The sequence below is a fragment of the Zalophus californianus genome, chromosome 15 (assembly GCF_009762305.2).
Source record: "Zalophus californianus isolate mZalCal1 chromosome 15, mZalCal1.pri.v2, whole genome shotgun sequence".
In the NCBI taxonomy this organism is placed as follows: Eukaryota; Metazoa; Chordata; class Mammalia; order Carnivora; family Otariidae; genus Zalophus; species Zalophus californianus.
Window position 1 is genome coordinate 48,908,305 of NC_045609.1, and position 67,943 is coordinate 48,976,247.

The 67,943-nt window shown below is 48.8% G+C and overlaps 3 protein-coding genes across 14 annotated transcripts; 1 reads left to right on the plus strand and 2 right to left on the minus strand.

Moving 5' to 3' along the window:
- Window positions 1-4,017: 4,017 nt before the first annotated feature.
- On the minus strand, window positions 4,018-9,978 carry ZNF22 (zinc finger protein 22). 6 transcript variants are annotated; one of them, XM_027589826.2, is made up of 2 exons: window positions 9,912-9,978; window positions 4,018-6,034 (listed from the first exon to the last, which is right to left on the minus strand). In XM_027589826.2, exon 2 carries the CDS (start codon window positions 5,952-5,954, stop codon window positions 5,277-5,279), a length of 678 nt encoding a protein of 225 aa, XP_027445627.1. In that variant the 5' UTR covers window positions 5,955-6,034; window positions 9,912-9,978; the 3' UTR covers window positions 4,018-5,276. The 6 variants fall into 6 exon arrangements, with proteins under 6 accessions (XP_027445627.1, XP_027445618.1, XP_027445607.1 ...); XM_027589817.2 differs by lacking the exon at window positions 9,912-9,978 and adding an exon at window positions 9,730-9,864; XM_027589806.2 differs by lacking the exon at window positions 9,912-9,978 and adding an exon at window positions 9,696-9,832.
- A 2,044-nt stretch (window positions 9,979-12,022) lies between these two features.
- Window positions 12,023-43,797, minus strand: RASSF4 (Ras association domain family member 4). Of its 7 annotated transcripts, XM_035724200.1 has the most exons (12): window positions 43,673-43,746; window positions 40,932-41,120; window positions 34,276-34,372; window positions 32,061-32,136; window positions 23,091-23,233; window positions 21,637-21,728; window positions 20,544-20,701; window positions 16,886-16,987; window positions 16,554-16,605; window positions 15,884-16,005; window positions 14,948-15,045; window positions 12,023-13,635 (listed from the first exon to the last, which is right to left on the minus strand). In XM_035724200.1, exons 3-12 carry the CDS (start codon window positions 34,335-34,337, stop codon window positions 13,575-13,577), a joined length of 966 nt encoding a protein of 321 aa, XP_035580093.1. In that variant the 5' UTR covers window positions 34,338-34,372; window positions 40,932-41,120; window positions 43,673-43,746; the 3' UTR covers window positions 12,023-13,574. The 7 variants fall into 7 exon arrangements, with proteins under 7 accessions (XP_035580093.1, XP_027445504.1, XP_035580092.1 ...); XM_027589703.2 differs by lacking the exon at window positions 40,932-41,120 and having other exon boundaries at window positions 43,673-43,797; XM_035724199.1 differs by lacking the exon at window positions 40,932-41,120 and having other exon boundaries at window positions 34,276-34,369; window positions 43,673-43,722.
- Window positions 25,267-26,723, plus strand: DEPP1 (DEPP1 autophagy regulator). The gene is made up of 2 exons (XM_027589848.2): window positions 25,267-25,482; window positions 26,041-26,723. Exon 2 carries the CDS (start codon window positions 26,067-26,069, stop codon window positions 26,691-26,693), a length of 627 nt encoding a protein of 208 aa, XP_027445649.1. The 5' UTR covers window positions 25,267-25,482; window positions 26,041-26,066; the 3' UTR covers window positions 26,694-26,723.
- Window positions 43,798-67,943: the final 24,146 nt, after the last annotated feature.

Sequence of the window (67,943 nt, forward strand, 5' to 3'; positions counted from 1 at the left end):
TCCTCGTTACCTAGGCTGGAAACCATTGTGTTTCCTCTCTTGCTTGCACCTCAAATCTGATGTGTCTCCAGGCCTGTCCATTCTGTCACCACAGTATCTCTTACGCATTCCCCACTCCAGAACCTCTTTAACCCCTCTTTAATTTCTTCCTTCGTGGATTCTTCTAAGAGTCCTCTTGACTCTCAGTGACAGCAAGTGGTCTCCTTGACCCACATCTCTACCTTTTAAATAATCTAGAAAACATTCTTTCCAAATTAGCAACTTAAAATCTCTTTCAAAAACTTTTCAGACTTTCTAATTTTGGAGGGTCTGGTATTGCTTGGCCACAAAACCAATACTAAGAAAATGTGTGTGTGTGTGTGTGTGTGTGTGTTTTAAAAGTCTGCAAGTTCCTTAAAATGCTCTACATCTGGCTTTAAGGTGAAAAACACAGAGTGTTAGGTCATTTAAAAGTTGGAAATGGCAGTCTTCTAAAATGATATAGATTCTATGTATGTGTATTTCACAATTCAAAGTGCGTAAAAGAAGAATTGGGTCATTAAAAAAATAATCATCCAATTTAGGGGCAGGTGAGGTAAGTGGCCTTCCAGGTCCCGTCAGACCATGAAAATCTCTGATTCTTTAAAGGTTGATGCCATTTTATACATTTGTTTTTTCATTCATTCCTCATTCCTCACAAACTCGACAAATGTTTAAGTGTGTACCTTGTGCAAGACCAAAGAATGAGCTACACAATGAGCAAGGCCCTCCAGAAGAATAGAAAGATTGAAGAAGAGGGATAAAGATGGCAGATGAGGAAGGAAAGTTCTAGGTGGCACTCTCCAGCTAGGGTAGGTATGGTAGCTGACCCCCAGGCTAGAGACTCCCCGGAACTAACTCCTTATCTCTTTCTTTAAACTTCTTTCTGTACTTCCCTCTTGGTCATTCTTCATTAAAACTTTGACTTGAATGACTACTACAAGCCAGGAGCTCACAGTCTAGTAGGAAAGAGGAAGAAGTAGAGAGATTGAAATGTGGATCATTACAATTGTTTAAAGGAAGACTGAAGGCTGACTTCTCGGAGGTCTCTCAGAGTAGGTATTGGTCAAAGCAGGATAAGCAAAGTTACAGAGCAGTTTGGAGTTGCTGTCACTTAGTGTGGAGCAGGGAATGAAAGGAGACTTGAGGCCCAAGGCAGGAAGTGAAGCCCTGTAGGTCCAATTAGCCAAGTGGGTCTCTTCTGGGGGAGTTTTTCTTCTAGCAACTTGGTTGTTCTCTTTCATGGGATCATTGCCTTCCAACCTATGCCCTAAAACCTTTATGCAACTCATCTTAACAAACTTAAATATCACCCCTAAGGTGATATTTAAGGCTCTCCTGGAGGCCCATTCCAGCCGTATCTTCCACATCTCTTGGATGAAACTGCACTGTCAGTAAAGCAGCTACTTGCTGTTCCCTGAGCATTCTGTGCTTTCAGCTTCCACTGTCATGTAGCTCTGCCTCTCCCCTCCTTGCTCCCCCTAATCCCCATCATACACAGAGGCTTTACCTCCTTTGGAAAATCAGGAGCTGGTATGCCTGGGCCTGAACCTCTGCATGGCAACAAGTGTCTGAAACGCAGTTTACAGCGCGGGTCACTCTGGCTTAGCTGCCTGGCCTCTACGGCCTTTTGGGTTTCCATTTCCTAACCTAATAAATGTCATCCCTTTCACGATCCCTTCCTTCCTGCCTTCCTGTACTAGATGTAAATTCTCCCAATTTGAATGGCAATCACACCATAGTCATCACGTTTTAAGATTACTTTAAAAAAATGTAACTTACCTTTTATTCTCCTAGTCTTTTATACATGGCCAGTGCTCAACGAATTTTTATTTCCACAACAAAATGAGAGCACTCTGCCTCCCTAATATGGAGTATAAATACTGTTTGTGGCTATGTACTTCTATTTTGAAGAAGGACTATTACCTGTCAAAAAATTCATAGATTCTTAAATTTCCCTTAGAAACTTACTACATGGTTCTTGCCCTTTATAGGCATCCCTTTCTCTGTGAGTCTTGGCTCAACTGAAGTAAGAGAACTCACCTTTAAATTTATGGGAGTAATACTTTTGTCACTGACAATTTTAGGCTCTATATATTAGCTTCTCTGCCTCTGGCAACCTAAGAAGCTAATCAGTAAATTCTTTTTTTTTTTTTTTTAAGATTTTTTTTATTTTATTTGACAGAGAGAGACACAGCGAGAGAGGGAACACAAGCAGGAGGAGTAGGAGAGGGAGAAACAAGATTCCCGCCGAGCAGGGAGCCCGATGTGGGGCTCGATGCGGGACTCGATCCCAGGACTCTGGGATCATGACCTGAGCCGAAGGCAGACACTTAACAACTGAGCCACCCAGGCGACCCCTAATCAGTAAATTCTAAACAATGTCCCAGGCTCCATGCTAAGCTTTCTACCTGCATTAGTTCATTTAATTCCCTCCACAACTCAACCATAGGTATCTTCTCGAATTTACTCAAGAGCAATTATTCAAATTGCCCAGTTGTGAGGTAATTAAGATGTAAACCTAAGTAGGCTGACCCCAGAGCTGTCTTCATCATTAAATCCTGCCCACCTTTAGCAGGAAATAGTATTCTGTATCTGATGTAGACACCATCTTATGCAAGCGCATCCCTACCCTCCAGTAATGGGTTATAGCAGCAGTTCTCAAGTGTGTCCTGGACCAGCACATCAGCATCACCTAGGAGCCTGTTGGAAATGTAAATTATCTGGCTACAGCCCAGACCTGATGAATCAGCAATTCTGGGAATGGGCCCAGAAAAGTGTTAACAAGCCCCCCGGGGGATTCTGAAGCACCCTGAAATTGGGAGCCACTGGGCAGAGGGTCCCGTCTCTGTGCTTGCTCACACAGCACCCTGTACTTGCTTTCCTGGTTTCTCAGTTCCTCTACTTGACTACTCATTTAACACAAGTTCCTTAAACTAGGGCTGCCTTGGTCAGTCTTATTTCTACCATACTTACGAAATGACTGAATAAATGAATGTGGCAGGCAAAGAAATTTAACAACACCCCTTACTCATTAGTGTAGGGTGAATGAAATTTCAGCAATACTTAAAAAACAAAAACAACCTTGGAGCTTTTTTCCTTCCCAAGTAAAACATCCAGATTGTGTAAGAAAGGAGCCTGCCAGAGGAATAAAAGGATTCAGTTTAGTAAACCTGAGTGATGATGGAAATTCAGAATATTGAGGGGCAGCATATTTTCATAGGAGACTGTATTCAGAGGCTGTGCCTATCAGATTCACATTCTCCTGTAGCTCTCCTGTAACTCTAGTAGGGGAACACATCCTTTAATTCATTAACTTAAAGCAGCTGTGGTATTTTCCTCTCATAAGACGGTTATAAAAGGAGATGAAGGTTGCTGCAGTGCACGTTAGTTACTACAGAAGGCTACCATGGACTGACCTAGTTTTAGGGCTCTGAGAAGAAATGCATACCACAGTCAAACTGGGAATACATAAAAATCTGGAGTATTTGCTTTACTTCTATACAGAATATGGAAGTCATTCAGGGTAAAAACATAATTTATGAAACCTAACAATATACAATTTCTGTTGCGGGTTGCTGTCAAAATTGGCAAATTCTTAAAGTGGTGTTGGTCCCAGTCAGAAGTTATTCCAGACACAAAACTGCTATAAAACTGATGACAGATCCTCAAAATGGCCCTACAGCCATGCCCTGCTACAAAGTGACTTGGCTGTGATTAATAGGACACTTGCTAAGTGGTCAAAGATCAAGTCTTTTGTAAAAGATAATTGCAATCACCTCATACTCACAAAACACTTTGTGGATATTCTGTTGGATGAAACTATTGTCAATGAGACCATCTTCTATGACTTGCACTCAAATGCAAGGCCAGGAGGGACGCAAAGTTCAAGCTTGAGGAAATAAAAAACAGGCAAATCAAGTGATTCTTCCAAAAGCCATGATTTTAGGTGTTATGTCAATAAAACCACTTTCCAGGAGCAAAATAAACAGAGGGTAGTAGTATGCAAAATATTCCATTTTGTTTTATTTTTATGGATAACTGTCATTAATACAGCAGGAACTGGTATGATTATAAAAGATACAAAAAAACCAGAAGAATGTTAGCATTCCATAGAAATTAAAACCTGAGCTGAAGGCTGATCAGAAAGTCTGACACTTGGCACTGTTCTGATAAAAGTTAAGAAACATGTATGCTAGACTTCATAAATAATTCATATTAACTCAGAGAAAGTTAGCTTACATTTCGAAATCTACACATGGAGCTACAAATGCACCAACACTTGAATTAAATGACTTTCGCTGTTGACAAACATTTAAGATAAGCAATGTTACCGAAAACTCTCCAAGGGGGAAAGCAGGGAAGTGAGTAAATTGTAGATTTCTAATTAACAAGTTGAGGTGTGTTGGTATATGGTTTAATTATTTATTCATGTAGATCTAAAAGGCTAGCTCAGTTTGTCAGAGCGTAAGAGAATGCCAAAAGACAAATGGGGATGGATCAACGTAAGTCCACCCCAACTTCTGGAAAAGAAGTGACACAGTGTAACACCACCTCAAAGAACTGTGCTTCTAAGAATAGGAGACTTGTGATCTAATTCAGTTCTCACTTTGGCTTCTAGAATCTAAGAATTTGGTATAAAAGAGGGAAATTCAATTCCTTTAATTAGTAACTATCCATAAGCAGAAGCGGAAGAAAAAAAAAAAAGCTAACAGAGTGATGGGGCTTTGTTGATTAAAAATCTTCGAACATGAATACATGTTAATATGTTGATCTTGAGTCATACTTACAAACCAATGGTTAATATACTACAAAACTTTACAAACATAAAATCTCCTCATCGGTTGCAGAACTTCCAAACTAATGGGATTAATTTCTTCTCCCTTTTAATTCCTCCTTCCACAGAAAGTCCTAAAGCTGAGGAGTCATCAGAATATCTGCACTTTCACATGTGTCATCAAAACATGGTTGTTTTTGTCAAAATGATGCAGGAAGCAGCATCACATGAGGTCAAGGGTCTTATATTCTCTCAAAACATAGTTTCAGTCTTTTGTACTCCAAGTTACATCAAAAAAAAAAAAAAAAAAAAAGATGAGAACAGTTGGACTCATAGTTTCTTTCAGCCCAATGTCATTACAATGTCTCCATGCTAGGAAAGGATATAGTATTTAAGTGCTCTATTACAAAATATCTCCAGTTCTAAAAGAGATAGCTTTTATTTATTTATTTATTTTAAAGGCCGAAGCAGTGCCCTTTCCTTAGCGGAGACCAGCCACTGACTTCCTACCTGTGCCAGCTTTCCAGGAGGACACTAAGTGAGTTTTTGACCTAATATTTTTGCCCCGGGTTTTACGAGGTTTCTCTTCTTTGTGCACCTTCATGTGCTGCCTAAGATGAGAACTCTGGCTGAAGCATTTGCCACATTCACTGCACTGGTAGGGCTTCTCCCCTGTGTGGGTTCTCTGATGTTGAATAAGGTGGGAACTCTGGCTGAAACAGCGGCCACACTCATCACACTGATAGGGTTTTTCTCCAGTATGAATTCTCTGGTGCTGAATGAGATTTGAGCTCTGTTTAAACCTTTCTCCACACTCATCACATTTATAGGGTTTTTCCCCAGTATGGATCCGCCGATGCTGAATGAGGTTAGAGCTCTGAAAGAAACTTTTCCCACAATCGGCACATTTATGGGATTTCTTTCCAGTGTGAATCTTCTGGTGTTGAAAAAGAGTTGAGCTCTGACTGAAACTCTTTTCACATTCAGTACATTTATAAGGTTTCTCATCCAGGCTTCTTCTCAGTCTACTCAAACTTGAGTCAAATCGAACAGTCATTCCCCATTTTTGCCGCTGCCGGCCTGTTTTGCGTGTGTTCTCATAGGCTTTTCCTTGGCTTGAGCTCCGAGAAATACTTCCCTTTGGTTTTCCTAACCGCATGGTGATGAGCCAAATGTATTCTTAAGAGTCTGCTCTCTTCTTCTGAAGTTTCACTTCCTAGAGCTACACAGCTCAATTTTCTGTGTAGAAGAGAAAAATAAAAGCCAAAGTCAATCACTCATTATAATTATTCAACTTTAACCCATATAATTCAATCTTCAACCCACTGAAACTGCATCCATACGTAAATTAAAAATGTACCCAATACATATGAAAACAAAGACAATTCTGGGGGGTGGAAATACTTGCAAAATAATTCTAATAATTCCCAGGGTTTCAACTTAATAAATATACCCAAATTTTGACCAAGTTTACCTATGGAGTTTTTGTCTGTTGGGACAGGATAAAAGTGATAATGTGAAATATAAGTTTTTATTAGGCATTATCAAATGAGTATATAACCGAAGGATTAAAAGGTGGAGACAACATAATATCCTAATGGAAACAGAAGAAATAACTGAAAGACAATCAAAATTTGGGTAATAGACTATCACTACATTTTAATATTTACTCCCATGTTAAAATTCTACTTACTTACTGGTGACTATTTAAAGCATCTGAATTAGAAAGATTGACAAATCATACTACTTTATTAAATTGTTTTTGTTTATCCTTACTTGTTTTGCCATTCTACTTTCACAGCATGGATACAACTTGGCTCTAACTTTATAGCATTAATTGTTTTGAAAGTAAGAACTACCCTATAAGGAGTGGCAAGTTTCTGTGAGTCAATTCAGTAATACTGGATAAGAAAAATGTAAATGAAAAGATGCTTTTTTCCCCTAGATTCTAATAACCCAAGAAAGAGGACAATTCTCTGAAAACTTGAAACAGTGAATTGTTTCTGGGGAAGAAAAAAAATTCAGAAGAACTTTTACTGTAAAGTGGAATGAAACTCAGTGGAAACAAAGAGTAGTGAGTAGAACACAAGAAGAGGAGGAGAAAGTAAGTTTACATGCAAAAAATAGAAGTTTTAAAATACCCAAATGCTGCAAAAATTAAAAAAAATTTTTCATTTACTTACAAGGTTATTTAAAATAATGGCCATAAACAAGCCACAAACTCTAAATAGGTGATAATGTGGGATAAGCTAGGTTGAAAAAGTAATAAAATTATTGAAACTATTTTCCAGGGACGCCTGGGTGGCTCAGTCCATTAAGCGTCGGCTCAGGTCATGATCCCAGGGTCCTGGGATCGAGTCCCGCATCGGGCTCCTTGCTCAGCGGGGAGCCTGCTTTTCTCCCTCTGCCTGCCGCTCCCCCTGCTTGTACTCTCACTCTAGCAAATAAAAAAATAAAATCTTAAAAAAAAAAGAAAGAAAGAAAAGAAACTATATTCCACATCCTGTGTCAGGGAGATTTTAAAATGGGAATAATTACCCTGAGTCTCTGCATAAAAGCTTCTAAAGCAAATAACTGAAAATACAAATTACATCATTGTTCTTGCCTTTCCTTCATCTTTTTGTATAATTCAGACTCCAGGCCTGGTAGTGCTGAGGACTTTATTTGGATATTTAATAATTATCTCTGTTGTAATTATGGTTAAGTATCAGAAAGAGCAAACTGCATACAATACCAATCACTGAGAGAGCACCGCTCATCAACTTTAGTCAATATTTGCAGAGTATAATAACAGAATATTTATCTATTTACAGAATATCTGTTTCAAGGAGACATTTGTTATATACGTGGTGTTGATGTTCAAAAAACAGCTATAACGGGAATTACACATTGAAAAAAACATTTATTTTTTAATACTGTATGTCAGATCTGGTAGGAAACTCAAACTATGTAATCCACCTAGAACACTACAGATGAGGAAATCATACTGAGAGGCAGCCTTAGTGGTATGCCAGACTGTGCTCGCTTCGGCAGCACATAGACTAAAAAAAGTGGTACGCCAGACACTGTTCTATGATACTTCATTCTCATAGCAGCTTTACGCGATGCTCTCCATTTTACAGCTAAGGAAAGGCAGGCGGACTTCGGCCAGGTCCCCAACCCCTAGCAGCCCGATCCCAGAGCCTGTCCTCTTGTTGGCAGAACTTATGTGCAGCCACAACTTTCAACACCAAGTCCAGCGCCGCGACCCGGGCTCAGCATAATTTCTCGGCAGGTGCGGGTATTACGGTAGACCTGAGCGATGGGAGCTGTAGTCGTGCGAACACGCGTACCCGGAATGAACCTGCTTTCTCCTCCATAAAATCGGGAGGACAATAAAGCTGCGACATCCTCGGGGTGTCAGAGGTGTACAGGAGTATCTGCAGCTAGCTCCTAACAGCCCTGTGCTACCCAAGCATCTATTCAAATTATTTAGTCCTGAAAAGAGGAGGCGACGGCCGGCGTGGGCACCGCGGCCCGACTCGCAGGAGCTCCCGTGCAGGCCTCCGCCCTCCCCAGGCCTCAGCCGGCCGCTCCTCGCAGGCCGGGCCCGCCCAGCTCCCTCCGCCCCCGCCCCCGCCCGGCGCCGAGCCTTCCTAGCGGCTCGGGGAGCGGGGGCCCAGATCTGCCCCGCCCCGCGACGGCCAACCGGCGCCCGAGCAGCCTCCGAGCACCTGGCCGCGCACCCCCAGCCCACTCACCGCGCAGCGGGCCGCCCGCCGCCTTGGCTCGCTCGCTCGCTGGGCGCCCCTCGCGCCGCCGGAAGTGCGGGCCTCGCCGTCAGTCGGCGCCGTGCGGCCGCTCTAGGAACGTGGCGGGGGCCGACCCTCTATGGTGCTGGGCCCACCGGAAAGAAGAAACCCTTCGTTTCTTCTTTTTGTTTCGCTCGCCCGCGGCGCCGGAGGCGTCCCGAAGTTCCGCGGGACCGCAAGACCTGTGGCCGGGCCCCTTTGTGGGCGCGCCATGGCTTCCGGGGCCAGCTGACTGCAGCCCGGTCAGTCGGGGCTTTTGAAAGGCAGCACCTCATTCTTCCTAAAGTATTGAGCACTTACTAATTATATAGACGTACTCTGGAGAGCCGAAACTGTTATGATACAGTCACCTGTGTTAAAAAAAGGTTTTTTTTTTTTAAGATCTCAATTGGCTTTGTTAAGCAATCATGAATGGGCAGCATCCCATCTAGGAAATGGAGATGTTCCAAGGAGTTGTACAAAATGGAAGGTTTTTATAGGAAGGAGGGTGGGACAAAGAGTTATTAGCAAAAGAAAAAAAAATGTTACATTTTGGTGGGGAAGGAGGGAAAGGCAGTTTTTGTCATAAGGATGAACTCATTTGTGCTCTAAGGAAATTTCAGATGTTACAAGGCCACGTGCCTGGGATAGGTTGAAACTAACTAAGTCTTGGTTTCCTATAGGGGGTGAGGGGCGGGGGCAAATGACTCCATTTTGGGCTTCTTTAACACCTTAATTATCACCAAAAAGCCTCTGGAAGATGGAAATGATCATACTCTACCGATAAGGAAGGGGGGTGTTTTCGGAACCAGAGTCTCCTGATTTTCAGCATACCCCCCTCACTTCTCTTTAATAATGATCTCTCCTGGTTCTCCTCTCTTACAAGCTCCTCCTCCACCAGCCTGGCAGGTGCTGGGTCATCTGACCTCTTTAAAGTTCTCTGTGTCTCCATTCCCCTGTAGAGCAGCTCCAGTCTGATGGCTTCAAATACCAACAGTATATACTGCAGACTCCTGACTTGGTAACTCTAGTCCAACCCTGGGATGCAAACATTATTGAACTCCAGACCTGTATATCCAATTTTTTACTCAGCTGCCATTTGCATGTGTGATGGACATCCTGAACCTCACCTGCGCCACAAAGGAGCTTCTGACATTCACCCACCCTGTTCCTTCAACAGTCTTCATCCCAGCAGTTGATAGCAACTCCTTCTTTCTAGTTGCTCAGGCCAAAAATCTGGATGTCATTGTTGTGTCTCTTTTCACCCAAAACCCAAACCCAATCCAATTCTGAATTCTGGTGTCTCTGTCTTCAAAATATATCGAGAATTGAGCTGCTATCAATACCTTCACTGCTATAACCTCCACCAAGCTGCTGTCATCTCCTTGTTTGCTGGGGCTTCTCTGGGAAACCACCCAGCAGGGACCAGTGTGCCCTTGAGCCCGGTTGTATTTGAAGAGCTCATTCTAGGAAGAAGGGCGTACACGTGACATGGAAAAGCCCCGTCTCAGCAGGGAGCCCTGCTGCATTTGGCAAGAATGCAAGGGAGGCTGGTCACATGTGTGGCCCAAGTGCAGTAACAGCAGTGGTCCATCTCCGACAAAGGGACCCCAAACAATGGTTCTGTCCACCAAGCCTGAGACTTTGCTTTCTGTTTCCTTTGGGTTCCCTGGGAAAGGAAACTCTGGGGATTCCCATTCCTGGGTTTGCAGAAAACATCTTTGTTAAAAGTGTGACCAGGAGGGAGCAGAGCCCCACCCTGCATGTTATGAGTCCAGGAGCAGGTCAACAGCTGCCTTTCTTCCTGGCAGTCTCAGCTTGTGGGGCCAAAACACGGCACGTGTACATTTACTGTTTTTATACTTAGAACGGCTTGGCTCTGACTGCATTTCCTGCTTTGATCACAGTGAGGGACTGAGGCAGGGGGGCTGTTGCCCACTCGGGCACCTGAGAAGGATATCCCGCTCCTTCTCCACAGCTGCGGGTGCCTGTGTCCTGCCCACCCTGGCACACATTGTGCCTTGCTGGATCCTCTGCAAATCACCTGGTCAGGCTGGATAAGCCTTGTGCTTTGTTTCCCTGGGACTAAAGGACCAGATGTATCCTGGGTGAGCACAGAGGGAAGGCCTTTAATCCATTTTCTGGTAAACATTCCTGCAGGTGGCATATGGCTATCACATGAGAAAAACAAGCTGTTTTTTTTTGGTTCTGATAATTTGTTCTGGGCAAAACACCCTGTTTTTCCCCGAGTCCAGTCCTTCTTTTGCAATCATGTAGATTTCATCCTGTGTTTATTATTTTCTCTGGTTCCTGAGACCTGGCCTGGGAAGACAGTCCTGTTTTAGGAGAGGACATTCACTCACAGGAATCTGCACTTTGTTTTTGGATGCTTTTATTGCCTGAGATACTAGTTAGTGAGGGAGCACATGAGAAATACTGTCAGCTCTGTGGAGAGAGGAAAATAGAGCTCCCACATAAACCAGCAGGAAACCACAGAGCCTAGCAGAGAAAGTCTGCAATTATGGTGGCATGGTGAGCTGAATTAGCAGCTTTTCAAATTGCCTCTGAAAAGCAAATATACTGTTGATAAAAAGATTGGCTAACTAACCCCTAGGATGACTGTAGAAGTGTACATTTCTCTCTTTCCTGTGTAACTTGTGATTTTTCTTAGCTATGATATTCAGAAGTTAGTTTTGATAATGTCTATTTCAAAAGTAATGCTTATCTAGGCAGGCCTTAAATAATATCGAAACAATTGCAAAAAAAAAAAATCCTAAACATGAAAAAACTGTAAAACAAAACCAGCGAGTGCTTTTAGAGGGGCTCCTGATCTGATGGCTTCCCATGTGCAAGGCCCCGTCCTGCTCCTAAGCTGGCAGGTGTTTCTCAGGCTAGAAAGCCACCTATCCCAATCTGGGCTCAGCCTCCAGGCCTCCTTCCAGGGACCTACACCAGCTCTATCCTCTGTTGGTCCCCTGACCCTCCCGGGTATCCAGCCTGCTTCTCCAATTGAGGATAACGCTGAACACCTCCTATTGAGGTGAACCGTGGCTCCGTCTTTGTCTGGCAAAGGACTGAGCACCAGCCTGGCACAATTACTGCCGAATAATGGATTGGCAGTTGAACTAGACCTGAGCTTATAAATATCGGTTGGGGAGTAGAACAACCTGGGGAAGCCTGTTTGATTTGTTTTCTACCCTCCCTGAGGTGCTATTGCCGTCCCATCTGAGCCCCTGCCTGGAAGATTCCTATGGTCCTCCTGATGCTGAGATTCTGTGAATCAGGGTGATCCTATTGCTCATCCTCCAGGCAGCCCACAGACCGCCACCAATGATTCTTCCTCTGTGCCCTTTGGCTGCCTTTGTCCTCAGACCCCACACTAGTCCTCAGGATAGGAGTCACGTTCGGGTCCAGAGCAGCAGGCTGTGGCTCAGCTTTGGCCCTTTTGCTAAATGTGGCCACACATGTTGTAGGGTAAGAGTTTTGGAGGTTAGAGCTGGGAGTCAGGGTGGACACATAGGCAAAAAGAAGGCTTGGTCCGAACTCCTTCAGTTCAATACAGTGCACCTTTATTGAGCTCCTAGGAAACTAGGAAAAGGAGGGAGAGCAGAGATGACAGATACTGCCGGGGATCTCTCTGGAGCACCGCTGCATGTCTCTGTGACGATGGAGGTAGGCCGGGGAAATCCTGGCATGAAGTTCACCCGGAACGGGGGCTCCACACAGCACAGCTGCTCCCAGGCTTTGCTCTCTATGGGTGCCAGGAAGGAGCCATTGCATGGAACGGAGCGGGACTGTCTCTTATATTTGGAAGACTTTACAGTTCTTCTCTTTAAATCCACTATCCACAGGCCCCAGTGGGAAAAGAATTTGGTCTTTAACTTGCTCTGTTTTGGACAAACACTTCACATGACCAATGTACACTGTTGCATAGTTTTGCAAAGGCCTTCCCGTTCATTCCAGAAATTCTCCATCAGCTGACAAATCAAATTGTTCTGGCCGCAGGGAATTCAAAGCCTTTTCTCCTCAAATAGACATTTCTCCTCATTGTGCCCCTTTGATGGGAAGTGTAGAGAGTGAAGGAATAAAGCCCAGAAAGAGCAAGAGGCACACGGGCATCCAAGGGACAGCGGTGATGGGGACTGAGCATTGCCTTCCTAAGCCACTGCCTGAGCCACAGACTCTGCTGCACACGGGCTGGCATCCTTCCAGTGCAATGTGGGCCGCCTCCTCTATGTGATTGAAGTGCCATGTTTCCTGCAGCAAGCTCCTTATAAGAATTCTTCAGGTCCCAAGAAAAAGTTAGAAGCCAGTGCTGCAGAGAGATGATAGGAGGCTCATGGTCTTATCCCAGGTCTGACCTCTGCTGCCAGGGTGCTAGGCTGTGTAATGCTCACAGGGTGGCATCAAAGGCTTGGAGGCCAGGGATACCATGGGGAAGTGAAGGCCAGAAGCAGGGCTTATCCCATACCTGCTGGCAGCCCCTGTTTTTCCCAGCAGAGTCTTGAGTAGCAGCATGAGGGGAGGCCAGACAGGGATCTCATGGTTCACATGGATGAGGAGGTCAGGGGCTCATGGCCAGGCAGAAACTCTGGGCCCAGGCACTGGGAAAGCAGATAGGGCGCACACCCCATGGGTGTGATCAGGTACTGCTCTCCTGAGCAAGAGAGGTGTGGCATGAACAGGACCGGCCACGCCATCCAGCCACATAATGTGGCCAGAGCCCCAGCTTCAGGGCTGCTTACTGCCCACGCAAGCCTCACACATAGACCCCACCGAGCAAATTCGTGGCTCTTCAGGCCTGGCTCTGGGCCCGGTGAGTACTCAGCTAGGAGCCAAGAGCCAGGGACATGGGGCACGTGGTACTCAGGCAGATAGACATGTAGAAGCGTGGGGGCTCGATTCCCCAGCCGGTGGCTTTCAGTCCGTGTGACCAGTCAGGGCCCGGCCCCCCGCACTCAGTGTGCACTGGCAGTGGGGGGGCTTCTGAAGAGGCCAGTGCTGGCTGGCTACTTGGCCTCCACCAGCTGCTCCAGACGCTGCAGCATCGTCAGACGCAGGGCTTGGAACCTGGAGGGAGACACAGCCAAGAGGACTCACTGACCCCGGAGGATACAAGGAGAGGGGGACAGAGCGAGGGAGCGCACAGATGGCTGGGCCAGTAGACCCAAGGCTGATTAGCGGCCACCATCTTTCCTCCGCCAAGGAGAGGGAAGAGCCAGGGCCACACCCTGCAAGACCAGCGGCTTCGAGAAGCAGTCAGACAGGGCTGTCAAGCTTCAAATGTGGAATGTGCTGTTTCTCTTCCCAAGGTTCTTCGGTACAGAGAGGAGCATGCTGGAGGGGACAGGGTGGCAGAGCAGGGATCGGGAAGCCTGCATTCAGGCTCAGGCTCTTCAGTGACCTGTGCCGCAACTTTCCTTGCCTCAGGCCTCGGTTTCCTCTCTGTATCCCAAATGGACTGGCCAGGTGACCCCCAGGTCCCCTTCCAGCTCCCAGACCCTACAGCCAACTGCATGATGGACTGTCCCCTCTGACTGGGGATAGTCTCTGCTGACTTCCCGAATGGGGCCTCACTGCACAGATTTGGAAGGCTGGGGTGGGGACTGGAGGGCGGGCTGTGGCTTTCCAAAACTCATTCAGCCAGAAACCAGAAACCAAACCAGTCCCCCGACGGCAGGCCCTCTCATGGTGAGCAGACTGCCTCCTTCCCTTCCTGAGGGGGAACTCCGACCCTGGCCCCAGCTGAGTGCCCCAGGTGTTTCCCCTACCCCATCCTTCACTCTGCAGAGGGACAGGCCAGTCATTGGCAGGTGCAACTTGGCTAGCCTCACCCAGCCAGGCCTTGATGTAGCTTCCCCAGGAGCCCACAGGTGACACCTGCTCACCTTTCCATTGAACACGTCCCCCTCACCTGAAACCACCAGCTGACATAGAAGGTTCCAACAGCCACTGCTTTTTGGCAGGCTGAGAATTCCCACTAGCAGGAAAGGCCCAGACCAGGCTGAATGTGCCCTGAGCAGGCCCTCTCCTCGGTTGCTCCTCCAGGGCTGTGTCACCAGTAGTGCTCATGACCCTGGTCCAGTGCCCACCCGCGCTCCTGCCTGACTCTCCCGAGCTCAGTTTCAACAGTGGCGCCCCTCCCGTGCTGCTGAGGTGCTGAAGCCAGAGGGGCAGTTTGCCCTGCCTCCTGCCCTTTCTGCAGGCTGTCACCCCAGCTTGCCCTCACTACCGGGAGCCGGGGGGGCAGGCCTCCCTGAGCCAGGCCAAGCGTCGTGCCCTGGAGGAGGGGAGAGCTTGCCCAGCCCCGGCCTGGGGGCTCTGCCCTATGCACTTGCCCTGATGTTCAGGACCCACGACTGGCTCTTTATGTGCTGCTTACTTCATGGTCAGTTTGATTATTTCTCTTTCCTCCTCTTCTTTTAATTTTTCAACAAAACTGTCCAGCACCGGCATTTCAAATTTAATGTACTGAGCGACCTAGAAAATCCAAGAACATTTTAATGTGCTTTAAATTAGAAGCCAAAAATGTGTTTTCTTTTCCTCAGGGCCTCCACAAGCAGTCGATCCAGCCATGTCTTATAGCCAAGGAAATGGCTGCCCTTCTCGCCACCACGCCCAACTCTCAGTCTGTACTAGGACAGAGGACAGAAAAGCCCATTCTCGCCTCACAGCTTATTATCCCTGGGAGGAGAGATGAAGCTGGAGATTAGGAAAAGTATTCAGTAGAGAGCAGAACCACGCTGGGTCTTCTCGGGGGTGAGGGAGGGGAGCGCTGGGAACACCATTGTTTCTAACCCTGGAATGAAGCCGCACTAGTCTGTGAATGGTTCGAAGGGTACAGGGTCACTGGCCTTCACCTTGCGTCCAAACCCTAGAGGCCTTTTCTGTGCAAGGGAGCTCGGCAACATGCTCCTTCCTAGCCCAGGACGCAGGCTGTGGTGGGACTTAACCACATTTCCCTTCCACAGGCCCGGGGTAGGCACTAGTTAAGGGGCCCTTGTGTGGGTGACAGCCAAACACACTCTAACAAAGGAAAAGTTTCTATCTGCCTGAGGGGGAAGGCACAGGCAATGGTTTTTTATGACTCAACTTCCTTTTTCCCCTAGGCCCGTGGCTGGGGCTGGTGGTCCTTGACAGGGGGAGGGAGGGCTGGAGCCATCCTTGTGCTGGGCTTGGGGCCCTTCAGGACAGCTGTGTGAGACGCCACTCCACATGGCTCTGGCCAAGCTCATCTTCAGAGCCCTTGGGAGTCCCCATGCTGTCGTCCAGCCCTTCCCTCAGGAGCAGGCCTCCCTGAGCCTCAGCCCAGACTCACATCGTGGGGAACTTCCTCGCCCAGGTCGGCTTCCATCAGGAATATCCTGGCGATCTTCTCACATGGCCCGTGCAGGATTCTGGAAATCAGTGGGTACTCACAGTCTTTTAATTTTGTTCGCTCTGAAAAAGAAGGCCATTTACAAAACTCATGGGGCAGTAGGATTGCCCCTCTTTGTTCCAGGATGGGAATGTGGTAGAAAATGGATGTCCAGGGGGCCCGGAAACCTTCTCCAGACCTTGAAGAGAAGGTTGCCCTGAATGATGTGTGATTGTGGCATTCAGCAAAGACAGGTCAGAGAGGAACAGGAGCCCAGGGAGTAGGAGAGAGGGGAGGGTGGACACGGGGAGGCGGGCTGCTCAGTTACCATGGAGCGGAACCCTGCACAGAGGGACATGTGGGTTCTGCAACTGTTCTCAGGGGGTGAGGGGCTTCAGCTCCAGCTCACAGCCCCTGACGTGCACCCCCAACCCTTCCCAACTGAGTGTGGTCGAAGACAGTGGCCTCCCTTGTGAGTTTGGTGGGATTCTGGAAGGGGCAGCGAGCATGCCTGGGTTTGGGCCTGGCAGAGCATTCACGGTGGCCCTCAGAGAAGGAGCATGGTCAGTGAGCTTGCCACATGGACAGAGACTTTGGTCTTTATGATCCGGAAGCAGAGGCAGACACTTACCCCCAGACTCGTGAACAATGTAGAGCGCAAACTCACTGGGGCCATTTTCCACCTGTACAGACAGGAACAGGAAGTCAGACCAGGGCTTTATGAGACAAGACAGGAAGGGATCCCCAGCAAGAACCACACTGCCAGCGCTGCATGCACAAGTCCCCAAGGATCCTCCCCTCTTTCTGCTTAAGATCCCTAGAGATGCCGCGTCGGTAGAGGAAACTTTTGCTAGACCTTCTAACCCAGGAACCACAGGCAGCTTCCCTGGCCTTTGCCAGCTTCTCCAACACGACAGCAAACTGCCAGCAACCGGGGGCAAGGCCGCTCATAGCCAGACTTACTCGGAACTTGTTCAGGAGCAGGGTGAGCACCTGCACGGTTGTCATGGTGCTGTTGACCCTCACGTTGGTCACGGACCCATAGGCAGGAGTAAACACCGAGGTCTGCAGAGGGAGGTGGGCCGTTCAGGGCAGGGCCAGAGGGACATGGAGCTGACATCACGCAGGGTCTGGGCACACTGTCAGCCCGATGGTCTGGGGTGACAGGTGACCCTGGGCTCTGGAAGCACCTGTGCCTGTCCAGCACAGGTCGCACACAGCTCCGCCCACATCTGGTGCCCTTGGGGAAGCCCTAGCAACTCCTGTCTTACAGAGGCCTGTGAGAAAGATGCCTCCGAAGCTATCAGGGCCAGTTCTCTGACCCTCAGAGCCAGTCCCATGGAAGTACTTCACAGGAGGTGTGGGGACCAGTCTCCTTCTCACTCTTTCTATGGCTCAAATTGCCAAGTGTCTGTTGATTCTAAGACCGAAAGCCCTGGAATCTGTCTGCTCCTCCCTGTTCTCCCAGCAGTAGAGGTCCTCAGTTTACACTGCATCAGCACCCCACCTCTCTCCCCTTCCAATCTCAGCGCTTTCCATCCATTCTCCACACTGCTGTCCCAAGAAACCACCTTTCAAAAACCTTGCAACTCAAAGTGTGTTCTGGACAAGCTGCATTAGCACAGAGTCTTGGCTCCCAGCCCCAGACTCTTGAATCAGAATCTGCATTTTGAGGAAACCACCAGATGATGCTCTCCATACAGTACAATTTGAGAAGGACTGTCTTCTGGCATAGTTCTAGCTAGAAGTATCTGAAGGCAGCCCACAGCCTCAACAATACCATTGCTTCCTCTTCTCGCTGCATATGTGATACATTGATTCTCTCCCCAGTGCCCTGTGGTCCAACCACACAAGCTCTTCACTGTTGTGGGGGTGGGGGGCGCATTATACTCCTGCAGATATCTTGCCTTTGCCTGTGAGACACCATATATATAGTCAACCAGGGCATCATCTGAGGCTTAATAAGTCCTCAATGAGCACTAGCCAGGTTATAGACCTGCTAAGCACTTCACCTAAAATCTTTGATTTAATCCTTCCAACAGCTTTTTGAAGTACCCTTTTAAGAAAGGACACAGAGTCTTGGAGAGGTCAAGTAGCTTGTCACGGACACCCATCTAGGAAGGGCAGAGCCATTGGAAACCCCATGCTTTATCCCCGTGGCACTGAGATCTCCCTGTGATTCTCACTTCCCTGAGGTGAGCTCTTCCTCACTTTCCAAAACTAAATTCAGATTTACACATTCCTCCTCTATGGTCCTAGCTCTACTTTCCCCAGGATATAACTGGGGCTCAGGAATATGAAGGACTTGCTCAGTGTCTCCAAATACCGGAGTCAGACTCAAACCCAGACCTGCCTCCTCCATAGTCACCATGCCAAATGACTCTGGGTTACACAGAAAGCCAGACTAGGCTTTCAGTCCCCAAGAAATATGGAGTAGAGGAGTCAGGCCTTTTCAAGGAGAAGAAAGGTCTTGTCAACAAGACATTATTGGTGTTTCTTCTGCCTGGAGCCTTTTCTCAAGATGATGCTGACCAGCTCCAAGTACGAACAAAGGCCGCATGGCTGCTTTGCCATCTCTAACCACAATGGTTTCTCTCTGGTAGAACACAGTTGAATCTAACAGCCCAGAACAAAGCAATGGGACAGGTACCAAGTTTTACTGAGTCTGAAAATCACATCAACACCACTGTGAATCAGAATAGTTTCGGAAAATGGTTGAGTGAAGTAATAGTGCACAGTTCTAAGAAATAAAAATCCAGAATAACAACCTCAGGAAGTCAATTCTAGGTATAATTTTTTTAACTTGTTGCCTGTGATTCAAGTACCTTGTTACCTGATTTCTCAGGACACTGATTCCGAGTGGACTGCCAAGTAAGAGGGAGAAGGAGCCCCTTACTCAGCCAGGAGATGGGAATCAGCTGTCCAACATGCCTAAGATACTAGTTCACGTCCTGGATGTTAAGTCAGTTTGCCTGGAAGAATGAACCCACCTTCTGGAGGTAAATCTGTTACTGGGAGAAAGAGCTGCTCTGACTGGATTATAGGCTAGTGGGTTGAGTGTCCAGCTGGCTGAGGAGCCCTTCTTGCCAGGGTGCCTCCCATGGATAAAAAGCTGTGACAAAAGTCCTCATTGTTCATTTCTGTTCATTCAAAAGGCTACAGAGTGCTCAGACATCTCTCTGGGGCATTTGCAATGACTACAGTAAGGTTGAATGTGCTTAGAGATGAGTGATTCCCTTAGAGGAGGGGGTAAATGCGCTGGAGATAAGCTCCACTATTTGTTACCTTGAGTCATGGATCAAAAGCTTCCTTTTTTAGGATCATAGAAATACGAAGAACCTAAGTTCATGCAAATATTCTTTTAAAATTTTTGAATAATTCCTCAAAATAATAATATACTTACTGAACACTTTACAGATTAAACCCCTTTGGAACAAGTTTTAAAGAATATCCAAGTCAGATCGTGGGTCCTTTGGCTAATCTAGACGATTCTTAATCTCTGCTTAACTTCAACCCTGCACCCTCTAGGGAAACTACTCTCAAATAGTCCTGGGTTTCCCTGCACTTAGCTAGGATCGCCTAGTGTCACCCACGAACATTCATTGCAAACCTAGCCCAGAGTGGAAGGCGGGGGGAAGGGTGTCCTCTTAGTAAGGCAAGGTCCCTTCTGCTTGCCTTGCTGAACTCTTCACCCTAAAGTCCAGGGTACTCCCCAGAGCACTTGAATGGCCCCTGGCAGGCCTAACCTGTGTAACTGTTCTTCAGGTCTGACCCTGAGAGCTGCCTTTGCCAGGCCCCCTCCCCCTCCCATGAGTCATCGCCTATCAAGATGGGCAGCTGCTTCAACTGGAAACCTCTGCTTCCATTTCCCAGTGCTGCAGGATGTGGCCCTGTTATAGGACACTCCATCCAGGGCCTCACCCAAATTGCCACTCCTGCATTTATAGAAACAATCAACTTCTCCTTTTACAGTTTGGTTTGTTTAGGGACTGAAGTCATCTGGGGAAGGAGATCTTTTCCTCAGGTCAGTACAATACATACTCGGACAAAAGGCTAAGTGCTGGGAACCAGGAGTAGTGCGGGTTCTCTGGGGTGCAGAAACACGTGCCCCTGGACCCACCTCAACCTAGGGCTTACTCTACCCAGGGAGAAGGCCAGCAGCACATCACGTTCCCATGAAACCATCTGTCGAGCTCGGGTGGAAACCTCAGAGAAAATTGCCTAATTAGACATAAACTTGGCATTACTTTCCAAAAATCCATGCAACTTGTGAAAATGGGTTGACAGTGAGTATGTGGTAAAAAAACAAAACAAAACAAAAAAAACAAACCCAACAACAGGCTTTGGGGTCACCAGCTGGAATGTGTTTTGTGGGGGTTTTTTGTTTGTTTGTTTGTTAGTTTGATGTGACTTTGGGCAAGCTATTTCTCCTCCTGAGCCCATTTATCGGTGAGGACGCAGATATGACACACCAGCACACAGGGCCATGGTGAGGGTGACCTCTGACAAGACTATGGTGGGGCCTGGCCTTCAGAAGGCCAAGAGCTGCACCCGTGCTTGGGGCCTCCTCCCTGTGGCCTCAACTTCAGGGCCCAGGGGAGATGCCAGGCTGGAACATCACCTTGTGGTTGTAAAAGTGCCCATTGATGGAGAAGCGATGTCGCCGGATCCTCTGGGCCTCGCCGGGTGCGCGGGCCCGGGGCCTCCTCTGGATCACACAAGCTGCGTCACTCTTGGTCCGCATCAGCTGAGGGGTCTCCTCGTCCTCCTCCAGGGGCTCTGTAGTGAGGAACAGGTGAGAAGGTCAGTCCGGGTCGGAGCAAAGGGGCCAGAGAACTGCCGTGCTGCAGCGGTCACGCAGTGCGTGGGGCTTGGTTCCCTGGAGCTTTGTGGTCACACCCCACTGCGGCAGAGGGTGATGTGAATGCTGTTTCTGTGACAGGACTTGGGTGACGCCCACTTCGCAGGCAGGAAAGGGGGCCCCCAGACAGGACCACCTGTGTCACAATGCCGTATGGCCACGGCCTGGGCCTCCGTCTCTGGGCGCCCTGGGCAGCTCTTCGGCAGCCCCATCCCTGTCCTCTGAGCCTCCACTGAGTGTGAGGGGAGGACATACAGAGGACAGATGAGCAGTCTGGACTCCAGAGTGTGAGGAAGATGCATCCTAGAGGCCCACAGGCCCCGGAGGGTGCCATGCTTGCTGTTGCTATTCTCTCCTTTCTAGAAAGCAGGGGACTCAGGCAAATTACGTCAAACAATGTCACCCCTGCGAGCTTCTGCCTCCTTTTTCTGTAAGTGGGGAGCTGAGGAGAATGCCTTGTACTGAGGAGGTATTTAGCAAGTGTTGCTCCTGAAGACAAATAAAGCCACTCTGCGCTCCTCCACATAGCTGGTCTTTCTTTTTTCTTTTTTTCTTTTTTCCTTTTTCTTTTTTAGAGAGGGGAAGAGAGAAAAAGGGGGGGGGGGGGCAGAAGGGGGGGGGGAGAGAAAGAATCCCAAGCAGGCTCCACATCCAGCATGGAGTCCAACTTGGGGCTTGATCTCACAACCCTGAGGATCATGACCTGAGCTGAAATCAAGCATTGGACACTTTAACCAACTGAGCCAGCCAGGCGCCCCAACACAAAGCTGTTCTTCAGAGATGGTGGTCATGAGCCAAGCCCCTTGCCCTGGCTGAGAGAGACGGGGTCCCAGGTAGCTTGAGGCCCACTTACCTGAGCTGTCTCTGGAACTCTTGGCCCTGGGTGCTGTCTGAGTCCTTGGCTCCTGGGCAGGGACCCTGCCATCCTGAAGAAGTGGCTCTTTTCTGAAAAGACAGTCAAGGTGCTCAAAGAGCTGCTGACAGAAAAAAGTAGCTCAAGTCACAGAGAAGAGGCTGGTGGCCTCTGAGGACGGGACGCAGGCAAGAAGCAGGGCCGGCCGAGGTAAGGCTCTACTTCACACCGAGTTAATGTAAAACACTGAAAGAAAAGCGAAGGATTGCCAGGGTGTCTGCCGGAAGGAGAGGGAGTGTGCCCTGCAGACCTGAGTGGCATTGTCCCTGCTGCACAGACACACGGACACACGCCGTGTGCCCATGCACTCCTGGGCACCAGGCTGAGGGAGGCAGTGTGTGCGGCCAGGTGCTGAGCAGGCTCTCCGGGCTTCCGTCAGGCCTGATGGAGAGTCAGGCAGCGGCAACCTCGAGGGGCCCGCCTCTGGGCCTCTGGGCCAGGCGGAGTCCAAGCCAGGGAAGCTGGTGCCGGGCCGGAGAAGAGGATGTGTGTGATGGGAAGTAGCCCAGAGCAGGAGGGAGCCAGGGAGGGGCAGGCGAAGAGCTGAACCCAGGCTGGGAGGCCCCTGAGGGTCCTGCTGTCTGACCGCTCCTGTGGTTGCTCCCCCCCCCGGGGAGTGGGACCTTGAGTCCCACTCGTCGCCTTTCTACGAAGCCCATCCAAATGTTATACTCTAAGTCTGTATGGGATGCACGGGGGGTGTCAAGGTGCCCTAAGTGCCCTCAGAACAGCAACTTTGCTTGAATTTTTGAAGGGAAAAGGTTTCGCATTTTCGCCTCTTGGAAGGATTCATTACGTGCAGAAGCGATCAAAACTCAGCAGCTCGCTGCCCTTTATTGGGGGCGGGGGAGGCGCTGGGAGGAGGCAGATGTTCATTAAGCGGTAAGGCAGGAAACGGTTTCATCACGATTAAAACATATTTCTGATATTAAAATAAAGCTGATATTAAGCTCTAATAAATTTTTAAAAACAAATTCTGATATTAAAATGAAAGTAGAGCAGTAGGAGGTTAAATTTGTGTGAATTTTTAAGGTAGAACAGGAGATGCCAAGAAATGTTTGTTTTGCCCAGGATGTTGGGAGCCCCCCCGGCCACAGCTCCTTTCCTTGCAGGTAAGGCAGCTCCTGTGAACGTATGAGAAACACAACTGGTGTTGGGAGTCTGGAAAATTCTCCAAGAGTGAGATGATTCGGCCATCATCTGGAAAGACCACTGTTGGCAGGTGAGGCCACGGGCTCAGGCAGTCATGGGGTGACAAGGATAGGGCAGGCTTGTGCTGTCATGTGCCCTGTTCGGGAGCAGGGCTGACACCCTCGACATCCCGAACAGTAAGCACGAGTTCAACAGGTGTCAAGGAGGGCACCTGGCCCTGCCTCAGCCAGCCCAGCACTCACAGGGGGCAGCCGGGCTGTCCGGGTGTCCAGGAGGCTGAGGAGAGGTGCACTCGCTCCCTGTCGTCCTGTATCTGGAGCCGGATAGGCCGCCTCAGTCCCCAGGCAATGTTGAGAAGTCCCTCGATGACCAAAGCGCCTTCTTCCTGTGGGGAACTCACATAGGCTAGCCTCTTTCCCCAGAGCAGCCCTCCTCAGGGGTCACTGCCCACCACCCCCCCGCGTCCCCCTTAAGGCCCAGTCCCTCCCCAGGGGACTCCCCTGAACACTCTTGCCCCAAACACACCTCTCCTCCTTGGGGTCCTGTCCTCCCCTGGGGGAAGGCACATGAGCCTCTATGTGCTCCAAGGCGTGAGGCCATGGGGCTGACCAGAGGAAGCCTGAGGCGTGCCCTTCCACCGCTCAGTTCACATCTGGTCAGGGGCATGGCCTGGGACGGAGCAGCTGAGTCAGGCGTCCCACAGGAACCCAGCTGCTCTCCAGCAAGCACGTCCACACGGGTGAGGAAACGTTCCAGAGAAGGAGGCCACATTGACACTGGTGCCAGGTAGGGATGACTTCCCGCACCTGGGGAGGGGGCCCCACAGTCACCAGGGCCCGCTGCGAGTGTGCTGAGGGCACTGGATTCCATGCCCATCAGAGCAGGGGTGGCTACTCCTTGGAGCTGTGTCTCAGCCCCAACCCTTCTCCCCACACTGCTCCTGATTGCCACAGGAACCACTCGAGTGGCCTGGGCCCACCCCGATTTCTAAGCTGCCTTCTTTCCTGAGGGCCAGTCTTGCTTTTCTCACCCACCTGCACGTTACCAGCCTCCACATTCCACTACTGGCATGAACACTCAGAATAGCTACAACAGCTCTCGTTCTGTGCCCCCAACCAGCCTTGATCTCCCAAGGTCTGCAGGTGCCACAGCTACCACCCTCCTGCCAAGCCCTGAGGTCCCAATTGACAGAACTCTCCAGGGGCACCCTCAGCCAGTTTCCCCTCCCACCCCTCCAGTCTTTGATTCTGTTTCTGACCTCTTCCAGGCTCTTATGTATGCGTGACCACAGCCAGGCTCTCTGCGCCCAGCCGAATTGCCCCACGCATGTGCCTGGCCACGCTGCTCTCAGAACATCTTCTCAGCCCCACTTTCCCCAGATCCTTCCAGCTACCTGCTCCTAAGCTGCTTTGATACTAGCCTTTTGGCAATGAACGTTAAACATCATTCTCCCGTTGTTATGTGTATGTGTGTGTGTGTATATATATATATAAATATATTTTGAGCACTGGGTGTTATACTCCCATTGCTATCTTGAGCACCACCTTAGATTTACAAATTGCATTTCTTTCTCCTTATAGGCTTTGAAAGCCTTGTGAGAATAAGGGACCTTGTGGAAACGTCTTTGTATCCCCAGAAGGGCTTACAGAGGTATCCTTTAGCACTGGTATCATGGTAAGTTAGTAATCGCTTAAAACACCCTGCTATCCACAGAGAAAATAGTTCCACTCTGTTCAAGGTTATCAAAAATACACATAGCTTTCTGGAATGACCTTGCACTGTTTGTTAAAAAAGAAAATGACAACAATAAAAGTAGAGCACTTCTTGATGACCACTGAAGTTACACAGCCACAGACATGTAACTAACGCTCCCTACAAAGTTAAGACTGGATTGATTCCCTGGAGTTAAAGGGCAGTAAGAAACCCCAAAGTGGGGTTTGGTTCTCTGTTTTCTGTCTTGGCCTCAGATGCCTCTGTCAGAGGTCAACATGCGGGGCGTCTGGGTGGCTTCTGCAGAGCAGAAGGAGCTCCAGGCTCCAGGGGGGCCCTCGCCGTACAGGTGGGGAAGGGCATGCAGGCCGGGGCAGGACTTGAATCTGGGTCCCACAGCCTCACATTTCCATTAAGTCGGGAAGCCATTCTGGGCCCTCTGATTCTGAGTCCCAGTGAACACGTCCCTCCTCACTGGAGGCCCCTGCCTCTCCCCGGGCTGAGCTGGCAGGAGCGGGGGCAGCCCCTCCCCTGCCCCGGAGGGTAAACAACCCCGGAGCCTCCCACGGCTCCGGCTGGCTCCGGGCTGGCGGCCGGCCCAAGCCCGCCCGCCACGTTGTTTTCCCTCCGAGAGCCTTCCTGGGCACTGCTATTTTTGGCCCGCGTGACAGTGACTGATGGCGGGCGGGGAAGTATAAAAGCAGCTGCCGGGCCTCGGGGTCCACCAGACAGCTCGGGGAGGCTTGCATGCCGGGCAGCAGCCCCACCGTCACGCTCCCCGTCCATCTCCTGGCCCCGCCAACGCTGGACGCGGGGCTCTGACTAAGGGGCCCCCAACTCTTGGCCCCGAACTCCCTGGGCCTTCCCAAGGACTGTCCTTGCTCACCCGGCAGCCCTGTGATGCCCGGGTTCCCTCAGCTACAGGTAAGGGAGAGCAACTTCCCTCTGGTTAGAGATGCGACAGAAAGGTTTTGTTTATCTTTGAGGACGAACAGGGCCTCACTGCGGGTTAGAGACCAGGGCATGCAGTCGATGGCAGGGATAGTAGCCTCCGAGGGCGTCGCATTCGTAGAGGGATTTCATTCCATGCGTTTCTTACAACACCCTTTCCAGCAGGGTACTTATAACCCTGTTTTATGGACGGGTCAGGGGAGGCTTGGAGAGGTGACCTCGCCAACGGTCCCCAGGCCAGGAAGCGGCAGAGGCTGGTTTTACACCCAGGTTCCCTCTGACTCCAGCCCATTAGGCCGGGTTGTCTGATTTGTGCAGGTTCTTCAACAACAGTAAGGATAGATTCTTAAGCACGAGGCTTTCAGCGTTAGCAGGAAGGAAGAGTCCGGGAGTCCGAGCCCGGGCTTGGGTCTGCAGACTTCACTCCACTCTCAGGCCCGTGAATCCCCCGGGCAGCCTCAGCTGAGAGAGGGGACACAGAGGGGTGACAGAACGGCAGACCCTCAACCCCGGTCCTCTGTCGATCAACAGGTCTCCGCCCCGCCTCGCCCACGGCCATGAGGTCCCGGCTACTGCTTCCCGTGGCCCACCTGCCCACAATTCAGGAGACCCTGGAGGAGATGCTGCCCGGGGGGCCCGGGCAGGAGCCCCCGGCCTCCCCCAGCCTGGATGACTACGTGAAGTCCATTTGTCAGCTGGCACATCCCACCTCAGTGCTGGATGTGGCCACAGCCAGGGCCCAGCCCAGCAGAAGCCCCCGGCCAGCCCGGACCTTCCAGAAGAGCTGCCCTACTGAGTCCCTACGGGACATTACTACCTGCTTCAGTGGTCAGCAACGGGCACCGCCTGGGGACGGCACTACCGACCCCCTGGACTGGCTCTTCGGGGAGTCCCAGGAAAAGCGGCCGAGTAGGAGGGACCCGCCAAGGCGGACTGGCTTCTCTGCTGACTCCTGGGGTCTACACAGACAGATGGACAGTGGCAAGGCCCGAGGGACCCCCAGAGGGAGACTCTGGGATGCCAGGGTGCAAGGGCACTCTCTGGTGAGACCCTCAAGGGACTGGCACCAGGGCTCCGGGGCTTCCAGGCAACTCGGTGGGGCCGCGGCCTCCCCCCCAGCTCCCCGCCCCAGCAGCATCCTCAGAACTCTCTATTTGCACCTCCCAGTGATCCATGAACTCTAACCCCTCCCCAATAAAGCCTTCTGTACAGAGTACGCTGGTCTGTGTCACCTCCTCCCCCTCCTCCCCTGGGGTGGGGACTGTCCCTGGCAGGTCTCCAAGAGGGAAACACCTTTCTGCAGGGGCTGCCTGCCTGGGCATTTCATAGCGAGGCACACCCCCCCCCACCCCGAAGAGTGAGAACAGCCTTTCTGGCCTCATGTGGTGTTACTGATCCTGCTTGCACTGTTCCACACTGCTCCTCGCTGGCTGAGCGCCTTGGGCAAGTTACTTAACATTTCTGTTTGTTGGTTTTCTCGTGGGTAAAATGGGGGTAATTAAAGGGACCTGCTTTCTAGGCTGTTCTGATGAGTAAATGCTCACATTCATCATGGGGCGCATGTTACAAGCCCGCACGCAGGCTTATACCCATGTCTATGTGACTGCTTCACAGGCAAGGATGTGAGGTCGGTGGCGGGTACGAAGCGAAGCTCTCAGCCACACAGGGATTTCAGAGTGAGGCCTGCGCTCTCCCAGGTCAGCCTCCTGGCCCCACCCCCAGAGCCCGGGCTCCATGCAGCACAAGAGGAAATATACGGTTTCCCCAAATGTACCTGCTGGGTGTCGGACGGGGGGATCCTGTCACTAGATCACCTGGGGTATCTCCGTGGCTCCAGCTCACAAGTCCTGTTGTGTCATTGGGAGGGTTTTGCCTGTGCTGAGGGCCAGGACAGACCCCAGACCAGCTCCGCAGGCAGGGTGCCAAACCACAGGGACAGGTGGCCCTGTCCCTACTCCCTCCACCCAGGGGGCTTCTCGGCTCTGGGGCAAAGTGCAGGCTATTGGTCAGCTGCCCTGCTCTCAGGCAAGTCCAGTGGCCAGGGCCTCCATCCCCAGGTCCTAAGGTCTGGGCCAGCCCTGGCTCCTCCAAGCCCAGCTCCGGAGAAGCCATCTGACAGGGAGGGAGATGGAGGTGAGGAATAGGGGCGAGGGAGAGGCGGGTGAGGCATCGGAGAACTCAGAAGAATCAGGCCTGAGGACCCATCACCCTGTTCCCTCGGGCCAGGTCAGAGCTGGCCGGCCCTGGCCAGGGTGGAACAGACAGCGGGGAGAGGAGGACTGAGCTGGGTCCACAGCCAAGCTCACAGCCGGCTTCGGTCTCCTCCATCTCCTTGCTCTGAGGGCTACCCAACTATTTTCTTCCTTTCTTCTTCCTTTCCTTTATTTTTTTCTATTTTAAAACTGTTTTGCATTTAAAAAAAATGTTTATTGGCCCCCTTTTATGTGTGTTTTGTAGGAAGGCAGAACATAAGCCATACATTTAAAAGTGTCAGACAAGTAATTTACTCAGTCTCCTTATCTGTAAAATGGAGACAGCACCCCTGCCCTTCACAGCCTGCAGGGTTTGAGGAACGGGGCACATGCCCTTGGAGATGGAGTAGAAATGCCGCAGAGGAGTGCCTGCATCCATCACAACCCGCTGTGTCCCTGGCCTGCTCAAACCTGCCCATCCCTCACCTTTGCTGGCAAATAAGTGCGGGGTGGCCTTTCGCCAGAACACCCTTAGGAAGCGGCGGGGAGGGCTGACCTGGGAGGGGGTGCTGGCCGGTGACTGGGCTGGGCTTGCCTCACTGTACCCCTCTGCGAAGCTGTGTGAAATCAGGTCAGAAGGAGGCAACTAAGATGAAGTTGGCCAATCCCCCCCACCCCCTGCAAGCTCAAAAGCCACACGGCTGCATTTGGGAGGTCAGACAGGGCTCTGGGTTCCTCAGCTCATCTCCCCTGATGTGAAAGAAGCTAATGGGACCTTCAGGAAATGCCAAAAAAAAAAGAATAAAGGGCAGGGGGAAGGGGCTTCTGGCATTATTCCAAGCTTCCCACGGGACAGAACAGCCTAGCAGAAAGTCCCCATGATGGGGGTCCTATAGAGCAGTCTCCTCCTCACTCGCCCCTGGAGTAGGGAAAGGATGCAGTGTCCTGACCAGGCGGCAGCCTGGGAAGCACTTGGGAGCTCTCAAGGGAACATGTCCACGGCCGAGTACACCCGGGTGCCAGTGGTCTGTCAACTGCCCGTCATCCTGCCTCCAGGGGAGGATGGGGAATCACTATAAGAAGGAAGGGGATCCTGACTTTCTCCACCCTGGGAGAGGCAGAGACCCTGAGTGAGGGGATGCTCGTTCCCTTTCTTACTCTGCGCAGGAGCCCGGGACCAAGGATGGGGACTGGGTGTGATGTGCGCTCACGGCCACCAGGGGGAGCACGAGAGGCCAGCTCCCCTAGCTGGCCATGCGCTGGTGCACAACAGGAGGGTCCTACTCATCACAGGGACGTATTTACCCACCGGTATTTCTGGGTGGTCGGTTTTTCCTTCGAGCAACCAAACAGCCCGGTTAAAATGATTTGCTATCGGGCGCCTGGGTGGCTCAGTTGGTTAAGCGACTGCCTTTGGCTCAGGTCATGATCCTGGAGTCCCGGGATCGAGTCTTGCATCTGGCTCCCTGCTCAGCAGGGAGTCTGCTTCTCCCTCTGACCCTCTTCTCTCTCGTGCTTTCTCTCTCTCTCTCAAATAAATAAATAAAATCTTTTTAAAAAAATGATTTGCTATCTTCAAAAGGCACAGATTGCTCCAGGTTGCTCGTGCTCTCCTTTGTAATATAAGCACAAGGCAGAGTTTCCGACAGAGGAGGCTAGTGCCTGGGCCTCCTCCGATAGAGGAAGCTAGTATGGGAAATCCCTCGCCCTTTGGGAGCTGGGGGAGAATTCGTGGGGAAACACTTGCCCCAGGGCATGGCCCTGCTCCCTGACACACTTCATCGTCCCACGTTCTGTGGATCCCGGAAAGGACCGTGGAGGAGGAGGTGTCCCCAAACTGCAGCAGTCAGGCCACCGTCGCTTGGGGGGAGGCCTAGTGACAGTAGGGAGCGGAGTCTCTTCTGGAGCCCCACATGGCTCTGCGAGGGCACAGCCGGTGCTGAGCCCCTCCGCAGCTGGACGGCTCCTTAGCTCGGTGACTGGAGGTGACAAACAGCTCCCTGCGTCTCTGAGGCTGGTCAAAGCTTAATGCTGGTAATGGGTCACTGTCTTACAAACTTCTGTGCTCGGGCCTTGGAGCCATGCTGGCATCTTCCACTTACTGCAGTGTTACCTTGCAGGAGAGACTTAAACTCTGAAAGCCTCAATCTCTTTGCCCGGAATATGGCCATTCCCATGTCACACAGCTCTTGTATTACAGTGAAGAACAGAGGGGTGAAGTGCCTTGTGCCTGGTGCCTGTCTGTCCTGCCCTCAGGGCCCGCAGTGCCTGATGAGAGGCTGGCCTGGGGTTGACCCTGCGGCAGGTGCCTGAACTGCGAGTCCCCGAGGCCCCGGAGGTCCCGGGTCTGCGTTCTGAGAAACCACAGAGGCCTGAACACAGGGTGGTGGGTGGGTCACGGAGGCACTCGGTGTCCAGGAATCAGTCATGTATTTCAGCATCAGAACTCTGTGCTGCCCAGGCCTACAGTGCCTTTGTGGTGGCGGTCACCCCCACCCCCCGCCGAAGACGCATACTCCCTCAGGCTGGTGCCCCTTGGCTGTTAAGGCTGAGGAAGTTTCCTGAAAGGTACTTTCTGGCTCCAGGGAGATCAAGTCAGATCCTTATCCCTCTTTAAGGTTAGGAAGAGGAAAACCCCCGTCTGTGGGGTGTTAACTTCTTACCACAGGGGCTGTCAGGAACACCTCTTCCCCTTTTTGGGGTCTCTCACTTTTCCACCTGGACTCTCCTGTCACACACAAACACAGGGCATAGGTTTGGGGCTTCCCGGCCCTACTCCCCACACGACTGTTCCAACAGAGGGGATTATCTTGGGGAATCCCAAGGGCCAAGGCCAAGCTCTTAGAGTAGCAATTCTCAAACTGGACCTTCATCGCAGTACCCTGGAGGGCTTGTTAAAACACAGATGGGAACAGAAGGAGTTTCTGATTCAGCAGGCCTGGGGGCAGGAGGGCGACAAGAATTTGCATTTCTCACCAGTCCCAGGTGACCTTGAGGCTGCCGGTGCACAGAGCCCAGGTTGAGAGCTGCCAAGTCTTCGATCAATCACCGAACGGCCCAGGGCTGAGGAACAGGGCCCAGCCAGAAGACCCCAGCGCACGCCTCCAGCACAACAACTGAGGTGGGTCCAACTCCGCACTTAGCATAGATCAAAACTGTCCAGTGCTCGGGACGCATCTCAGCTTGCCCTGGGACTGTGCCTGCTGGTTAGTCACCCAACACCTATGTTGGGTTGGCGCGCTGTGCCTGGCCCAGTGCCCGAAACCAGCCAGGCACTCAGGTAAGAAAAGAAGCAGCAAAACCAGAGATAGCAGGGGGGTGGTGTCAGAGCCCGGGGGGGCAACAGTGAGGAGCAGGGCTGCGGCGGGCTGGTGAGACAGGTGTCAGCTGCTCTGCAGAATGAAGAGCGGGGCCAGGCCGAGGGGGAGGGGACCGAGGCCCTGTGTGGGCTGAGCGGGCCCAGGGGAGGTGGCATGGGAGACGTGTGCCCTCCCAGGCCCCGTGCTGCCTGGACCACGAACCAGCAGCTTCCCTCCCACCCAGGCTCCCGAGCCTCGTGACAATAGCCAGGCCTGGGCTGTGTTGTGCCCACGGATGTGTTTTGTTTAGCCAGCATGGTGTTTTGATGTTTGCGAAATTCCACATGAAATTCCAGGTATCTAACTTCTTTTTGAAAAATTAGGAAGAGTCTGGCTGTCTGGAGCCCACGTTCCTGCACAGCAGCGTCTGCAGGCGGGACGGTGCTCTCTGGCGTCCTCCACTCCCCAAGCCTGGCCTGCCTCTCCCATTCTGAGCTGCCTGGCCCCGCGAGCATCCTTTGGGGAGCTCTCCTCCATTTCAAAGCTTTCCTCTGATGTTTATTCTGACTGACAAACCCGGAGACTGCTTTCACTTTTCGATTGCCCTGTGACCTTGGGCAAACCAGAGCCCCCTGTCGAGTTCCTTATTTGTGCTGTGGGATGGGCAGAGAAGGGACTGGGCTGTGCAGTCTCGAAGGTTTCAAATTCCAGTGTCCTGGCGGTTCATCCCGGCAAAAGTCCCAGGTGGAAGGAGAAGACCCACAGGCGATTATTTCTACCTGCTCTGAACTCTTGCTGGCTGTGGCGGGGGGTGGGGGGGAATGCTCTGACCCTCAGCACCCCTTACAGGACCTCCAAGGAGATGGCCTGGCTGCTGGTAACCTGGTCTCTAACTCAGAAAATGGGCAACCTCATAATTCATTATCCAAACCGGGACACTTCTGAGAGTGAAGAGAATGGTCTTAATAATGGCCCTGGAGTAACAGGTATAAACCAGGACTGTCTTCAGCAAACCAGGAGAGATGGTGGCCTATGAATAAAGAAGAGAAACGGGCCTTACCTCTCGGTGTCTCAGCTGAAAGCTTCTGCCCTCATGGTAGCAGTTGTAAGTTTTTAGCAAGCTTAAGAGCTCCGACCTAAAAAGGTAAAGACACACATCATAATCTTGGGGCATGGCAGGGCTTTGGGACATGATGACAGATGCCTTGCCAGCCACACACACTCAGTTTAGAGACTAGACCCTGCCATCAGACACACGCCTTTCAGTCCTCTAGAGGTTTCACATGTCAGCCCTTGTGGAAGGTGTAGGATTGGGAAGAGAGCGAAGAGAAACTCGAAGACGGCCCACGGAACTGTACACATTGTGTGTGCACACTTTCACTATCACAGATCAGAGGTCCTGACCATCTCCCTGTGCTTTACTTCTGAGTCACTTCCTCAATAAATCCCCTGAGGTTGGATTATTAGCATTTTCAAGACCCTTGCTTTTCTTCCCCATATTACTTCCTCTAAGGGCCTGGTGCGGCTGCTGTGGGGGCGCCGTGAGGGGTGCCTGCTTCTTCCTCGTCCCGCCTTTATGGGGGTGTGATCAAGAGACGAAGTTGACAGCTGTGAGAGAAGATCCTGAAAGTCCGTGCCCAAAATGTCTTCTCCCCGGAACAAAGGGAGGCGTGGCAGAGAGAAGAGAGTCCCCGCACCCCAGCGGGGCTCTGCAGGGGCATGCAGTCCCGTACATAAGAAACGCGAGCCACACATGTAATTTTAAATCCTCTAGTAGTCATATTACAAAGAAAAAAAAAAAAAAACCAGGGGAAATTAGTTTTCATAATACATTTTGTTTTATCGCACAATGTTATCTAAAATTTTATCATGTCCACATGGAATCAATATAAAAACTACTAATGAGATCTTGTTCATTATTTTATTTTGTAATGAGTGTTTGCTACTTGTCTTTTATAGTCACTACTCCTCTCCAGCTGTAAGTCATGCGCTTGGCAGCCACCGCAGCTCATAGCTCCCCTACCGGACAGTCCTGCTCTAGAATCTCTTCAGGCAGTGCCTTCCCTGACACTAGAGCCCCCAGGGTATGGACGAGCAACACCTGCTGCTGGTGCTCGAGTGTGCTTCCCGATGGGGGGGTGATGGTACCTGACAGGGGAAGTGAGGCACTTGTGATTCAGTGAATGTGATGCCATTAACACAGCAAGAGTCAAGGCTGCACATTCACCGTGACTGTAAGTGTGTAAATGCTGAACATAAACTTGGTAGGACACCTATACATGAAATCAATCATGTTATGGTTATGATTATGACGTTTCCCAAAGTTGTATTTAATATGATTCTCATTATAAAATTTATTTATTTATTTATATTTATTTATTTATTTATTTATTTATTTATTTGACAGAGAGAGAGAGAAACAGCGAGAGAGGGAACACAAGCAGGGGGAGTGCGAGAGGGAGAAGCAGGCTTCCCGCCGAGCAGGGAGCCCGATGTGGGACTTGATCCCAGGACCCTGGGATCATGACCTGAGCCGAAGGCAGACGCGTAATGACTGAGCCACCCAGGCGCCCTCATTATAAAATTTAAACCAGGAAAATGATGGTGTGGACAGCACTGTGCATGGAGTGCTGTTTGTTTTCTCAGGTCTTTGAGAGGGGGACCCAGAAAGGAGGTCAGTGAAAGCTAGAAGGCTGGCTGTGCTTCAACATGGCAGATAGGAGCTGCCCAAATTTAGAAAAGATTTGGACTCCAGGACTCAAAAAGCAAGATAACATAAAAAATACACTTTTCTTTAGTTGAGAAATAAATTTGAAAAACTATTCTAAACATTTTTTATGGTAAGACAGATAGTAAATAAAATTAAAAATAAGCAGAGCTAAAAATTATTATGTCAATAAAATGCACTTTTTTCAGTAAAAACTCCAAACCTATTTTGAGTTTTTTTTTCTTTTTCCCCCCTGAACTGTTGAACATGATAAGAATGTTAGAATTGCTCTAGTTTTTGAATCAATTAAATGCCATCTGTGCAGAGTCACGGCATACATTGCCATGCTTTCCTGCCTTTGTGGGCCTGAGGAGGCAGGGGTCAAACCCACACCCCAAAGAGATCCTTGATCTCCAAGGAGACAGGCTTCGAAAAGTGCCCCCATCACTGTCCCTGGAGCAGGCACATCATTAGCTCTATGAAAGGTGCCCAGACTCCCGCCACCCAAAGTCTGTCCATGGCAAGGAGTGGCCACAAGAAGATCCCCTCCCTGTACGCAAAGCCTTACTTCAGGATGGACTTGCTGTCGCTGATGGGGACGTGAGAACTGGGCGGACAGTCTTCCTTCATCTTCCCCTCTCGTCTACAGACTCGGAAGTTACCTTCTGGGAAGAGGAGGAAGGACAGACAGACAGGTGAGCCTGGAGAAGCGCTGGCCAGTGCGGTGTCCAGAGCCCTGGTGTGCCAGCCTGTGTCTTCAGGCTCACCCCCCACCTCCCATCCCGCCCACGCCCCTCCTCCCTCCACTCCTTGGCACAGGGCGGCCACAGCTGAAGGATCAGGCTCAGAGGACTTAATGGGGCCCCACACCTACCCGGGGCAGCCAAGCTCCCTTGGCAGGTGGGGGGCAAGGTCAGAACTACGGGGCTAGCTGGCACCCAGTACCAGCCCTATCAGCCCCCCTCCCAGAATCTCTCCATAATCCCTAAGGATCTGGATCAGTCTCATAAATGTTTCAGACCATAGGCTCTCTTCCCTCAGCTGGGACACCCTGAGGGATGGTTTCTGCCTATATTGTTCCTCCAAACCCCACAGCACCCTGGGCCTTTCTCCTCCTTTCCTGCCGAGCCCAGGCTGGTGGCCCCATCACTGCCTTTGGAATCAGCACACCTGGGCCAGCTCTCCTGGTGATGGGTTACTCGGTACTGTGGTCACCACATTCGGGAGACCATGTTGAGCATTTTCTATGAATTATCTTATTTACTCCTTACAACAATAGTATGAGGTAAGTATTATCCTATTCCCATTTTATGGATGAGAAAACAGAGACAGAAGTTGAGTGCTTTGCCCAAGATTCCCAGTGAATCAGTGGCAAAGTCAGTATTTGAACACAAGCATTTAGATCTTAGATTCTGGTCTCTTAACCCCTTCCCTGTATTAATCTTGCACAGTGACTTAAACCCTCCAGCCTTCTTTTTCTCATCTATGCAATGGGGTGACCTCTGCCCTATAGGATTGTTAGTTGATTCACACATGAAACTGTGTCTTCACAGCCTGGAAAGCTTTGTGGAGCTTCTCAAACCCTCCTGGGGGAAATCTACTAGTGCTTTCTCCAGCTTGTTGCCATCTTCTGCACAGATTTCAACTTTCTCCCTCTCCAACTTACTCTGGCCAAGAACTCCCTTCTTGAGGCATGCCGTGTGTTGGGCAGTGAGCCAGAGCTTCTCTCCCCTGCCCCCAGTCTTGGCCCTGTCCCTCCTTTTCTTCTCTCAAGTTGTCGCTAGCACTCTGAGGGGTTAAGTCATACTGGGAAATGGCCCAGAAAGGGTACACAGCTTGTCCTTTGCATCGCAGAGTGGCTCCTTCACAAAACCCCAACGTCTGTTCACACAAACCTGGCTCAGTCAGGTCTTCCCCACCTCTGTGCATGCGTGTGTGTGTGCACACGCACACACATGTTCCTGGGGGTTCAAGGTCAGATTCGACGGCTATTGTATTAATGTCCTCAGAGCGCTCCATCCCCTTGGGCCCTGACTCTGACCAGCTGTACACCCTGTCTTCCTGCTTGTTTGATACCATCCACAAATAAGACAAGCCTGCCTTCTGTGATAGCATCAGGCCTGAACCACCATTTGATTCTGGAAGCAGGGAAACATAGAGAAGGGGAACAAACTGAGGGAGGTGGGCTTCTCAGTGACCTCAGAATCATCCTATAAATACTTCCGCTCTGCCTGGGTCTAGACTGAGGCAAAACGTGGCCTAGAGAGAGGTTAGGCCCCTGGCTGTAGCCACAGTGAGGCCCTACCTCCATAGGGCACAGGGTTAGGCACCATGGGGGCCTGGAGTAGGGGCCTTGCTCTTGGGCAACAGGATTTCAAAATCGGGTTTCAGTTCCTCAGCTCCTGAGGCTCCAGTGGAAAAAGTGATCTGCCAGGCTCCCTCTCTGTAGAGTTCCTCAAATACTTCCATGCAGAGCTGGCTTCAGCCCAAGAAAAGTATCTGGGTTTCTCACTCACCACTGCTTCTGTGGACCCATGGCACTACTGTGTCTCGCTTTATGCAGGCTCATCGTGGGAAGGGCTGGATTTGCCCAGAACTAACAGCAGGTGGTTTTTTCTCTTGTCTCCTCTGTAGCCAGCTTCTCTCCCAACACTCCTCACGCCCTGCCAGGAGCTCTAGCCTCCCTGAGCTGCTCTCATTTCTCCTAACGGGCTTTCCGCTTTGTCCTCCTTCTGGGTCTTCATGGTGCTGTCCAGAAAACAGTCTCCTCCTTGTCCTATACTCGGCTGCGAGCTCTCCAGGACACCCTTGCCAGAAGAGCCACCTCCTCCCGTATCAGGAGAGGCTCCTTTCTAGTCTAGCACCTGCTCTGGGCTCCTGGCTGTGCTGGGTCTGCAGGGTCTGGCCTGTGTGTGAGGGAGCTGATTGGACGCTGGGGGAGTGGGGTGGGGGGCGGTGGGGAGTGGGAGGTGAGGTTGAAGCTGCAGGCCTCCACACCAGGGACAGTACTTTTCTGGCTCACCCCCGGTTTCCAGCCCCAAACCTGAGCCTGCCACATAGCAGGAGGTGCACGGATGCTGTTAAATTACTGGATGAATTTGAGAAGCCTCACGGGGTCCTCCAAAGTCAACTTTCCCAGAATTGTGCATATACAGCTGGAATAAAACATGTAAATGTCAACACGGGTCAGGGAAGTGACTCCACTGAGATACTGGTCAGTGGAATCCATGGGGACTTGGCAGACACATTCCTTCTCTGGAGGGTCAGCTCTTCTGGAGTGTCATGAGAAGCCAGACATCTGGATTTGTATGGGCTACATTTCACTGTTTAAAGGTGGACACTGTGGCCGAGACATTGACCTGTGCTAGCTCACATTCCTCAGGCCCCCGTGGGGCCATGTGCCTAACTCCTCACCTGTCACACGCAAGAAGGGTTGTGTGTCACTCTCAGGCTAGTGCTTTCGAGCCAGGTATGACCCTGGTCTCTGCCACGGTGACCCCAAAAGCTGCATGTCCCAATTGGTGCCACTTCCAGATGGTCAGCCTGGGTCCCTGAGTGCCTCTGTGGAGCAGAGTCCTCTGCCAACCCACTGTGGATATGGATTGGGAAAGAGAAATAATGCTCCGCTGGGAAAAGCTGCTGGCATCTCAGGGATTTGTTACTGCAGCATGACCTAGACTATCCTGACTAATGCAGGAAATTATTCAGTTAAAAAATATATAGTTAAAAATAAAATGTAACCAGACAAGGCACACTTGCAAGACAGGTGACCTTGGTGGGGCTCCAGTGTGTGACTTCTGATTCACTACAGGACCCAGTTTACAATACTTTGATTCTCCCACAACATGTGGGGAATATGCCGATTTTGCTCTATTTAGTAGGAATACTTATAAGTGGAACATCTGTAAGTCATGCAGTGATTAGTTATTAACATGCTTCCTAAAGAGCTCTGGGCCAGGAGCTGCTAAAGACCCTCATGGCTTCAGTTGCCTGCCTTTCCCTCTCTGTGCTTTCATTTTCCCATCTGTGCAATGGGAATGTTGATCTCCAATTTTCTCAACTGTAGAACTCTCTGTTCAAATGGAATATTTATGCAAATCAGATTAAAGGGGGCTGCTTGGTTGACAGTGAGGTGGGTGTTGGGGAACCCCTTCCAGGGTTTTGCCTAGGACTCTGGATAATACTATTTGCAAAGCACAGTACTAAGTAACACATTCCCTGCACTGGCTTTCCAGAGAGCTTCAGTGTCCAGAATCTGCTCTTTAGAAGGACATGACCAACATGCTGAGCGGCTCCAGCTGGAGTTGGGTGGCATCAGTTGGGGTAAGGAGTCAGGAGGAAAGTGAAGAATGGGGTGGCTGGGTGATGGACATGGGGGAGGGTATGTGCTATGGTGAGCACTGTGAATTGTGTAAGACCGTTGAATCACAGACCTATACCCCTGAAACAAATAGTACATTATATGTTAATTAAAAAAAAAAAAAAAAAAGAATGGTCTAGGATTATAGATGGTCAAGTGAAAGGAGAAAGGGGAAGGTGACCTAGAGGGTAAGTAGCTTAGCTTGGCAGAGATGGAGAATGGGGCATGCCATCCCTGGGGAGTGCAGAAGATGAGTGAGCAAGGCTGCAGGGAGGCAATGAAGGGGACACTTCAGCAAAGGGGGTCTCTTCCAACTTGTTGGGCTGGGTCTGAGCCTTATGGGGTAGGAACCTTGGCCCCCTGGAAAAACAGCCTCTTCTTTGAGAGAATCACACATTTCTGTGTCTTCTGACATTCATCATCTGTCTCTCTGATTCTCACATGTCCACCCTTCCCCTCCAAGTAGACAACATCTCCATCTCCCTGAGTTCCAGAGCTAAACTTGGGGGTCACTCACAGACTTCCACTCCAAATCTGAACACTGTGCATTTGTGCCTCCTTTAGCAGACTGAACTTGAGATGCTTTTCACTCATTTTGATAATCCCTGTGTCTTGTAGAGTTCTAAAGTGAGGTGCACGTGTGACTGAGGGGTACCCTAGAGAGAACTGCTGAATGAGAGAGCTGCAAGGAAGGGAGAGAGAGAGAGAGAGAGAGGGAGGGAGGGAGGGACAGAGGGACAGATGGACAGAGAGACAGAGAGAGAGAGAGAGAGGAACCCCCCAGGAAGAAATCAAACAGAGATCCCTAGTTCAGAAGGTGCTTCTGAAACTGCCCCTTAAACATTCACTCTCCCTGTGCACTGGACAGAGCCTTGGACAATCTCTAATGGGATGCTTTTCAACCTTTAATAAAACAGACAATCTTATTTGTAAAGGCAGAAGCCGAATGAACAAACAGATTAAAGCAAGGCTACTTTGGTTGAAGCTGGAGTGGGGGAAAGGATGGGCGGAAGCTGGCCTCCCACCCAGGTGCAGTCCAAAAACCAGAGTGACTGACGCAGCTGGGCAGGCCAAGCCCTGCGGCTCTGGGAGGCCAGCCCTCTTTGTCCTGGCCTGCTCCCCTCCCCCAGCCCCAGGGTACACAGCTCAGGCCTCAGTGTTTCCTCCCAGGGGCTGGAGGAGGCTCTGTTTCCAACCGGAGGACTCAGAATGCAGCCAGGGCTCCTTGTCCCCAGACAAGGGGCCCCAGGGTGACGTGCCAGCCACGGTTACCTGTCCCCAGCGAACAGGCAGTGAACTGTGCTTGCTTTCCACTTCAGCGGCTGCTCGGCCAGCCGTGCAGGGGGGCTGCTAAGGACAGCCAGCACCCCAGCCTGCCTTGGCCATTGTCCCTGGCCTTTGATTTGGGACAAAGGACACTGAAGCCTTTACAACTGTGAGGCTTGGCCCATCCTACCCTTGTTTGTGGTCATGGAGCCGGTTATCACAGAAGAAGGCAGCTTTGTGGCTCTTCGGGTCACCACTGCAGCCCAATCCTGCTGGCCAGGGGCAAAGGAGAAAAAGGCTAAGGGAGTGGGGTTTTCATGAAGCCAAACTGAGTGCATTTGAAAGCCTTTTCTTTCAGGACTTTGTGCTGCCTACTTTTTCCTCTTATAATGCCCTCTCTTTTCATACAATGATGGCGAAAATAGATGCTCATTGTCCTTACTTGGCAAAATGGCAAATGCATCAATATCCAAATTTAAATGTTCTGGGGATGTCTGTGAGATCTGGTAACCTCTAATACTTTATAAAATTATGATGCTTATTTTCTTCTTTAGGCATGATTAAAATCAAATGTGTAAATAAAGTGACGTGGGAAGGGAAAGAAAGGAGGACAGAGCGGTGGGGCCCAGCTGGGAGCCTCGGAGCCAGGCTGCTTCCACTGGAAGGAGACAGGAGACTCAGAGAGAGGGCAGGTGCAGGGCCACTGCCTGGCATTCCTGAGAAGCCTACGTTCCCTGCTCGGCAGCCCATGACCACAACTTCCAAAGGCCAGCTGGGGGGAGAGGGCAGCAGGACACACTGAAAACAAGGAGCCTTAAAGCACCCCCCAGCCCCCCTCTGGCATCTGTCAGCCAGCAAATGGCAGGAGCCTTAGCCAGGGAGGAAGCTGCAGGGCTTGGTGCTGGTACCAGCTGCCTCTGAGAGGGGGCCTGGCTGGACACAGGCAGCCCCTCAGCAGCACATGTTCGCTGAGAAAGCCAGTTGTTGGGGTGCGGATGGCAGGCAGCGACTCAGCAGCTGCTGCCCCTCCACACGGCTGTCCTTCCCCCCCTCTCCAGTTCCAACGGCCGCCCCCCTCCCTCTGTCACCATCTGCCTTGGGCTCAGCCATGCCCCTCCCTGCCTCAGCATGGTAGCTAGGAAGGAGGACCCGGGGGGACACTCTGCGCAGTCCAGATGGAGGTGATGGTGGCTGAGGGAGAGCAGGAGAGGTGACTGCAGAGCCGCCAGCCACCTCTACCACTGCCTTCTCCTGGGCTTACTCACGGACCCCAACTTGCCTTTGCTGTGTCCTCCCCACCTTCAGGGTCCTGGGCTCCCACCCACAGGTCTCCCTGAGCCCATCTTAGCACCCAGGCCTCCCTGACCCTGCTGCCCTTCCTCTGAAGAGCTTGGTGCTCCACACCCGAGCAGGCTGGCCTTGCTCGCATCTTCCAGACAGCTCTAGCTCGGACGTGGCGCCTCGCCCAGGCCCCTGCGGCAGGATTTCTGGTTTCTGCTCTTGCTTTCCAAGGCACGGCAACCTGAGGCTCCCCTCCTGCTCCCTCTCTCATACACACCAGAGGCCGGAGGGGCCCTTCCTGCCAAAACCAGGCTCACCTCTTGCCTCTGGAAGTCGGTATCCATGCAAACAGGAATCCTCTCAGCCATGCTTTTTGGGTCAAACAGGTGCTCCGAATGACCAAGATCCTGAATGCCTGGGGCACAAGCCCTCCGAGCCAGCAGCTACAGGGCTGCACCGGGGGTTCTCCTTGGCTGCCCCCACCTCTGCTGTCTACTGCACCAGGCCTGTGGGTCAAGTGCAGTTGCTGGGGGTGCTTTCTTGGAATCTCTTGAAAGCCCTTTGGAATCTCTTGAAAGTGTTAACACACTCCCTGGGAAAATGCACATATGTGCATGAGTGTGCAAGTATGCACACACCAAATTTGTATACCACTGCAGGGGCCTCAGGAAGCCCCTATTCATGTGCCCCTGGATCCCCAGATCCCAGGTTAAGAACTTCTGCTTAAATGTGTCACAGTGAGAGAGACAGGAGGCAAAGGGGCCTCCCAGAGAGAAGTCTGGGTGTGGGTTTTGCTGCCGCATCCACCTGGCGTGTGACTCCAGCATGTTGTGCTGTCCCTTGGGCCTCAGTTTAGCCAGGATTGTACAGGCAGCTGGTCCAGAATGTCTTCAGGGCTCTTCCCAGCTCTGCAGCTATGGGGTTGCATGAGCTCCCTGCTCCCACCGCCCCAGAGTCAGGCGGGGCAAGCGGAAGAGGTGTGTAATCCTTCCCTCAGCAGTGCATCCTGGGGAAGGAGGTCAGGCAGCCAGAAAAGAAAACTGAGCAAACTGTAAGTTCCCCTTTAATAGAGAAAAAGCTATGGGAAGTACAGCCACTTCCTATTTGATCTTAATTTATTTAAAACAATTCCAAAATATTTCCTTCAGTGTACTCTGTGACCAGATAACCACCCAGCCTTCACAAGGATCTGGGTTTAAAGCTCTGCTCTGGTTTGTCCGCTGTGTGACCTTAGGCCAAGTCCCTTTCTCTCTCTGAACCTCAGATTCCTCATTAGCTGAATCACTGATTGCTGTCAGATGGGCCTCACATGGAGCTCACCCATAATAAGCCGAGGCTCCCATGACAGGTCGCAACGGGGGTCGGAAGAGATAGCGGGGTTCTGGAGATGGGGCTGTGAGCAAGGACATATGGCTGAGTTTACTCTCCAAACCAGGGCCCAGTCCAGAGTGCCTTCTGGAAGACCTCCTAGTCAGGGTCTCCCTGTGAGGCTTTGCATTGACAGAATCTGAACTGCGACATGCTGAGTTCTGCTCATGTTCTTGGTCCTCTGGCATTGTCCAGCTGACCTTGACCCGGGGGGCCCTGGACCTTCACTCTGTTCTCCACCTCCAGGCCACCCATTGGAGTCTCAGGGTGGAAACAGGGCCTCCCTTCCCACTTTCACAGGGGCTGTCTGATCTGTGGCCTCAGCCTCACCTTCCCTGTCAAGTCTTGAACCACCAGCACCACACACACAGAGAATTATGACAAGAACTATTGAAAATACACTTTGCCACTGACAAAGTGCTGAAACACACCCCATTACAACTTCCAGCTAGAAATTTTTGACCTATGTTTAATGCGTTCCATTGTCTTCCCTTCTTTCCCTTCCCCTTGTCTCCTCCCCCTTCCTCTCCTCTCGCTCCTCCAGTCTCTCCTTCCCCCCTTCCTCCCTCTAGCACCTCCCACCCTGGTGGCCACAGCTCAGGAATTATACTGGGGAGCAGGCTCACCTGTTAGTTCTACCAATTCATTGCAATTTTCTTTTTTTAAATCATGGCTACTGGCAACAAAGCTTGGTTGCCCCCTGAGCAGTTTAAAACTACAGAGAAGCTAGCAAGGGTTTCTTCAGCCAGTGCAAGTGTGTGGTTTTGGAGTCTAACCTGCTTGGGTTCAAATTCCAGAATCCCAGGCCCATTTGCTGCAACTTTATTTGTTTATGAAGTGAGGTTACTAAAGATCTCCTTACAGTGTTTTAAGAAAGCACCGGCCAGCACTGGCCTTGCACTGATGGTGTGTGAGAGGGGGCCGTCCCTCCCACAAGGCTGTGTCAGATTGTCAAAACTCTGAAGCATCTCTCCAGAATCAGAGAGTCAGGAGCATGGGGGGCTGGGGAGGGACAGGATGTCAGGCAGGGTGAACTCTGAAGTCAGTGGGTGCAATGAACGAGACCTGGCACAACAAAGTCTGAGTTCAAATCCTGACTCCACCACTGGGTGAAACTGGACAATTCCATAACTCTGTAAGCCTCAGTTTTCTCATCTGATAATGGGGATAATGAAAATATCAGGACTGTGAGAAGTAGGTGCCATATTGTGCTACTGCCCTTTGCACAGGTCTGGGAACCAGGCAAACCCTTTATAAATAGCGTGGTGAGGCAAGCCCCTCCTTCTGCTACCTTCTGCTATTATCTCGGCGCCGGTTTTCCATCTGTGAAATCTGAGGGTTGTGTCAGAGCCTCTTTGAGCCTCTCCCCCCAACTAAGATCAATGCCTAAGACGAGAGACAAGGTGAACAAAGGTGTAGCCTGCGGCCGCTCTCACCTATTCTGCCCAGATTTGAGCCCTTGAAGTGCCTTCCCCCTGGAGAAGGTGCCTGGCGCAGTGCCCGCTCTCAGCAGTGGGCCTGAGGCCCGGGCTGCGCCAGGCTGGCAGGGGGAGGGAACTCTGCACGCGGCAGCCAAGGGGCACCGGTCCCCAAGCTCCAGAGTCCACGGCTGGGGGCGGTCTCGGGCTCGGGGACGGGGGGAGACGGTGCTCCCCGGACGCCCCCAAACTCCTGCCTGTACATCACTCACCCTCCGCTCATCGCGCAGTCCAGAAGCCTCTGCCCGTGCTGTGCCCTCGCCGGCACCCGAGCTGTGTCCGCGGCGCCTAAAGCCCCAGGTCCCCGGGGCTTGGCGCGTAGGGCCCGCCCCTCCCCGCCCCTCGCCCAGCACTGGCCAATGGCCCGCCCCATCTGTCCCTCTCCGCCCCGCCCCTCCCCGCCTCCTCCCCGCCTCTCGCCTCGCGCAGGCCAATGGCGCCGCCCCGCCCGTCCCGCCCTGCCCCCGGCACACCGCGAAGGGTGGGCTCCGGGTGGTGCCCGAGGGGCGGCGGGGATGGTTGGGGAGTCAGACCCGAGACATGTCGCCGCACCATGACGAGGGCGCCCGGAGACCCTTGGAGGAAGCAGCCCAGACTCTGCTTGGAGGGTTCGGGGTGTGGGCGGAGTCCGGGACCCTTGCGTGACCAGGACCCTGGGCTTCCAACAAAGGCCGCTGATTGGGCGCCGAAATTACTAGTGTGCGCTGGGGAGGACGTTATCCGTTATCTTTTTTGCTCATGGGGCACCTGTGTGTGGTCCTGCTGTTTGATTGGCGTGGCCTGTCAGAGCTCCACCGCGTTTAAGAAATCGGATCCGACGGTGAAGAGGAGATAAACTTCTCTTCCAGTCACCGAGGCAGAGGGGACTGAAACCCACAGGCCTTTGGGGGAGCTCAGATAGTTCAGTTTCTGGGGTGTGGGGATGGCGGGGGTGTGGTGGGGGATGGGGAAAGGGCTAATGGAAACGTTTGCAGTTTCTGTTTTATATCACCAGCCCTAGTCCTGACCTTTGGACCTCTTCTCCCCCGCTCTCAACACAAATCATTTTAGTGTCATTTGACCTGTGGTTCTTAATCTTTGTAGAAACAGATGGCCATTTTAGAACCTGGTATGTACCTTCTAGAAAAATGCAGGTAAAATCCACCTGATTTTTGAGTTTGTGGGCCCCTGGCCCCCTCTTGAGAGGGGCTGTGCTAATCATTGTTGTCAGAGCTGGGGGATTTGGGGTCAAGAGATTGGGCTCTGCCGTCTGTTTCCTGCATGACCTTGCCATGTTGCAATTGCCTCAATTTCCCCACCTGCAAAAACGAGGGGACTAAAGATGACCAGAGATTCTTCAACTTTGCCTTTGCATGAATCTGTGAAGAATGACCCATCCTTGGCCAGCTCAGGGCTCCCCTGTGGTCAGGGACCCCCACTCCTGCACAGCCCAAAGTTCTGGTCATCAAAGCTGAGGCCAGTAACTGATGCTTCTGAAAGTTTTTTGGAAACAGTGGGGAAAATTCAACATAGCCCTTAACCTCTGAGTATTCATTCTATGCCCAGTAGGGTAAATAAACATAGCACCAGGGTAACATACAATTTCCCTGGGGCTTTCCAGCACTTGAGAATGAATCGTTCTCTCTTATCTAGTTGATGCTATGTCCGGGGCCAGGACTAGCCTGGAATGATGATTGTGTTTGAGGAAGCAACCTGATGTGTCTTGCACTCCCACTGTGTGCCATACACTGTGCTAGTGCAATACATCGGGGATCCCACACAATCCCCTCAACACCCCCAGGGAATGGGTATTTCCACCTGGATTTTACATGGAACACAAGTGTCCATCATCAGGGTCCTTAGTTCCTTCAGAAGGAGGATCACCTTTTCCTTCAGTTTTCAATGAAACTGTATATGGTCCCCAGCTCACTTATGGTGGGTGTTGTGGATTTCGTTAGTTGCCAATCCATTATCCACTTTCTCCTTTGGAAAAAAGAGAGAAAGGAAGGAAAGGAACAGAAAAGGAAAAAAGTTGGGGCTCCGGGGTGGCTCAGGTCATGATCTCAGGGTCTTGGGATCAAGCCCCGCATCAGGCTCCCTGCTCAGTGGGGAATCTGCTTCTCCCTCTCCCTCTGCTCCTCCCCCTTGCTCGTTCTCTGTTTCTTTCTCTCTCTCTCTCAAATAAATAAGTAAAATCTTTAAAAAAAAATAAAAGGAAAAAACCTGAGAGAGGGAGAGCCAGCACCATGCCAGCCCCTAGTGACTACTCGCATTTTTCCTATGGCACTTGCAACAACCCAACAGTAGGTCATGAAATTAAGTTAGTAGATGATGTGACTTGTATTTAAAAAATAATGGAAGAGAAAATATCAGTGTACAGCACACAAAGTAAGTATAAGTTGTGTCTTATGAAACTTTTCTTTGCATTATTGTTTCAGTTTACATGCATTAGGCTGATATGAAATGTGTTTCTCACTGTGGGCTATGGTCAAAAACATTTGAAAGCCACTGTCTAAGTTAATCTCGATGACCCTTTTCACGGCTTTCCCAGCTTCCTCTGAAGCTAGCAGGGCCATATGACCCACTTCTGGGTGAAGAGATAGGCAAAAATGTGCTGGGGGTGGGGTGAAGTCAAATTCTGCTTTCCTGGTAGAAGGAACAGATATCCCTTTCTGTCTCAAATGTGGATATCATGTGTAATTTCTGGAACACTGGCAGCTATTTTGAGATCATGATAAGACATGTCCATATGCTAAGGCTAGTGGACCATAAAGATAAAAAGGATCTGGGTATTATTACCATCATGGGGCTCTTGCACTGCCTACTCTAGACTCATCATGGAAAAAAATAAACCCCTATTTGTTTAAGCCAGAGATTCGTGTTTTCTATAAAGGCCCAGATAGCAAATATTTTGGCCTAGTGGGCTCAATGGTCTGTGTTGCAACTACTTAACTCTGCTGTTGTAGTTTGAAAGCATCCATAGACGATGTGTAAACCAAAGGGCATGGCTGTGGCTCTGATAAAACTATTTACAAAAACAGGTGGCGGGTCACATATGACCCTAGGCTATAGTTTGTTAACTCTTTTCCTGGATGATCTTGACCACTTTATTGTCTCTCTGATCTCATCTCCTCCTGCTTGCCCTTCTCTCTGCTCTGGTGATACCCTTTCTCCTGCATAGGCCCACTCCCATCACAGGGCCTTTTCACTTGCTGTTGCCTCAGTCTGGAAGGCTCTTCCCCCACATGTCCACATGACATGTTCCTTGTGGGACATGTCCCACAAGACATGTCCACCACATGACAGGTCTTTCTTGACAGATCACATTCTCTTCAAGGTCTTTCCTGGTCCCCTAACTAAAATGTCCCTCACTGGCTCACACATACTACCCTCTGGCAAGCTGAAGGTTTCACTTCTTTATCATGAGCTCCTTGAGGGAGGAGACTCATTAAGACTGTTTCTGTTCCCTTAAGATCTTGACTCTGTCTGGAATGGGTAGTGTTTAATCAATATCTGGTATATGACTCCCCCCCCCCCTTTCTGCCAGATTCAGGTAAGAAAACAGGCTCAGGGAGGTTCAATACCCCATCCAAGGGGACACAGTGAATAAAGGGATAGAATCTGTTTTTGCACTCTGGTGGCCCCAGGGGGTCATGTTTGTGCCACCAAGGAATGAGGGTAAAACAACATCTACCTCTTTTGGACGATCGGGAGGGGACGAGCTGAGGTCCCACAGAAATTTCCGCAAGACTTCTTGCCCTAGTGCATCGCCCCAGTAGAGGGGGCCTGTGGGAGTCCATTAAGGAACAGGGCATTATCCTGTTCATGTTGGGCAGTTCCACTTTTTATAGCATTCTGCATCAGAAAGCCTTTAGAAAAGTCATTATTTTATGAACAATACAGACTGATTTGTAAGATCTATAAAAAGCCAAATGGAAACACTCACGATCCAACATTTTTAGTCAAGAAAGAACCACAAGAATGAATTTATGTTTGATTTGCAAGGGGCTATACTTAAAGGAGCCCATGTCTGATAGAACACATGTGACTTCTCACGCCAGATACGGCTGCCCCCCACCCCCGGGCAGGGTGCGGGGCTCAGCTTTTGCTTGCGGCTTCTTGGTACAGTGCAGTGTTCCAAGAAGGCTGAGAAATCACCTTCTTTCCTCAGGTGTTTTGAGAGGTAAGTTGTGAAAATGCCTGGGTATAATCACATGTTGTCGAGATGCAATTTAGATCTCCCTGAGTCTTGAAAGATAGGTTTATATGATTTAACATAAATGCTATTAATAATGAGGATCATTTTCAAGGCCATTCTCTGAAAACAGTAAAGGAGAGTTTGAATTAAAATTGCTGGTTAACTGCCTGGATGACTTGGTATGGTCCCCCCCCCCCCACCTTTACTATCTCTGACATAAGATTCAGAACAAGTAACTTTTTAAAGCAGTTTTTCGGTCTTCATGATTTCAAATGTGTATTCTTTAGAAAACAGTTGGATGATTGCACTAGACTGAGGTCTGTAAGATCCAGTTTAAACCAAGCAGCTTTTCTTTCCTTTAATGGGCTCTGTTTTATTAAACCCACCAGCAGGAAGAGGCCACTTACAGAATGCTTCTTGCACCACTTGCTTTGATGGAATCCTTGGGTGGTGAGGTCATCCCACTGCATGATCTTAACATACAGAAGGATTTGCCATCAGTTTTCAAATGATTTCTCAAATAATCTGCATACCATCTACCCTTCTTTCCTATGTGAAATGGTTTTCATTGACTCCATTTGTTAGCAAATAAATAATAACTTCGGGTTAATGGATGGAACTCTACAGCCCATGCTAGAGGCAGCCTGAAAATGAGAATTTACTCACCAAATGGATATAAATTTGCATAATGTATGCCACATAACTGACTTCTTGTTAAACAGACACATACATACACACACATATACGCACATGCACGCGTGCACTTTCCATATTACATATTACTTGTCCTTTGTGGTTATGTTTCGGAAAAGCTTTGCATCCCACGTCACAGAACTCGTAAGTGCTTAGGCACAGGGTTTCCTTGGAGGGGGAGAGCTTGCTTTAAAAGGTGAGATAGCTAAAAATTGCTCCTGAAACTTCCTTTTGGGGAAAAATATTTGCCCTTTCTCTACTTGGTCTTGAGAAAAGGATGTCACTGTCCCTAAGTCTACTCTAAAGACATGTGAGGACAGGATGGCATGAATATCTCTAGGCAGAGAGCATCAAGAGGTCTGGTTTGTAACGAGTCAAAGGTCTTTCCCTTCACCTCTTCTCTTCCCTAGTTTCCTGACATATATATACAGATATATACATATAAATATGGATATATATACATATAAATATGATTTGGTTCATCCAACAGTACAAATCAGGCTAAAGAAGGGACATCTTTTCCCTTCCTTAGGCTTTCCCTGCCTTCCCAAGCCTCCCACAGAATCTATGTCCCCCCCCACCCACCCACACTTCATACACCTTGCCGCCTTCTACTTGGGCTCTGATCCTGGAGGATGCTGACAATGTGGGGCTGCCAGAAGCTTGATGATTATGAATGGATGTCGTAATGGCCATGAGTTGCTAACCTTTCAGAAATAAGATGAAAATGACTATGGCAATTCAAGACGTCTGAATAAATTGCATTTTCAACGTAACTATAATTTTAATAATATAAAATGACTTTATGCTCTTCAATATTTTGCTTCATTTAACAAATGGCAAGACTGTTGGCTGGACACGGCCTGAAGGCGTACAAGGGCAGGATGGTTTATGGAAAGACAGTTTCTCAAAGTATAACGTCTTAAGTAAGGATTTCCCCCTACAAAGAGTCTGGTGTTGCTTGGGAGCCAGAATTCCTATGAATAGCCAGATACTGACTGAGATCCAAGGCGGCAAAATAATAAACAATTAGGACCTTCCCTCAAGCTAGGATATTAAACAGCCAAAGGAAGTGGAGACTTTCCAGATGGAAAAGAAAGGAACCTTGAGAGAGAGAGAGAGCGCACAGAGCATTTGCACAAACAAGGGCCATTTGTCCAGTTCCTGGGCTTTGTATTTCAAAGCAGATCATCCTCAGGGCGCTCTGGGGAGACTCACCAGCCAGAGAATGTGGCAGCCGCTGTGTTCTGGAGGGAAGGACAGCCTCCCTACCTCTTCTTCCAAGCATGCAGCTTCTAAGGAATGTGAAACATCTTCAACGGGGAAGTGGCGTGCTGGCCAGACTTGACCCGTTAACCTTGTGTTTAAAAAGATGTTTCAGCTAGGTTGACCTCACCTCTGAACCTGCCCTCAGAGCCACCTCTGTTTAGTTCTTGGTGTGCCAGGGGCCAGCTTTCCCAAGTTTCCTCCCCAACCTTATAACTGTGAACTCAAGATCTGTGTGTCTAAGGCAGGGTTGTGCCCTATAATAATAAACGTCTTCAATTTTATGTCCATTTGGGAATCATCTCTGGCTTTTCACTTTGGAAACTCCCTCTCAGCATAATAAATAAGATGTCGACCTTACAGCTGGGACAGAATTAGAATGATCAGTGTATGAGTCACAGTTCTCCAGAGAAATAGATAGGTAGATAGATAAATAGGAGAGACAGATGTGATAGAGAGGTATAGAGAGAGAATGAGAGAGATTGAGATTTATTTTAGGGAAGTGGCTCGCGTGATTATGGGGGCTGACAGGTCCAAATCTTTTGGGCAGGTCAGCAAGCTGGAAACTCAGATAAGAGTTGATACTGCAGTCTTTGAGTCTAGAATCTGCAGGCCAGCACAATGGAACCTCAGGCAGGGGTTCTCTGTTACATTCTTGAGTCAGAATTGCTTCTTCCTTGGGAAACCTCTGTCTTTTCTGAAAAGCCTCTGACTGACTGGGTGAGGCCCATGCCATTCTCGAGGAAGGTAATCTGTTTTACTCAAAGTCTACTGATTTAAATGTTAATCACACCCAAACAAACACATTCACAGCAACACTTAGACTGGTATTTGACTATGTAATGGGGCATCATGGCTTAGCCAAGTGGACACAGAAAATTAACCATCACAATCATTGAGTTTGGCCACAGCTTATACCCCCATCTTGTCCTTCTCAGGACAGCCTCTGTGGCCCAGGCTCTGTGGAAGATATGCAGTATTCTAAGACTCTTCAGCTCCTTCTTTCCCAGGAATGTCATGTTTTAATGTATCTATGTAACCTGTGGCAATTTTTGAGGAACTTTTGCTTCTCTATTGGCCTAATGGGTCTAAATTAGAAGTTGGCAAACATTTTCAGTAAAGGGCCAGATAGTAAGTATTTTCCTATTTGTAGACCATACCATTTCTCTTGCCACAACTCAAGCCATGGTGATTTGAAATGAATGGTGTAGCTGTGATCCAGTAAAACTTTATTTACAAAAACAGGCAAAAGGCCGCCTGATTTGGTCCATGGGTAAAGATATCAGACGTTTTCTCCCTGCCAAACCTGGCAGAAGGGGTGGAGAAACTATACTCCTCAGCTGTGAGGAATAAAAAACTCAAAGTGGGTTTTAACATCTCATATAATAAGAAAGCCGGGGTTATATAATAAGTAATTCCGGGGTTAAGTCAAGGTCTCAAAAGGCATCTTCGAGGACCAAAGTTCTTTCCACCTCTGTACTCTGTCATCTTCAGCATATTGGTCTAGTTTCCCCTGGTATTTGCAAATGGTTCCTATATTTCCTGGCAGACATGACCACATTCACTGGAAGAAGAGAAAGGGTATGCTCCAGTGCAGCTCATTTTAGTAGCAAAGAAGCCTTTCCCTGAAGGTACTGGGCCATCTCCCTCAGTTCTCCTTGGCCAGAACGAGGCTGTGAGCATGCTGCAGAGGATGGACCCTCTGTGACTAGCTGCGTGAAACACACGGTGGCTAAGGGGATGAAGGTAGATAAGCCATGAAAATTCAGGCTCTACCAGCAAGCAAGCAATCAGCGGTGCCCCTGGGAAGAAGCCCAGCAAAGCGAACTCTAACTGCCCAGTCCCAGAAGAAGCCAGCAATGCCTGCTGTAAATCCTGGCTGTATCACAAGAGGGGGGCCGGAGTGGGGGCAAATTGCTGCCTCGTGACAAGTGAGCAGAGTTTGAAGGGAGAGAAGGTGGGAAACAGCCTGGAGAGCAGTTCGGGAGAGTGGGTGCCATGTAACGGGGCAGGGTGGGGGCAGTGGAGGCTCTAGTTAACTGTGAGGGCACTCTGGCTAGAGAAAGGGAGCCTCCCAAGCCAGAAAAATGGGAACTGAAAATGTCCTTGGAGAAACGGAGAATGCCCACGGGACCTGCGGCCAGAAGGCTCCCCTCTCCCTCACCCAGTTGCTAGGAACGCCTTTGCCAGCAAACTCCAGGCTCAGGGAGGCCAGAGGCCTTGGGAGGCTGTGCTGGCTGGTGTCTGTCTGCTAACCTCCTTTAGACACCCCGGGACTGGAGTGTAGCAAGCAGGAGCCGCAGGAGAGCTGGACCCCGAGAAAGAAACTGGAGGGGTAACCTGGGGTTTTAAACTGTGTTCCTGTGTCAAAGTGACATTTACTTAGCTATTCCTTCTTGCATGGGGTGGGGGTGACCCTGCTGAGGCTGGAATTTTTGTCCTGGACTTGGAGGCAGGCCATGCAGGAGGGCTGGACACAGCTCTCAGGCTCTGCTGGGCCTAGCTCTGCTCTGGCCCATCAGCCACCCAGGGAAATCCAAAAGATGCCAGCCCCCCCGCCCTGCTCCCCTGTGTGAGCAGCCCAATGCTGATCAGGTTGGAGTGGGGGGGTTGGGGTGCAGAAGAGCCCATCTAGCATCCACCTTTCCTTTCCTCTCCTCTCCTCTCCTCTCCTTTCCTTTCCTTTTTTTTTTTCGATATTAAGTTGTTTTTTAATGACACATGATAATGTATAATACACACACTTCATTCTTATCTATAGTTGTATCTGGTACCATAATTCAATTTAGATACATTGCATAGGATGTGCCAACAATCATATTAATAACCAAATAAACTCCATGACTTTGCTTGGATGACACTTTTAACAGTGAACTCCAGGTCACAACACAGTAACCGTCACCAAGGTTTCGGAAGATAATGACTTCTCTGCCGAAGCAGATTGTAAATAAATTTTGAATGGAACCTGGCATCACCTGAAGAGATTCTAACTGTTGGGATCGTTTGTCAAGACAGCTTCAGGGCAGACTGACTCTGGGGAGGTGAGGGTGCTTAGTGCTCAGGAGAGAAACCATGCCCGGGCATGTGAGCACAAGGGTGAAAACTGAGGTAAACCGAGTCACAACCAAAGTGGGGAGCTGGTTTTCTGCCTTGTTCCACCTAAGTCAGTTCTCCCCACTCTCTGACATTCTTGACCCCTCCCTGTCCCTTGCCTCCTCTCCTTCTATCCCTGAGAAAAGTTAATTTCCGATGACATGGTTGGAAGGGATCTTAGGGTCATCTGGTCAATACTCTTCTCATTCAGAAGATGAGGGGGGGAGAGGCCCAGAGGAAGGGGCACGATCGAGGCCACGGGGCATGAGATCTGTGGCCAGTCTCAGACTTTGGTTTCCCGATGGCACTGAGAATTCAGGCTCTGGAGCCTGGAATGCATGCTGACTCTACTGAGTCTTAGCTGTATAGCAGTGCGCGAGGCACTACATTCTTCATGCTGTGGTTTCTGTCTCAGACGCTGTGGAGATCAGAGGACATGAAACCTACAAAGCACTGAATGCCTGGCCCACACTCAGGTCTCAATTCTGTCAGCTGTTCAATTCATTGCTGTTGATACCACTCTTTGCCTCATACTTTTTCTGCTGCACAGAAATCGTCTTTGTTATGTTTGGAAAATACATTTACAGGCTTCAGACTCTGATGGGCTTGGCCACGCTTCCCTTGTCCCAGGATGGGCAATTATGTGCCTGATAATATTTTAGTCCTACTTTTGAAGCTCAACACAGATCCACCTTCATAGATATCCTTCGGAATTCATCTCTCATGGCACGTTGTGTGCAATTTCATTGTAGGGCTTATATCTGCCTCGTGTCAGCCACACTTAGAGTCCATCTATGGGATCAGACAGCGTGCCTGACTCACTCCTTCAGCCCAGCACTTTGCATGGTGCTTGGTTCACCCGTAGGTGCTTAATGAATATTTGTTGAGTTAAACTGACTTTTGTCTCTAGCAACCTATTTCTTAAGTTTCTATTGGTGCTGCTGGTTTCAAAGACAGAAGCCATGTTCTACTCTGGAAAGAGAAACCCAAGACCTCAGGGCTATGAATATCTCAGTGAGTTTCCTGGAACTAGAAACTGAAGTGATAGTGAGCTGTTGCGCCCTCACTCCCCTCAGAGCCATGTGCAATCTCACACAGAAGCAGCTGTTTAGGGACAAATGACTCATCACAGGCACTGCCCATCCACTTTACTTGTTATCTTCTCTTTAAAGAAATTTGATTTGAGATTCGCAGAGGCTTTCAGTATCTATTAGGTGGTAAACATTCCATCGGAGGGGCTCTTGCACCTGCCCCAGTATATTCCCAAGATAGTTCTCCAGTTCTAATGCCCCCCTCTTTCCCAGATCATTGTCCTAAGAGATTAAGTAAATTTCCAGAAACCCACACTGTACAAAACATTGCACAGACTATCTTTAGACTCAGAATTGGATTTCCCTTGGGCCTGTGGGCAAATGCTCCCTGTTAATGTGCACAGCGGGGCGTCTCTCCATGATGGAGTTGGCAGGACCATTGGAGATGACCTAATTCCCCCAGGCCCCAAATCTCAGCAAAGCCCTATGGTAATATACGCTTAGCCTCCTGGAAGCCTTTTTCTATGCAGGTCTTTTCACCCTTGTCATAATGTGAAATTGGAAGTGTAATGTTTCAGTTAAATGAAACTTGGCTTCTCCAAATTCCCCATCTCTTCCGTGCAAAGGTCTTGACTTACCAGTTCTTCCTTCTTCTTGGAACAGTGATAAGATAACCAGCCAGGGAGATCCCATGGGAGCAGCCCCTGTCCAATGGGGACAGTCCCTCGGTGTCTCCCAAGAGCATTATATTTCCTTCCCTCTCCAGGTGGTCAAACAACTACCTCTCCACTAGCAGGCCAGCTGCTGTTGAGACTCTAGCTGAGCCCAGAGCTTTGAGGGGAAGATGCAGGCTGATGACTGACCAGTGTACCGGGAAAGCTTGACATGCTGTGCAAGCAGGGAATGGGGCAAGAGGTTTTCCCATTTGGACTTATTAATGAGTATGTTTCCTCTGAGAGATTAGTGAGGAATGGGATTGCATAGGACCCCAGGAAGAGGCTCAAGTTTGTTCCTAGGATAAACTATCATTGGCAAAGGATGGCTCCAGGCTGAGCTGAAAGGAGTAGGTGGGAATGGCAGCCCACAGAGAGGGCTGCAGGGTGCTCCCCACCAAGGAGGGAGCAGAGGATACCAGAGCCCCTGCAGGCACCCATGTTCCAGAAAAGGAACATTCAAGGGGGACCAGGGAGCTGATGTTTACTGAGTCCTTGCCAGCTACCAGTTAGTTCTTGGAAGTAGGTACTATTATTATCCCCTCTTTATGAATGGGGAAGTAGAGGCTCAGAGGGAGTTATAGGAACTCTAGCCACATAGCTGGTGAAAAGCAGATCTAGGGTTCAAGCCTAGGTCTTGTGCACTTGTTCTCATCAATGCACTCCATTTCTTCAAGGTCATGGCAAAAAAAAAAAAATTAGGAGTGAGGTTTCTGGACTGGCAGCTTGTGGAGCTTGGCACCCTCTCCCCCATGAAACAGCTATTTAACTAGAGCAAATTATAAATATCAGTTATTAAAAAATCTCTGGAAATTGTCTTAAAGGCATACAGCAAATGGAGAACCGTTCATTTAAAGAAAATCTACTAAGTCTTGGTGAGTCCAGGGAGGGTCTATGGCATTTGAACCATGACCCGCTCCCTTATAGCCTCTCAGCTCCATTCCATGGAAACTCTATGCTGGTGCTCTACTTTGGGTCGGTATGGCCAACAACACAGGGCCTGCCCCTCCCTCTGGTTCCCGGTCTAGTTACAGTTTTGCCCCCAAAGGGGCAAGATGCTGGTGTTTCTCATCCTTACAGCTCTGTGTTGCAGAAGTCCTATTCTGAGGGGGCACAGCCAAGATGACCGAGGTCCCCTTCTCCCACGGAGCCCCCTCCCATAGCAGAAGCTCTGCTCCAGGCGCAGTGGGCTGAGAAAGCTGGGACCTCAACTGTCACACCCCACTCACTCCCAAGATGGAGGCTCCACGCTGGGTGAGGCAAGGTGAGAGTACTGGGGCTGTCTCCATCTCAAACCTACATGCAGAATGGGGTGTCACTCCGGGGCAGGTGAAACCTGTCCCCATCTCCGGCTCCTGAGCAGTGCTACAGATGTTCTATCTGGGGAGAAAGCAGACAGTAAGGATGAAGAACTCACAGCTCTGCCTCAGGGGACTGCTTTTATTTAGAATAGAATGTGGAGAATTCCATGCATGGGGTGGAGGGGAGCTATTGAAAACAATGGTGATCTTGGTAGAGAGCAATTAAAAGGAGGCTCTTAACTCCATGGCATTAGCAGCACCAAGCAAAAGAGGAACAGCTAGGAGTTTGTTAGAGAATTGGGTGAAGAGACAGGCGGGAAGAGCCTTCTTGGGATCTCAGTCCATTCTGGGAGTCAGGAAGGCTGTGTGCCATTGTTAGGCTGCACCTATTCAGGCACGATCCGCAGGAGGAGGGGCAGACTTGAAATCATTCCCCAGTTCACACACAGATCCATCAACAAACGGCAGATGCCTCACTGGCACAAGAGGCTTAAGCACCAAATGCTGGGCTAGCAGCAACTCCTAGAAAGCAAGGCTCAGAAATAGAGTCACACATATGCCTGATAGCCTGGCACAAAGCTTTGTGTGTCCAAACTTGCACCCTCTCGGGAGTGATCAGGGAGGAAACATCCAAGCTATGAGACCCTGGCTAAATGTGGGGGGGAAATGTAAATTTCTAGAACCGTGATAGAAGTCTCCAAGTCTCACACACACGCTGGTGAAGGGTAAGTATCTAACTGGTCAAAGGCACTTACTCACATCTTTTGACCAATAAATGGCTTATGCTGACCGAGGGGAGACTCCTAGGGAACGAGGTTTAAAAATTAAACACGAGGGGGGAGCCAAGCAAGATGGCAGAGGAGTAGGAGACCTGGATTTCGTCTGGTCCCAGGAATACAGCTGGATAGGGAGCAAACCATTCTGAACACCTACGAACTCAACAGGAGATCGAAGAAAAGAATAGCAACAACTCTCTGAACAGAAAAGCGACCACTTTCTGGAAGGTAGGACATGCAGAGAAGTGAATCCGACGTGATATTCAGGAGGATAGACGGCAGGGGAGGGGCCCTCTGTCGGCCGCTTCTGGCAAGTGATATAGCCGCGGAGCACAAAATCGGAACTTTTAGAAGTCGGCTCCGCTGAGGGATGTCGCTCCAGTAGCTAAGCTGGGGGTAGAACCCTCGCAGGACAGTGTGGTCTCAGGACCCTTGGGGTCACAGAAAGACCGGGGGTGCCTGAGTGCGGCAGAGCTCCCAGGTATCGGAGTGGGGAAGCCGGCTGCAGAGACGGAGCTGAGGTGCAGGCTCTCAGCTCAGGGTTGCCATACACCGTGATTGGCGACACAGTCGGGCCTCTGCTCCTCCAGCAGGGACCCAACAAGTGGCCGATCCAGGGAGACTCCCCTTCCTCCCCCTGGGAGGAGCGGCGCGGGAGCGCACTGCAGGGATCTGCTGGGTTTGGAGACTCCACACGGGGTCGGTGCCAGAGATAGAACTGCTCGGTCACAGGCCGGGTGAGCACGGAGTGTGGCCGGAGACTGGGGAGACGGGAGTGACTGACTGCTTTTCTCTGGGGGCGCACTGAGGAGTGGGACCCGGGTTCTCGGCTCCTCTGGGGCAGAGATTGGGAGGCCGCCATTTTCACTCTGGTCCTCCAAAGCTGTACTGAGAGCTTGCAGGGAACGAAAGCTCCCCAGAGCAAACCCGAGCAGATTGCTTAGCCTGGACCAACAAGGGCGGGGCAATTCTGCCTCTGGTAAAGACATCTGGGAACCACGGCAACAGGCCCCTCCCCCAGAAGATCAGCACGAACAGCCAGCAAAGACCAAGTTTACCGATTGATGAGAACGGGAGAACTCCAGCGCTAGGGGAATACTGCACATAGAATCCATGGCTATTTTACCATGATTCTTTAGTCTTTCAAAGTTAATTTTTTTTATAAATGTCTTTTCTTTTTTGAATTTTTCTTTTTCCCTTTCTCAACCAACATCTTATCAATCCCTTTTTAAAAAAAACATTTTTATTTTTCACTTTTAGAGTCATATTCTATCCCTTCATAGTAGTTACCCTTATTTTTGGCATATATATATATATAAGTTGTTTTCTCTTTAAAATTTTGAGATACATTTTCTTATAGCAGATCAAAATATACCCTAAATCTCTAGTGTATGGCTTTGTTCTAGTCTCCTGCCTGATGACATTCTCTCCCTTTTTTTGGCTCTTTTTTTTAAAAATCCTCTTCTTTCTTTTTTCTATCAACTTCTTATCAAGTCCTTTTATAAAATTTTTTATAATTTTCATCTTTACAGTCATATTCCATCCCTTCATCGTATCGACAGTTATTTTTGTACATATATAAGTTTTTCTTTCTTTAAAATTTTGGGAGGCACTTTCTTCTAACAGACCAAAATGCACCCCAAATCTAGTGTGTGCCACTGATCTATGCACCAGCCTGATCATATTTGATCATATTCTGTTTTTTTGGTTTTGTTCTGTTTTTGTTTGTTTTTATCTTTTTCTTTTTCTTTTTTTCCTTTCTTTCCCTTTCTTTTCCCTCAACTTCAGGTCTTTTCTGATTTGTTTAGAGTATCTTTTCTGGGGACATTGTTGCCCTGTTAGCATTTTGTTCTCTCATTCATCTATTCTCTTCTGGACAAAATGACAAGACAGAAAATATCACCTCAACAAAAAGAACAAGAGTTATACCGACTGCCAGCAACCTACTCAATATGGACTTTAGTACATGTCAGAACTAGAGTTCAGAATCATGATTTTAAAGATACTAGCTGGACTTGAAAAAAGCATGGAAGTTATTAGAGAAACACTTTCTGGAGAAATAAAAGAACTAAAATATAACCAAGTCAAAATCAAAAAGGCTATTAATGAGGGGCAATCAAAAATGGGGGCACTAACTGCTAGGATATATGAGGCAGAAGAGAGAATCAGTGATATAGAAGACCAAATGATGGAAAATAAAGAAGCTGAGAAAAAGAGAGATAAACAACTACTGGATCACGAGGGCAGAATTCGAGAGATAAGCGATACCATAGACGAAACAACATTAGAATAATTGGGATCCCAGAAGAAGAAGAAAGAGAGACAGGGGCAGAAGGTATATTGGAGCAAATTATAGTAGAGGACTTCCCTAATTTGGGGGAGGACACAGGCATCAAAATCCAGGAGGCAAAGAGAACCCCCCTCAAAATCCATAAAAATAGGTCAACACCCCGACATCTAATAGTAAAACTTACGAGTCTCAGAGACAAAGAGAAAATCTTGAAAGCAGCTCGGGAGAAGAGATATGTAACCTAAAATGGTAGAAACATTAGACTGGCAACAGACCTATCCACAGAGACCTGGCAGGCCAGAAAGGACTGGCATGATATCTTCAGAGCACTAAACGAGAAAAATATGCAGCCAAGAATACTATATCCAGCTAGGCTGTCATTGAAAATAGGAGGAGAGATAAAAAGCTTCCAGGACAAACAAAAACTAAAGGAATTTGCAAACACGAAACCAGCCCTCCAAGAAATATTGAAAGAGGTCTCCTAAGCAAAGAGAGAGCCTAAAAGCAGCATAGACCAGAAAGGAACACAGACGATATACAGTAACAGTCACCTTACAGGCAATACAATGGGACTAAATTCATATCTTTCAATAGTTACCCTGAATGTAAATGGGCTAAATGCCCCAATGAAAAGACACAGGCTATCAGACTGGATTAAAAAACAAGACCCATTGATCGATATGCTGTCTGCAAGAGACTCATTTTAGACCCAAAGACACCCCCACATTGAAAGTGAGGGGGTGGAAAACCATTTACCATGCTAATAGACACAAAAAGAAAGCTGGGGTGGCAATCCTTATATCAGATAAATTAGATTTTAAACCAAAGATTATAATAAGAGATGAGGAGGACACTATATCCTACTTAAAGGGTCTATCCAACAAGAAGATCTAACAATTGTAAATATCTATAATGCTAATATGGGAGCAGCCAATTATATAAGGCAATTAATAACAAAAGCAAAGAAACACATCAACAACAATACAATAATAGTGGGGGACTTTAACACCCCCCTCACTGAAATGGACAAATCATCTAAGCAAAAGATCAACAAGGAAATAAAGACTTTAAATGACACACTGGACCAAATGGACTTCACAGACATATTCAGAACATTCCATCCCAAAGCAACAGAATACACATTCTTCTCTAGTGCCCATGGAACATTCTCCAGAATTGATCACATCCTAGGTCACAAATCAGGTCTCAACCGGTACCAAAAGATTGGGATCATTCCCTGCATATTTTCAGACCACAATGCTTTGAAACTAGAACTCAATCACGAGAGGAAAGTCGGAAAGAACTCAAATACATGGAGGATAAAGAGCATCCTACTAAAGAATGAATGGGTCAACCAGGAAATTAAAGAATTAAAAAAATTCATGGAAACCAATGAAAATGAAAACACAACTGTCCAAAATCTTTGGGATACAGCAAAGGTAGTCCTGAGAGGAAAGTATATAGCAATACAAGCCTTTCTCAAGAAACAAGGTCTCATCTATACTCAGAAAACTATAAAATACCCATGAAAGAAATTGAGGAAGACACAAAGAAATGGAAAAACTTTCCATGCACATGGATTGGAAGAACAAACATTGTGAAGATGTCAATGCTACCTAGAGCAATCTACACATTCAATGCAATCCCCATCAAAATACCATCCACTTTTTTCAAAGAAATGGAACAAATAATCCTAAAATTTGTATGGAACCAGAAGAGACCCCGAATAGCCAGAGGAATGTTGAAGAGAAAAGCAAAGCTGGCGGTATCACAATTCCAGACTTCCAGCTCTATTACAAAGCTGTCATCATCAAGACAGTATGGTAGTGGCACAAAAACAGACACATAGATCAGTGGAACAGAATAGAGAGCCCAGAAATGGACCCTCAACTCTATGGTCAACTCATCTTTGACAAAGCAGGAAAGAATGTCCAATGGAAAAAAGACAGTCTCTTCAACAATTGGTGTTGGGAAAATTGGACAGCCACATGCAGAAGAATGAAACTGGACCATTTTCTTACACCACACACAAAAATAGACTCCAAATGGTTGAAAGACCTAAATGTGAGACAGGAGTCCATCAAATTCCCTAAAGGAGAACATAGGCAGCAACCTCTTCGACCTCAGCCGCAGCAACTTCTTCCTAGAAACATCGCCAAAGGCAAGGGAAGCAAAAATGAACTATTGGGATTTCATCAAGATAAAAAGCTTTTGCACAGCAAAAGAAACAGTCCACAAAACCAAAAGGCAACCGACAGAATGGGAGAAGATATTGGCAAATGACATATCAGATAAAAGGCTAGTATCCAAAATCTATAAAGAACTTATCAAACTCAACACCCAAAGAACAAATAATCCAATCAAGAAACGGGCAGAAGACATGAACAGACATTTTTCCAAAGAAGACATCCAAATGGCCAACAGACACATGAAAAAGTGCTCAACATCGCTCGGCATTAGGGAAATCTAAATCAAAACCTCAATGAGATACCACCTCACACCAGTCAGAATGGGTAAACCTAACAAGTCAGTAAACGACAATTTTGGTGGGGATGCGGAGAAAGTGGAACCCTCCTCCGCTATTGGTGGGAATGCAAGCTGGCGCAACCACTCTGGAAAACAGTATGGAGTTTTCTCAAAAAGTTGAAAATAGAGCTACCCTATGACCCATTAATTGCACTACTGGGTATTTACCCCAAAGATACAAATGTAGGGATCCGAAGGGGTACGTGCACCCCAATGTATATAGCAGCAATGTCCACAATAGCCAAACTGTGGAAAGAGCCAAGATGTCCATCAACAGATGAATGGATAAAGAAGAAGTGGTATATATATATATATATATATATATATATATATATATATATATATACAATGGAATATTATGCAGCCATCAAAAGGAATGAGATCTTGCCATTTGCAATGATGTGGATGGAAGTGGAGGGTGTTATGCTGAGCAAAATAAGTCAATCAGAGAAAGACGTGTATCATATCATGTCACTGATATGAGGAATCCTTAATCTCAGGAAACAAATGGAGGGTTGCTGGAGTGGGGGTGGGGTAGGAAGGATGGGGTGGCTCGCTGATAGACATTAGGGAGGCTATGTGCTGTGGTGAGTGCTGGGAATTGTGTAAGACTGTTGAATCAATGATGTGTACCTCTGAAACAAATAATGCAATATATGTTAAGAAAAAAAAAGAAGATAGCAGGAGGGGAAGAATGAAGAGGGGGAAATCAGAGGGGGAGACGAACCATGAGAGACGATGGACACTGAAAAACAAACTGAGGGTTCTACAGGGGAGGGGGGTGGGAGGATGGGTTAGCCTGGTGATGGGTATTAAAGAGGGCACATTCTTTTTTTTTCTAAGATTTTATTTATTTATTTGACAGAGAGAGACAGCGAGAGCAGGAACACAAGCAGGGGGAGTGGGAGAGGGAGAAGCAGGCCTCCCGCTGAGCAGGGAGCCCGATGTGGGACTCGATCCCAGGACCCTGGGATCATGACCCGAGCCGAAGGCAGACGCTTAACGACTGAGCCACCCAGGCGCCCAGAGAGGGCATATTCTGAATGGAGCACTGGGTGTTATGCACAAACAATGAATCATGGAACACTACATCAAAAAGAAATGATGTCATGTATGGTGAGTAACATAACAATAAAAACATTTAAAGAAAAAAATTAAACACAAGGAAAAAAAATCTGAGTAGGTTCCTAAGAGGCTGAATACTGGCGGAAAACAGATTGACTTCACAGAATTAGTCCAGCCAACTTAGTAGACAAACGATGACAAGAGATGAACGAATGAATAAGCAACAACAAGAGACTCAGGCAGGGAAGGGGGAGAACCAGTTTCCAGGGTAATTATTGTATATTATTTAAATAGTCTAGTTGTTAACAATGTTTTTGAGATATACAATGAAAGAACATGTGATACACAGGGGCAGAAAGTGGACAATAGACACAGTGTTTGAGGGGGTCCAGAAGTGGGACTTGGTGACAAAGACTTCCAGGCAGCTGTTATAAATATGTTCAAAGGAAAACATGGAGAAAGTTGAAATCACACCAAGTGTGCTTTCCAATCATAATGGAGTTGAATTAGAATATAGTGTAAATTAAATAACATAACTCCTATATGGCCAGAGGGCCAAAGAGGAAATCAAAGGAAACTAGAAAATACTTTCAGATAAGTAAAAACAAAAACTGCACATATTAAATCATATGGGATGCAGCTAGAGCAGCACTCAGAAGTGTATAGCTGTGAATGTGTATATTAAAATATAAGAAATATCTCCTATCAACAACCTAACTTCTACCTGAAAAATACAGAAGAGCAAACTAAAAGCAAAATGAGCCTAAGGAAAGAAAGGTGAAAGATTAGAACAGAAATACATGAAATAGAGACTAGAAAAACCTTAAAGAAAAAATCAATGAAACCAAATGTTGAGTTTTTTGAAAAGTTCAACAAAATTGACAATCTTTTAGCTAGAATGACTCAGCAAAACAGGGAGAAGACTCAAATTACAGAAATGAAAGGGACTATAATGTAATATTATGAACAACATGATGCCAACAAATTAGATAACATGGATGAAATGGACAAAATCCTAAAAAGGTGATAGATGTGTTAATTAACCTGACTGTGGAAATGATTTTACAATGGATATGTAAATTAAATCATCACATTGTACACTTAAATATATATAATTTTATTTGTCAATTGTACCTCAATAAAGCTGAGAAAAAAAGGAAAACAATTCCATTTACAAAAGCAGAAAAAAGAATAAAATATTTAGGAATAATTTTAACAAAGAAGGGTAAAGCTTGCACATAACATTGAAAGAGATTGAAGATGATCTAAGTAAATGGAAAGGCACCATATATTCATGGGTTGGAAGAATTAATATTGTGAAGATGAAAATGCTCTCAAAATTGGTCTACAAAGCCCATGAAATCCCTATCAAAAATCCCAGCTGGGCTTTTTTTTTTTTTTTTTTTTGCAAAAATGGACAAGCTGATCCTAAAATTCATATGGAAATATGAGGGACCTTGAATAGCCAAATCATCTTGAAAAAGAATAAAGTTGGGAGCTCCCACTTCCTATTTTTCAAAACATACTTACTACAAAGTTACGGTGATCTGAACCGTGGTAATGTCATAAGTACAGATACACAGATCAATGGAATAAAGTTGCAAGTGCAGAAATTTATGGTCTATAAATTTTCAACAAAGGTGCCAAGATAATTTAATTCAACAAATGGTGCTGGTACAACTGGATATCCACAAGTAAAAGAATTAAGTTAGATTCCATATCACACCATGCACAAAAATTACCCCCAAACTGATAATTCTAAATTTAAGAACACAAACTATAAAACTCTTAGAAGAAAATGCAGGAATAAACCATGACCTTTGGTTAGGCAATGGCCTTTTAGATTTGGCCACAAAAGAATAAGCAATAAAAGAAAAGAAATAGATAAATCGGACTTCACCAAAATTAAATCTTTTGTGTTTCAAAGGACAGTTCCAAGAAAGTGAAAAGGCAAGCCACAGAATGGGAGAAAATATTTGTAAATCATTTATCTGATAAGGATCTAGTATCCGGAATGTATAAGAAACTCTTATAACTCAAAACTGAAAGACAACCTATTTTAAAAAAGGCAAAGCATTTGAATAGGCATGTCTCAAAGAAGATACACAAATGATCAATAATGACATGAAAAGATGCTCAACCCCGTGAGTCATTAGGGAAATGCATATCAAAACATAATGAATGGATGACTATAATAAAAAAGACAGACAATAACAAATGTTGGTGAGGATGTGGAGAAATCAGAACCCTCATATATTGGTGGCAATGTAAAATGAAATAGCACCTTTGGAAAACAGTTTGGCAGTTTTGCAAGAAGTTAAACGTTGAGTTACTATTTGATCCAGCAATTCCACCCCTAGGCATATGTCTAAGAGAAATGAAAATATATATCCACCCCCAAAAATGAATGTTCATAGCAGCATTGTTCATGATAGGCACAAAGTGTAAACAACCCAAATGTCCATCAACAGATGAATAGATAAACACAATGTGACATATCAATATAATGGAATATTATTCAGCCACAAAAAGGAGTAACATAAGGATACATGTTACAACGTGGATGAACCTTAAAAATATTATGTTAGCTGAACAAAGCAAGTAACAAAAGGCCACATATTATAGGATCCCACTTATAAGAAATGTTCAGAATAGGAATATATATAAAGACAGAGAGTGGATTATTGGTTGCTTTGGGTGGGGTTGGGGTAGTGATCGTTAATGGCTACCAGGTTTTTTTGGGGAGTGATGAAAATATTGTGAACTTTAGATTGTGGTGAACTTCATTATGAATATACTAAAACCCATTTAATTGTGCACTTTAAATTGGTGAAATTTATGGTGTGTGAATTATATCTCAATAAATAAATTTTAAAAACTAAAAAAAAGAAACCCATCCCTTAGGGCTGATGGGAGACTGAGAGGACATACTGGATGGCCCCCAGAGCCTGGCTCCTCATGATCGAGGGTCCACTGTGGCTCTCTAAGAGCCAGTCTCAGCTGGAGGGTGGTGGCTACACTCTTCCCAGGCTCAAGCACTGGAATCTGGAGGGAAGAAAGGAACTCTTGGACCTGCACTGGCTTTGCTGCCAAGAGGTAGCTTGGTGGTGTTTCCTCAGTGCTTCTTTACTCTGGGACTTTCTTGAAGGGCACTCACACACGGTGTGAGGCCCCCACAGTGATGCGGACGTGCACTCACACTGACCTGGGTGATTTGTGATCTGAACAGCACTTTCCCCATCGTTTTCGGTGGAGTCATTGCACCAGTCCTGAGAGAAGTGCTGTTATTCCCACGTAAGAGGGGAACCTGAGACCAGAGAGATGAAGAAGGTTGGCCAAGTTCGGTCAGCACGTTAGGAGCAGAGCCAATGATCCCAGCCCAGTGTCCCGTGTCCAGGAAGGAGGAACCTCTGTTCCATGTCTACACAACGTCTGGTCCACTTTCTGCTGAGACAGGGAAAAAGGCAGGATAGGGTCAGCCCTTCTGGTCTTTGTTTCTCATCAGGGATAAGGGTCATCACAACATCTTTACGGAGATAACAGTGCATAGGGATGTGGCTGCAGAGTGTCTTGGGCTGAGAATCAAATGGTGACACATGGTGCTCATCTGCTCATCAGGAGGTGTTCATTGCCACTTTCTTGTCGGGTCTACTGACAGAGGTGAGGGCTCCAGGCTGTTTAGTGATCTCACCCCAGCTTTGCTGCTATTGTTGTTGTTGGCAGCAATAGCGTGTTTGAGAGCTTTACTTTGCTAAGTTAGGGAAGATCATAGTTGTTGATCTTCTAATGCGTAGTCAGCAAACTCTCGCTTAACTGATGATGGATACCAGGGAGCCCAGATGTCTCAGGAGGGCAGGCACATCGTATCCCTTGGAGCTCCCAACGTGCGCCTCCCCTCTAGGACCCAGCCCAGACAATGCTCTACTCCTTGGGTTTACAGAAGTGTTTATTAAACAGCTCTGATAATACACTTCGGCGTTTGCTTCTTGTGACCTGGTCATCCGTCCCCACTCTGCTGACTTGGGCTCTGAGAACAGAGCAGAAGCGTTAGGTTCCCCAGAAGCCTGCCATGCCTGTGCTGTGTGGGTGTCTGCATGTGACATTCCCCTTCTGCATGTGACCGGTGTAGGAGCCCTGGCTCCTCTCCACATGGGCTTCTTTTGTGCACAGGGGGCCTGCCTGGGACACCTGGCCCATTAGGAATTGGGTTCCATTCCCATCTACCAATACCCGCATTCTGTTGTTCACTCTCCCCTGACTGTGGACCCTCGGATTCTGAAGCTCTTCCTTGGTGGCAGCTCAGGAGCTCTGCTGCTTCCATCCTTGAGGACTCATGGGAACATATTTATTTGTTTGTTCTCACTTGGTTTTACCGGAGAACTGGGTTATTGCGGGGAGAGGGCTGCTCATTTGGGACACCTGCTGAGTTTGGGCACCAGACTGATCATGCGGCTAGCCCTTATTCCCATGTTTGCGAAGTAACTCCTAGGGAATGTTGAAAAGTGCACAGGAATGAACACATGTTTCTTATCTAGGCCTTAAAGCATGTGTTCTAAGGGTTGCTCTGCAGAACCTGGGTGCTTGCGTGCACGCACACACACACACACACACACACACACACACACACACACATACACACACACACACACACACCCGGGGAAACAATATAACTGTGTCTTCAGATTGCTCATTCATTGAGATTACCTATGAAGAATAATGTGTCTGCGACACATTATTGTCTTCTTGCAACAATCCCATGGACTAAAGGACACTTTTTAGAAACAAATACCATTTTGCATATCTTTGAAGGAATATCTGATTGAATTTCTTTGTTCATTCTAGGTTAACTGTCACTTCCCTAGCCCAGTGGCAGAGAGCTAGCTGGCCTGCCCACTTTCCTCTCATCCCTGCTCTATCCCATGTCTTGCCTCCCTTACATTTAAAACAAATGTATATTTATCACCTGTTCTGCCACCAGGCCCCTGAGCACGGCCCGGCCGCCTCTCTGTGCCATGTGTCTGGGGAGCACAGCCCCCCTGGTCTCCCACACGCTGTAGGGGCTGGGTGCTGTGCTGGGGCACATGCTGCTGAATCCTTGTCGCCGTCCAGGATCTTTTAGTTTACATCAACTGTTTGGAATCTTGGGAAAGTTCATGTGGTGGGGATGTGGGGAGTCCTCAGCAATGCTTCTGGAATGAGCCTGGCTGTCCCTGCAGTGAGCACAGAGCGGCCTTGTTTCCTGAAGTGCTCTGTACCTCCTGCTGCCCAGCCCCAGAGCACGCAGAAAATGCAGCCCACAGCTCCCGCTGCTCCCATCCTGAGGCTTGGCAGCCTTGCCTTCCCTCTACGTTGGGAGCCATCTTGCCTGGGGGTTGGGATCTAGGGCTACCTTCAACACCTGCCTTGGACCTGCTCAAGTAGCCAACACATCCTTGGGATTGTTGAAAGCCAGGTTGTTGCATCAAAGATGGGATGGCCGAGGAGTCCTTGCTGAGTGCTGGGCCCTCGTGTCAGGAACCAGAGAAGCCTGTTGGCTTCCAGGGCCGAAGCAG

Excerpts from the sequence above, each read along its gene's own strand:
- ZNF22 (XM_027589826.2), bottom strand. The coding sequence starts at position 5,954 with ATGCGGTTAGGAAAACCAAAGGGAAGTATTTCTCGGAGCTCAAGCCAA.
- RASSF4 (XM_027589662.2), bottom strand. The coding sequence starts at position 23,619 with ATGTGGCCTCCTTCTCTGGAACGTTTCCTCACCCGTGTGGACGTGCTT. Across the intron at positions 16,606-16,885 it reads TGCTCCTGAACAAGTTCCGA|GTGGAAAATGGCCCCAGTGA; the intron begins GTAAGTCTGGCT and ends CTGTCTGTACAG. Across the intron at positions 13,636-14,947 it reads ATAATCAAACTGACCATGAA|GTTCCAAGCCCTGCGTCTGA; the intron begins GTAAGCAGCACA and ends GTCTCCCTCCAG.
- DEPP1 (XM_027589848.2), top strand. The coding sequence starts at position 26,067 with ATGAGGTCCCGGCTACTGCTTCCCGTGGCCCACCTGCCCACAATTCAG.